Source organism: Oncorhynchus mykiss, chromosome 12 (genome assembly GCF_013265735.2).
Source record: "Oncorhynchus mykiss isolate Arlee chromosome 12, USDA_OmykA_1.1, whole genome shotgun sequence".
Taxonomy (NCBI): Eukaryota; Metazoa; Chordata; class Actinopteri; order Salmoniformes; family Salmonidae; genus Oncorhynchus; species Oncorhynchus mykiss.
The window spans coordinates 28630400-28685515 of NC_048576.1; the positions used below are offsets into that span (position 1 = coordinate 28630400).

Below are 55116 nucleotides of genomic sequence, written 5' to 3' on the forward strand. Positions count from 1 at the left end.
AAGATAAGTGTACTGAGAAGTGCGTAGGAATTTATGCCTTTCCAAAGTCGGAATGGGGCCCTTTATGATTACTGTTCAGCCTTTGAGTGAAAGAGAACAGCCAATAATATAATAACTTCTGTACATCTGAGGACTGCGTTATTTCAATCACAAAGACCGTCAGTCAAACATTGTCTGTGGAACATCTTCCAATGACATGTACCTTTTTGTATTCTGACAAGGAAAAAGCATACTGGCAATACATTCAACCAAAGCGCATGTTTAGGGAACAAACTGAATGAAAAAGTGCATTCTTATTTGATTTCCTTTTTCCTCTGAGTGGCTGAATGGCTAAAAATATTGTGTATAAGTTCAGCAAAGTAAGATTGTAGAACTGAGCAACATGATTGAACAAACAAAAACATAGGTTGCATTCAGCCAGTTAATCGTTTTGTTGTTTCCCCACGAGACGTACTCTTCTTAACTTTGGTATGAAAGGTTGTACAATCAAATTTATTTATGAAGCCCTTCTTACATCAGCTGATGTCAAAGTGCTGTACAGAAACCCAGCCTAAAACCCCAAACAGCAAGCAATGCAGGTGTAGAAGCACGGTGGCTAGGAAAAACTCCCTAGAAAGGCAGGAACCTAGGAAGAACCCTAGAGAGGAACCAGGCTACGAGGGGTGGCCAGTCCTCTTCTGGCTGTCAAACGTTCAGATGACCAGCAGGGTCGAATAATAATAATAATCACAGTGGTTGTAGAGAGTACAACAGGTCAGCACCTCAGGAGTAAATGTCGGTTGGCTTTTCATAGCATCTCTACCGCGCTTGCTGTCTCTAGAGTTGAAAACAGCAGGTCTGGGAGAGGGAGCCCGTCCGGTGAACAGGTCAGGGTTCCACACCCGCAGGCAGAACAGTTGAAACTGGAGCAGCAGCACGACCAGATGGACTGGGGACAGCAAGGAGTCATCAGGCCAGGTAGTCCTGAGGCATGGTCCTAGGGCTCAGGTCCTCCGCGAAAGAGAACATACCTAAATTCACACAGGACACCGGATAAGACAGGATAAATACTCCAGATATGACTGTTGGGGGTGCTAGAATCACAAACTATTGCAGCATAAATACTGGAGTGGTCAAATGACCTACCTACCATGGAAGTGAGGAGGAAATTAAGAAGGCAGGAACCACATGGAATAAGGTCAAGAAAACCACCCAGAAGAGTTCCCTGGAGATGTACTGCTGGCTGAGGACCTAATCTGCTGAAAGGAAAAAGTATGTTGTCATAATTAAAGTGAAGAATGTCTATTGCAACATACAATCACACCATCTCAAAATGAATGTCAAGCACATCTGCAGAGCTAAATGTTTGCCTTTATCACCATGAGGAAAATAACATCTGTCAAGGTTAAATTCAAACGAGAGAAGACATTCAGTGGGAACAGCTTTGCACATCAAAGCAAACAAAATACAAATACTTACTAATCTTTCCACATTTCTCTGCCACACTGTGATGCGTTATGAAGAATATGGCTTGACTCATTCACCAAAGGAAAGGGAGCACTGCCGCAACCTCGCTCTCCAACCAAGGTGCATGAACTGAAGAGCAAACTAAAGGGGAGATTCAGCAACTATTGGAGGACAATGGAAGTTAAAACATTACAAGTAAAACCAGTGTTTCGGCTTTTGGCCATCGCATTAGTTTTACTTAACTTCCATTGTCCGTTAAATAGCTACAATATCTCCCCTCTAATTCTGAGGACATTCACCAGTGTGTGTGAACCTCCTCCCGAAGGCAGTCAGTCAGGTTGCAGCTGACGGTAAGTTTAACCAACACTTCACTTCAGTTAAAATAAACATCCTCTGCAGAAAGGTTTAACCTCATCTCAATTAAAAGGCATGAGTCTTAAAGGTAATGTGTCACATAGGCTTTCAATGACCACAAAATAAGCCCCCAAAACAAAAGGAGAGAAAAGGCATGCTGTCGAGCTTGCCATTGCAGAATTATAACTCCTGGGGCACAAAGCTAAAAGCAATGACAAAACCATAAAAGCCCTCTCACAGACAGGTTTTATTTATTGTTTTATTAACATCACTTAAAAAAAAGGCTAAAAGCAAAATAACAAAAAGTTGACGATGTCGCAATTGCAACCATTCCTTTCAAGGGTAGAAAATGTTAACACTAAACAAAATTAGTTAATCTGTTTATGTCAAGCATTAGATTCATTTATATACAGAGGATTCGGTACGTGGGGGTCCCTCCATTCTTCAGGTTCATTCAATGATTTCAGACGAATCCCTATCAGTCAGTGATGAACTGGAAACAGAGCAGAGCCGAGTGAAATGAAACACCTTCAAAGCAGAGTTGTAAGTTCTACTTCACATATTTCTCCATGAATTTCTTGTGGAACTCGGAGCGCAGAGTGTCGTTGACAAAGCGTTTCTCCCTGCGTGCCTCATCCACTCCCTTTGCACAGTTCTTGAACACTACATCATCGTCCCACCTTAGAGAGAAAGACAGGAGAGGACATAAAACAACTGTCATCCACAGCCATGCCCCAGGCAGTTGTGTTTGTGTGTGTTTGTTTACCTCCGCTTGACGCTGAAGGCAGTCGGGGTGGGGACTATCTGTTGCTGCTGCTGCTGCTGCTGTCCTGCCAGGTTGAGCAGAGGATTCCCACTCAGGATGTTCTCCATGCGGATCCTCTCCTCCTCAGCTTTCTGCTCCCGCTCCTGGTACAGGACACGAAACGTGGACAGAGAGGACCAGGTGCAAAGCTCTCATTGTTCAATACTTTAGCCACTTCCTGGTAGGCCTTGATAAAAGGCTCAAATAGTTGCTTGCAAGCATCTCAAAAATCAACAAAAAAGGTAGACTTGTGTCAACTCAGGACTGTCCCTTTAAACATATGTAACCACTCTGAAATTCAAAGACAGAGCTATAGATGCAAGGACTGACCAGCCAATATATCAACATTAGTTTCATGCATGTTTTTAGGCATTTACTCCAATCTTATATTTTGGTTTCTGATGGGGTTTGACAGTTGAATCCATATGTATATATCTAAGTCAGAAAATGTCTGACCAGGATTATACACTATAATGACGAAAGTATATGGACAACCCTTCAAAATAGTGGATTCGGCTATTTCAGCCACACCCGTTGCTGACAGGTGTATAAAATCGAGCACACAGTCATGCAATCGCCATAGACAAACATTGGCGGAAGAACAACCTTACTGAAGAGCTCAGTGACTTTCAACGTGGCACGGTCAAAAAAGTCAGTCCGTCAAATTTCTACCCTGGTCAACTCAGTGCTGTTATTGTGAAGTAAAAATGTCTAGGAGCAACAACAGCTCAGCCGTAAGGTGGTAGGCCACACAAGCTCACAGAACGGGACTAGTGAGTGCTAAAGCGTGTAGCACATAAAAATAGTCTGTCCTCTGTTGCAACACTCACTACCAAACTGCCTCTGGAAGCAACGTCAGCACAAAAACTATTTGTCGGGAGCTTCATGAAATGGGTTTCCATGGCTGAGTAGCCGCACACAAGCCTAAGATCATCATGCGCAATGCCAAGTGTCGACTGGAGTTGTGTAAAGCTCGCTGCTATTGGACTGTGGAGCAGTGGAAATGCGTTCTCTGCAGTGATGAATCACGCTTCCCCATCGAAGTTGAGATCGATGTGGAAGAACTTGACTACCTGCACAGGGCCCTGACCTCAACTCCATTGAACACATTTGGGATGATTTGGAACGCCGACTTAGTGCCAGGCCTAATCACCCAACATCAGTGCCCGACCTCACTAATGCTCTTGTGGCTGAATGGAAGCAAGTCCCCACAGAAATGTCCCAACATCTAGTGGAAAACCTTCCCAGAAGAGTGGAGGCTGTGATAGCAGAAAAGGGGGGACCAACTCCATATTAATGCCCATGATTTTGGAATGAGATGTTTGGCTAGCAGGTGTCCACATATTTTTCAAACAAAACAACCCATTAATTTAGCAGGTCAATTTAGCCCTATTCTCTACTACTCAGCAATACTGGAGTAAGCCATTTGCACTTGGCTGGACTCAACTGGCACGACTGTGACCTTGCAGCTATTGACTATCTTGTAGCGACTCGTATCTCTGCGTTGGAGGCCTTACCTTGCGTTCCTGCTCCTCAGCCCGCTCCTTCTTGATCTTCTCCAGTTCAGCCAGCAGGGCTGCAGTGTCATCATCATCACTGTCCTCAGAGTCATCATCTTCCTCATCATCCTACACCCAAACACATAAAACAATAAAAGGTTAGAGGCTGAGCTTTCAAAAAAGAAGGGAAAAAAAGAAGCACAGACTTTAATGTGACAGGTGGATGAACATGTGGCACCTACGTCAGTGAGGGGGTCGTCTGCATCAAGGTTGGCAGCAGGGATCTGATCCAGTCTGGGCCTCTTTGAGGACGAGGATGAAGATGTGGTGTGTTCTGAAAATTAAAAAGAGAAACCACAATTTCAATGATACTTGCTTGAGATGAAAGCCCTTGCAGATGACTCATGCCAACAAAAAATAACCTTTGGGCATAATGGTATGTCAGATGCTAAATCCTATTGATCTTCTTTACACACAGAAGACAATATTTTACATTCAGGTCAATCTTTACCTCAGGTCTGAGTTTATGTGTATGCCTGGATACCCACCTCTAGGTCCCCTCTCTCTGGTCTTCTCCCGGACAGCAACACGCTCCCTCTCCTCCAGCTCTCTGCGGAAGTCACGGGCACGCACCTCCTCGGGGGCATCCTGGGTGGGCTGTCTGAGGGGATGAGACAGGGACACAGTGAGACATCACTCTACCTTCAACCAGAGGGACCTGTTCCCAACTACTGGTGCAGTGCAGCACTAAGCCATATGGTATGGGGAAAGACTGATGCCAAGATGTCAAAACACAACAAGAATAGGTTTTGTTACTTGTGTCACTCACCTGTATTTGATCTTTGTGTGACCAGGCAGATCTCGGCTTGAGTACTGTTTGGACAAGGCACTGAGATCGCCTTCTCCCTTCCCTCTCCCTCCTCTCGCTGGCTCAAACGTTGGTCTCGCGGCTGTTGTCATTTTTGGTAGCTCTAAAAATAGAAAACCCAAGGAAATATAGCTAGCTAGCGAGAACATAAAGGGCAACACATACATAGCTAATCTGCCATTAACACATCAAATTACGTGACAACGTTTTTTTATGTCACGTTAACATAACTCGATACGTATTTAGTTAGCTAACTCGCCATGGTGAAAAAAACAAACGGTGGACGTCTGAGATACAGAGTATCTGGCGAGAAACGTTAGCTAGCTAGTAGTACTGTACTTAAATAAACACATACATATAAGCTAGCTAGTTATATGGCTAGCTAACCAGCCGACACAGCTAGTTAGTAAAGCAAATTTAATAACGATTTCAGCATTGCATGGAATTTAGTACAAACTTGGTATTGATTATTGCTGTGCAAACACCAGCACACTCGTCTACGCTAGGTAGTAAGTTATGTGTACCGGGGTTGTTAGCTAGCAAGCTGGCTGCCAGCTAACGTTAGCTTTACTATATTTTCAGCGAGAAAAATAACAGTCATACAGTAACCAAAGCTACAAGTTTACTAAAATAATAAACTGTATTTCTATTTTAAAAAATAAAATCAACTAGCTAGCAAGCTAATATGGAATAATGTCGAGGAAATGTACCTTTTTCCTCACACTATGAGGAAGAGAAAGGGCCTTTAGAGGTAAACAGTGACGTCACGCCGTCCTTCTTCTTCTGTGGGTTTTATGGCGGACTACAACCCCAAAAGGTGAATTGCCGCCACCAACTGGACGGGTTGAAACTTGACGTTACGCCGTGTGCGAAATTTCCTTTCGTAGGATATCCGGAGCCAAAGGTATTAACATTAATGACTTACGTCGGGTGATTGGTGAGCCTTCTTGGGTGTGTGACGTCTCACAGAAGTACTTTTACCATTCTACAAACTGTCCGTATGTTGCTTTTTGTGCTTTAAAGAAACTGGGAACAAAAAACGAGGTCAAATCATGATGTCCGTGATCTTCAAGTCAGAAAGTTGGAGCTGTAGAAAGATGCCTGAGTTTCCAACTTCGAATTCCGAGTTAGATGACCATTCCCAGTCTGAGCTTTTTTGTATATATTTTGTTGAGTTCCCCAGTTATCTTGAATGCACTTAAGTCGGATGTCAGAGATTTCTGAGGTCCCAGTTGTTGAACGTTTTTAACTCTGTATTTTTTAACCGAGGAGCAATCTGAATGAGATGGTTGCCAGTATAGAGTACCACAGTATAAGTCATAATACCCATAACACCTAGCGGTCAAATGGGGAAATGGTTCCAATCGTTTTTCCACCATTCATTTTTCCTATAGGGGATTTTAGAAACACTTAAAATAGTAAGATGTCACTGACAGATATGGCAGCTCTGCTTCTAGCTCCTAAGCAACTTTGCAGTATTTTGCTTTTTGGTGTGTTATTCTTACATTATTAGCCCAGAAAATGTTTTGTGTAACTACATACAGCCAGAAATAACTTTTGGATATCAGAGCAGCGGTAACTCACCAGCGTTACGACCAGGAATACGAATTTTACGAATTGGATCATTTGTTCGTAGCCCCCAGGGCAATTTAACTTATTCCAGAGGCTGCTCCAAAACACAGCCAGCGGAGAAGAGGTATTCGGAGTGGATTTCTAGTCCGACTCAGGAAAAGTGCACACCATCCACCACTTCCGAGTATATTACTCGCTAATGTTCACGTCCCCGTTCATACATACTGTCCCCGTTCATACAGCCATCTGGGTTCTCAGTACATCGTGCAGACAGGAAAAAGATCTCTCCGGGAAGAAGAAATTTGGGGGTGTATGTTTTATGATTAACTACTACATGGTGTGAATGTGATAACATACAGAAACTCAAGTCCTTTTGTGCTCCATACCTAGAATACCTCACAATCAATTGCCGACCGTATTACCACCCGAGTGAAGCCGATACCACGATGGCCGTCGAAGAACTACACTGGACTTTATGCAAACTGGAAACCACATATCCTGAGGCCACATTTATTGTAGCTGGGGATTTTAACAAAGCAAATTTTGGGAAAATGCTACCGAAGTTCTACCAACACATTGACTGTAGTACTCGCGCTGGGAAAACATTGGACCACAGCTACTAAACTTTTCAAAATGCCTTCAAGGCCCTCCCCCGCCCTCCCTTCGGCAAATCTTATCACGACTGCATTTTGCTCCTACCTTCCTATAGGCAGAAACTCAAACAGGAAGTACCTATCGTAAGGTCTATTCAACGCTGGTCTGACCAATCGGAATCCATGCTTCAAGATTGTTTTGATCACGCAGACTGGGATATGTTCCGGGTAGCCTCTGAGAATAACATAGACGAATACACAGATACGGTGACTAAGTTCATCAGGAAGTGTATAGGACATGTTGTAACCACTGTGACTATTAAAACCTACCCAAACCAGAAGCTGTGGATAGCTGGAAGCATTCGCGCAAAACTGAAAACACGAACCACCGCATTTAACAATGGCAAGGTGACTGGGAATATGTCCGAATACAAACAGTGTAGTTATTCCCTCCGTAAGAAAATCAAACAGGCAAAACGTCAGTACAGAGACAAAGTGGAGTCGCAATTCAATGGCTCAGACACGAGACGTATGTGGCAGGGTCTACAGACAACCACGGACTACGGCCGCCGGCCCAGACAGCATTACTAGGCGCGTCCTCAGAGTATGCGCAGACCAGCTGGCTGGAGTGTTTACGGACCAATTCAATCTCTCCCTATCCCAGTCTGCTGTCCCCACTTGCTTCAAGATGTCCACCATTGTTCCTATACCCAAGAAAGCAAAGGTAACTGAACTAAATTACTATCGCCCCGTAGCACTTCTGTCATCATAAAGTGCTTTGAGAGGCTAGTTAAGGATCATATCACCTCCACCTTACCTGACACCCTAGACCCACTTCAATTTGCCGCCCCAATAGATCCACAGATGATGCAATCGCCATCACACTGCCCTATCCCATCTGGACAAGAGGAATACCTATGTAAGAATGCTGTTCATTGACTATAGCTCAGCATTCAACACCATATTGCCCTCCAAGCTCATCATTAAGCTCAGGACCCTGGGTCTGAACCCTTCCCTGTGTAACTGGGTCCTGGACTTCCTGATGTGCCGCCACCAGGGGGTGAAGGTAGGAAACAACACCTCCACTTCGATGATCCTCAACACAGGGCCCCACAAGGGTGCGTGCTCAGCCCCCTCCTGTACTTCCTGTTCACCCATGACTGCGTGGCCACGCACTCCTCCAACTCAATTATCAAGTTTGCAGATGACACAACAGTAGTAGGCCTGATTACGAGACAGCCTACACATGGAGGAGGTGAGGGCCATGGTAGAGTGGTGCCAGAAAAAAATCTCTCACTCAACGTCAACAAAACAAAGGAGCTGATCGTGGACTTCAGGAAACAGCAGAGGGAGCACGCCCGTATCCACATTGACGGGACCGCAGTGGAGAAGGTGGAAAGCGTCAAGTTCCTCCATCAAGGACATTAACCACCCGAGCCATGGCCTATTCACCCCGCTATCATCCAGAAGGCGAGGTCAGTTTTTGTGCATCAAAGCTGGGACCGAGAGACCGAAAAACAGCTTCTATCTCAAGGTCATCAGACTGTTAAATAGCCACCACTAGCTGGCTTCCACCTTGTTACGCAACCCTGCACCTTAGAGGCTGCTGCCCTATATTCATAGACTTGGAATCACTTGCCACTTTAATAGGGGAAGACCAGTCACTTTAATAATGTTTAAATCATGTTCACATACTGCTATACTCATCACGTATGTATATTTTGAATTCTATTCTACTGTATTTTAGTCAATGCCACTCCGACATTGCTCAATCTAATATTTAGATATTTCTCAATTCCATTATTTTACTTTTAGATGTATGTGTATTGTTGTGAATTGTTTTTAGATACTACTGCACTGTTAGGAGCTAGAAACACAAGCCATTCACTAAAGTATGTGATCAATAAAATTGGATTTGAAAAGGGCTGTGTTTCATGTAGGCTTACCCTGGCATGACGTTTTGTATAATTCTGTCTAGGACTAGGTGACTTTTAGCAATATATTTGCCTGTATTTACCTCCCCTAAAAAAATGTAAATGCTAATTAGCTGCTAATGTGGCTAACATAAATAACTACAAATGCCCTGATGATCTGGACAAGTCTACCTGTCACGTTCTGACCTTTATTTCCTTTGTTTTGTCTATATTTAGTATGGTCAGGGTGTGAGTTGGGGTGGGCAGTCTATGTGTGTTTTTCTATGATGGGGTTTTGAGTTCAGCCTAGTATGGTTCTCAATCAGAGGCAGGTGTCGTTAGTTGTCTCTGATTGAGAATCATACTTAGGTAGCAGGGGTTTCACTTTTGAGTTGTGGGTGTTTGTTTCCAAGTGAGTGTTTTGGCCACACGGTACTGTTTCGGTTTTTGTTCATGTTCACGTTTATTATTTTGTAGTGTTCAGTTTATGTCTTTTAATAAACTTTATGGACACTTACCACGCTGCGCATTGGTCCTCCGATCCTTCTCGCTTCTCCTCCTCAGAAGAGGAGGAGGAATGCCGTTACAGAAACACCCACCACCAGAGGATCAAGCAGCGTGGTAACAGGCAGCAGCAGCAGGAGAGGCAGTGATACCTGGAGAGATGGACTTGGGAAGAGATTCTGGACGGCAAAGGACCCTGGACTCAGCCAGGGGAATATCGCCGTCCCAAAGCAGAGCTGGAGGCAGCGAAAGCAGAGAGGCGCCATTATGATGAGCTAGCTCGGTAGCGTGGCTGGAAGCCCGAGAGGCAGCCCCAAAAATGTATTGTGGCTAAGTCAGGTACGAGACCTGCGCCAACTTCCCATGCTTACAGGAGAGAGAGAGGGACCGGGCAGGTACCGTGTTATGCGGTAGAGCGCACAGTTTCCCCAGTGCGTGTGCATAGTCCGGTGCGGTACATTCCAGCTCCTCGTATCGGCCGGGCTAGAGTGGGCATCGAGCCAGGTGCTATGAAGCCGGCTCTACGCATCTGGTCTCCAGTGCGTCTCCTCGGGCCGGCGTACATGGCACCAGCCTTACGCATGGTGTCCCCGGTTCGCCAGCACAGCCCAGTGCGGGCTATTCCACCTCGCCGCACTGGCCTGGCTACGGGGAGCATTCAACCAGGTAAGGTTGGGCAGGCTCGGTGCTCAAGAGCTCCAGTGCACCTGCACGGTCCGGTCTATCCGGTGCCGCCTCCACGCACCAGCCCTCCGGTGGCAGCCCCCCGCACCAGGCTGTTTCTCCGTCTTCTCCCTACAGGTGCTCCCACCTGTCCTGCGCTGCCAGAGCCTTCCTCCTGCCCAGCGCTGTCAGTCTCCCGTCTGTCCTGAGCCGCCAGTCTCCCGTCTGTCCTGAGCCACCAGAGTCTCCCGTCTGTCCTGAGCCGCCAGAGTCTCCCGTCTGTCCTGAGCCACCAGAGCCGCCAGTCTGTCCTGAGCCGCCAGAGCCGCCAGTCTGTCCTGAGCCGCCAGAGCCGCCAGGCTGTCCTGAGCCGCCAGAGCCGCCAGTCTGTCCTGAGCCGCCAGAGCCGCCAGTCTGTCCTGAGCCTCCAGTCAGCCAGGAGCCGCCAGAGCCGCCGGTCAGCCAGGAGCCGCCAGAGCCGTCAGCCAGCCAGGAGCCGCCAGAGCCGTCAGCCAGCCAGGAGCCGCCAGAGCCGTCACCCAGCCAGGACCCGCCAGAGCCGTCAGCCAGACAGGAGCCGCCAGAGCCGTCAGCCAGACAGGAGCCGCCAGAGCCGTCAGCCAGACAGGAGCCGCCAGAGCCGTCAGCCAGACAGGAGCCGCCAGAGCCGCCTGTCACGCCGGTGATTTTTACGGCCGGAGTCCGCACCTTTGGAGGGGTACTGTCACGTTCTGACCTTTATTTCCTTTGTTTTGTCTTTATTTAGTATGGTCAGGGCGTGAGTTGGGGTGGGCAGTCTATGTGTGTTTTTCTATGTTGGGGTTTTGAGTTCAGCCTAGTATGGTTCTTAATCAGAGGCAGGTGTCTTTAGTTGTCTCTGATTGAGAATCATACCTAGGTAGCCTTTTGAGTTGTGGGTGTTTGTTTCCGTGTGAGTGTTTTGGCCACACGGTACTGTTTCGGTTTTTGTTCATGTTCACGTTTATTGTTTTGTAGTGTTCAGTTTGTCTTTTAATAAATGTTATGGACATTTACCACGCTGCGCATTGGTCCTCCGATCCTTCTCGCCTCTCCTCCTCATAAGAGGAGGAGGAATGCTGTTACACTACCGAATCGAGGCAAAGGTAAGAATCTCTGGATTAACTACCTAATGTTAGCTAAATGTAGTAATGAATAAATTGCCAACATTTCTTTAAATGGACAATTCTGTGAACTGTCTTGTGCACGTTTTAAAATTACACTAACTGTTTGCAAAAGTGTTCAGAGTGAGTGAACGTGTGCCACACGATTGGGGACAAGAACTGTGACTTGCTTTCCTCTCCGGAGCAGGGCACCGTTGAAAGGAGTGATAACTGGAGTGGCATTAAGTGTTGAGGAGGATAAATTGATAAGTGTGCAGAAGGACATGATACAAAGGAAGGTGTATAGGTGGAAAAAGTTGTGTGTGTAAACTATAGGGGTACCCATGATGTTGGAGATCAGAGGTGTCTGGTAAGAGAAAGGCTGGTTGAGGTTGCCAGGATCAGAGTTGTACAGAAGGTGTCAGATGCTGAGGCAGTGAAGAGTAGTAGAGAAAGATGGGTCCAGGGTTAGGGATCCTAAGAGGAGAGGGCAGAGCCAAGCACGCACTAACGAGATCTTATAGGCGCGTTCTAGCACATATTTGCATACTTCCGTTATGGAAAGGGAAGGGAAAGGGGGATACCTAGTCAGTTGTACACCTGAATGCATTCAACTGAAATGTGTCATTCGCATTTAACCCAACCCCTCTGCTGCCTTAATTGACATCCAAAGCCTACTCTGTGACATGCGTGTGCAAGAACTCAATTAGCCTCATTCTAAACAACAATATTGTTTTTTATTTGGGAAAGGGTAAAATCTACATGACTTAGTCCACTCTGTTCGTAACATATTCTATTTTTGGGAACAGAAAACAGTATTGAGATCAAATGTTTAATTCATGAGAAAATGTGCATAATGTTGGCCAAAATCTAACTTCTCCATCTGCTGGTCCCTGGGCTTCCTCTCATTACCATATTTGGCAGTGAGTGGAAACGCCAAGCAGATGCTTCACACTTATACATCCAATGAAATATCTGGCTCATTGTTCTGTGGCATTATCATGTCTAGCTAACCAGTTGAACCTCTGAGGTCGAACAGCAATTTTGAAACCCGATTTTACAGTATGTGTATTTGTGGGAGACATTTTTCTAAATAGCCTAATTTTCATGCCACAGTTTTTCTATCTAGAATGAGTTATTAAAATGTTGACTGATGCTACAGATACACACATACCAGTATCATACATCAAGTTACCAGTATGCATGTTGATATATCAAATAAACAGAACACATCATGTATTTGTATCTTCTTTATTGTTTTGAAAATGTCCTTACAGGCGAGGTACAGTTTCAGTTGCACTGTTGTCCTTTTAGTTTTTTTTTGGGGGGGGGGGGGGGGGGGGGGGCAAATGGCTGAATGTGGCTTTGATGAAGGCACGACCTCCCAAAACTATTACAACAATCCTGAAGCACAATCTGGGAAAGAGAGAAGTGCAGCTTTAACTCTCAGACCAGTAGATTATCATTTTGTAAAGTTTGGACAACTCAGCTTCCATCATCAGTTGTAATTCTGATGATACAGAGCCTAATTGGTATTGTTAACACTGTTTATTCAAATAAAATATGAAAATCCACTCAAACTATTTGGGTATTTTTTTCTTTAGTCCACTGTTAATACAGCATCATGATTATGTGTACTAATGAAAACAATATCCCTTTAAAAGGTAGTTTGGCAAAAAGTAAACAGTACTTTGGTGAATGTCATCTGAGTTCAGAGGCATTGATTAAACATTGTAACTAAACCTATACATGGGGGGGGGGGTAAAATATGACACATTTCACATCTGAGAAATTAAATGCAAGAAAGATTTGAGAGGGAGTGGATTTAAGGAAACACTGACATTTCTTGCATATTTCCAACTGGGAGTTTTTTTTTCCTACAGTAAATATCTGCAAAAATGATTGACACTGCCATCAGCAGTTCCTACATTTGCAGATACAGATGTGCAAAGAGCAACAACAATTCACAAAAACACTGATTTTTTCAACCCTACACTGGTGAAGAAATAAGCATCAAATAAATGCTGGTGATACAAAGTTAACAGTGCAGATTTTAGGATTAGGAACACACTCATGTGGTGATACTTCAGTAATTATAAAACAAAACAGAGCACATTCCCAGCATTACATAGCTTATTGCAGTTCTAAAAATGTACTTCCTAATGGAATATAAAAATGTTTTGAAAATGTCTCATGGATCTAACATCTGTACACTGCATCTTTGGTCGAAATAGACAAGTATGTAATCTTAATGTCTTACAGACCCAGTGAGAAACATTTGGCACAGAACAAAATTATAGAAGTCCTAAAATTGCTGATAATGTTGCCACAAAATCTTGTGCGCTACCTGCTGTGATTTATATTCTGTATTAGGACAAACATTGCAGATAAATAGTTCTCTAGAAATATTTTAATTTGACAGATTTATTGACAAAGGTATAAATATACTGAAAAGCATAATTATCCTGTCAAAGGTAAACTCAGCGATATGACAGATGCATAAAAGTAATCAGCATAGTGGGTAAATTTCTGCAACAACTAAGAGTGATGAAGCGAGAGGTTCAACTTCTGTTTTGGTATCCAGGCTACCACGCTGTAAGTGTGAAGCGAACTCATACCCATGCGAAGATACTGTGTGTGACTGTTAGGGTGAAGTCTTGCATCTCACTCATCTCAATATCTGCGGTGTTGCTCATGGCAACGTCATTTAGCTAAGTCTACCTTTTTAAATTGCAAATTATGTAGAAATATTGCACTTTTTAAAATAGTGCCACAAAAGGGCTTGCTCTCTCAGATAACATTTTAATCTTACACCTGATATTGGTGGGACTGTACCAAATCAAGGCATTACATTCAGAGGTATATTCTACGTTGTGCAACACCGTTTCCGGCTATTCAGTATTTCCTTAGAGCACAGTGCAGTACTTTGAGGTTGCTTGGATAAATATATATTTTTTAAAGTTAGTCATGAACTCCAACCCCTTCACTATGTCACTAAAGCCAAACTGGCAATATCATTTTGGCAAAAAAGGATGAGAACGTGCACTCGTTTTCACAATTTTTACACACTCACAGTAGGATTTCCTTCATTTTCACATACTTCCTCTTTTAAAAGGGCATTAAGCTAAAATAAAATGGGTAAAAGTCCCCATCCAACCATACAGTAAGAGGCCAGTGACACGTGACTGGTAGTGAGACAGTTTCCTGGTTCTCAGAGGCCGCATTCCTGGGGCTGTGGAGAGGGGGAAGGCCAGTAGCGGTGTTGGGGGGGGACGTGGGCTGGGGTTTCTATTGGTCAGGTGGAGACAGATGGCCCGCTGTGGTTGGTCAGGTCATGTAGCGTGTGATGGCGCGCAGGGCATATAGCAGTTCTGCCTGCATCCTGGCCTCCATTAGGAGTAGGTTCACATGGACCTGGAAGGGGCATGGTGGCCAGAGGATTAGCATACCATACATACTATAACACAGTGCAGTTACTTTATATAACTGGAATGGTATGGACTGCAGTATGGACAGCCATTGAGCTGTAAAATGGATATACATTTGCAGAATGTAGCACAAGGCTGTAAGAGAAAAGACATCTCACTGAGTCGGATATGTAAACCAAGTGAGATTCTATTGAGAAACGTTTTAATGGGGTCTGAAGGAAAAGATGCTTGTACAGACATAATTACTAACTAAAGTGAATGCTGCTGTCCTCATTACGTCAGGTATGAGACATTTGTTCCAGGTTGTCTTGACCGGAGCATTAAAAACAAGACAATGACCCACTTCCACGCTGCTGGTTCTAATAATAACTCGAGCTCGTCTTTCATCTCTTTCAGCCCAGTTCCAACAGGGGGCCTCTCTGCAGAACAACCAAAACACAATAACAGCATGTTCCTGCGGCCAAGAGCTTCATTTCCTCCAGCTCTGCTCAATAGTCCTAGTGTACTCATGAGCCAAAGCCTCCTGCAGAAACACAATCTAACAGCATGACCAATCCTGCCACTGAACTCTGGCCTAGTTACAAAGACATATCAGGATTCACAAGATCATTTTTGTGGCTGTTGACAGTGTAAAGCAAAGCAAAACGTTGTTTTTCAAAGGATACACACGTACATTAACACCATACGATTATACACTCTCACAAATACGAGCATCTGCAGTTTTCTAACCTTCTCGGAGTGGCGGAACTGCCTCCAGTAGCTGTCATACATGCGACGAGTGGTCCTCTCTGGATAACATGTTACGGTCTTTATATAGACCTTCAGACTGCGTTCCAATAGCTGATTCACCTCCCCATAGTCATAATCATCATATCTGCAGACAGGACATCAAGCCTGGAGCATCACTTTACGGTCTGCTATGGACTACTTCAGGGCTTCAATAAACACTTACTCACTCATTTAAATATTATCATTATCACACTAACTTGATTAATTCTAAGTGTCCACACTTGATAGTGAATGAGAAATGTCTGTGACAGAAAGGGCACTGATGCCTTACCTGATGCCATACATGCAGTGCACGTAGTTGAAGAGTGCACGTCGGAGCATGGTGGTGTCCACGTCCTCGTGACTGGCCATGTTGTAGTAGGTCAGGTCACACGCTGTCCGGAACTTGTCATCCAGCAGCAGCCCGATGTCTGAATAAAGCCTGTTGACCAGAGAGAAACCATGGTCCTCCCACGAGTAGTCCTACAGACAGAGAGACAGAGAGAAAGCCAGTGAAGATGTTCAGGCATGACAGTAGAATTAAGGTTTTCCATTATCACCCACCTGTGCTCTAAAAGTTGGTGGATTGTCTTCCCCGCGTCGAGCAAAGTCCTGGTACCCGAAGGTGGCATCTTCCACAAACTGAGACACTTTGGATGTGGGCATCACCTCATCCTCCAAATCTGCAGAGTCACAATGGAGATAGATCATAATTAGTAATCATGTAATCCCTTTACTCAGTGAGAGAGAGACAACAGGAACAGGTGTGGTTGCAGTACCTCCAGAGCCCACCAGTAGGCTCTCTTTCTTCTCCTTCTCGAAGCGTGTGGCCATCTCCTCCTGCGAAGCCTCATCCTCCTCTCTCTCCTCCTGCAGCCTCTTCATTCTGTCCATCAGCGCCTCCAACTCACTGACCGAGTCTGTGGTCTGAAACACACACAACAAATTATTATATTATTATATTATTATGACAATAGAGTTACACATACTTAGATGCATTTCCATCACAATCCCTCCAAACACACATAGTTAAATCTCACCTCAGGGCTGCTACTGCTGAGATCTCGGTCCAGGTGATGGTCGCTGGCCAGGTCACATGTACAGTAGTTGCTGATCAAGACGGCCTGGAAGCCGTTGGTGTTTTGTGTGTCAACCTGGGGGTTGATGCCACTGCCAAACACAAAGCTGGCCAGAGCATGGAAATGGGCCAATATGACCACAGCATGGACCAGCTCTGCCAAAGACCAACTGTGCTCCCCTGTCTTCACCAAATTCTAAAGTAGAGGGGAAGAAAAAGGTTTGGTGCGAGTTACTTTGTCTGCGTATGTGGATAAAAGTCGTGTTTTTGAATAGATACAGTATGTGCATATGTGGATAATGTACTTGAATATGTGTATGCTTTATGTATGTCTGTGTTCTAACCTGAATGTGCTCCTTGGTGATGAGCCACGGTCTGTGTGCTAGGAGCTTGTTGATCTCGTTGAGGTTCCTCAGTCTCTGAGGGACGTACTGCAGGCCCTTCAGCCAGTCCAGACACACCCCCATCCTGTAGAACTCACGCACATGCAGAGACACCAGGAAGGAACACTGGTGACGCGCTGCAGCCTGGAGAGAGAAAGAGGGGAGGCTTTCATATCTATATTTATAGCCTACTGGGAAAACTCTTCCTTTACTGCATATACTTTGTTGTTTTCTACTGTCTAAACTATTTATATTCTTGTTATATATACTATAGGTGTCTGGCTAGACTGTAAACTCTCCTTCCAGACTCACATTAAGCATCTCCAATCTAAAATTAAATCTAGATTCGGCGACCTATTTCACAACAAAGCATCCTTCACTCATGCTGCCAAACATACCCTAGTAAAACTGACCATCCTACCGATCCTCGACTTCAGCGATGTAATTTACAAAATAGCCTCCAACACTCTACTCAACAAATTGGATGCAGTCTATCACAGTGCCATCCGTTTTGTCCCCAAAGCCCCATATACTACCCACCACTGCGACCTGTACGCTCTCGTTGGCTGGCCCTCGCTTCGTACTCGTCGCCAAACCCACTGGCTCCAGGTCATCTACAAGTCTCTTCTAGGTAAAGCTCCGCTTTATCTCAGCTCATTGGTCACCATAACAACACCCACCCGTAGCACACGCTCCAGCAGGTATCTCTCACTGGTCACCCCCAAAGCCAATTCCTCCTTTGGCCGCCTTTCCTTCCAGTTCTCTGCTGCCAATGACTGGAACGAATTGCAAAAATCACTGAAGCTGGAGACTCATATCTCCCTCACTAGCTTTAAGCACCAGCTGTCAGAGCAGCTCACAGATCACTGCACCTGTACATAGCCCATCTGTAAATAGCCCATCCAACTACCACATCCCCATACTGTATTTATGTATTTATCTTGCTCCTTTGCACCCCAGTATCTCTACTTGCGCATTCATCTTCTGCACATCACATCACTTCAGTGCTTAATTGGTATATTGTAATTGCTTTGCCACCATGGCCTAGTAATTGCCTTACCTCCTCCCCCTTATCTTACCTCATTTGCACACACTGTATATAGACTTTTCCTACTGTATGTTTGTTTATTCCATGTGTAACTCTGTTGTATGTGTCAAACTGCTTTGCTTTATCTTGGCCAGGTCGCAGTTGTAAATGAGAACTTGCTCTCAACTAGCCTACCTGGTTAAATAAAGGTGAAATAAAAATCAAAGAAATATTCTGGGTAGTACTGTATTTTACAGTCCTGTTTTAGTTGGCATTCCATGTAGCTGGCTTGGCAGACTAATATAAAGCATACATTTTCCCTGTATATGCATGATCTATACTAAATTAATATTTTATATGCATGTTGTATACTGTCACTTCTAAGCATGACTTATTTTAAACTGCACATTGATGGTTTCCACATGGTTCTTTGACAATGCATTGCATTCAGCTGTTCCTCCTGACATAACATGCTGTGTCTTTAAGAGTGAGGGGGCAGACTTTGGCCAAGTTGTGGGCCACATCAGGAATTGGGTGAGTTGGAGGTGGGCTGGGAGGACCCTCTGAGATGGCTGCATAACAAAGCTCCACAGACGGAGGTGTTGAGTGGCCAGTATGCCTAGGCGCGTGCGCACACCTCTCCCTCACTCCGGGGAATCTCAGCACTGAGACGAAAGTTTAAAGACTATAAAGAAAAATATAATCTGTCACGTCGGGACAGCTATTGGTTGTTAGGGAAATGGGTGAATATGGAGATGATATAAAATCAGTAGAAGATGTGTTAGGTAGGTCTCCTGAGCAGGGAGGGAGAATCTAAGAGAGGACGTGTCTATGCAGGAGACATCCCCCTCGGCTTAGCTTGACCGTTGACCTATCCTGTATCATGCAGCTTCAGGTAGAAGTTGCCTGTAGGATCAGCTTACCTTACCTATATCCTAACCTCAACCATTGCAGGGAAAAATGGGACACTATATATACTACACTTCTTTTGACGAGTTCCCAGGGCTCTGGTCTAAAGTAGTGCTCTATATAGGGAACTATGGTGCAATTTTAGACACACCCAATGATAATCTCTTGTTCATCCTACTGCAGTGTTTACCATGATGGCGATGAAGTGTCGGCAGTGGAGAGGCAAGGGGCCGTCCATCCTCAGCAGGTAGAACTGGCTGTGCAGGAAGGACTCCAGGTAGTGGGGGTGCAGTCCCATCACCTGGGTCAGGTGGTCCACCTGGCCTGACGGAGAGTAGGCCTCGGCTAGGAGCTGCTCTGTGAGGGGGTCCACTTGGGACGCCTCCACAATCTGGAACCAGGAAGGAGGGATAGGGGGAAGGGGTCCGTCCGGACAGGGAAGAGAGAGGTTTCAGTTAGGCAGTGTGTATTGAAATCGTGTTACAGTAAAAATGCTGCTGCTGTAATCTAAAATATGGTTTACACCTAAATTCGAGGCTAGAAGAAGATAAAGGTGGAAAGAAAGACAAAGGGGAAAAAGTTAGAGATTAAACAAAAGTGACAGAAAACGAGAGTGTAAGCAGGACAGGGGGAAGTATAGCCTCAAGACAGAACGAAAGCATTTTCTCACCTCTTCCTTTGGAATGAAGGCACTGGGTCCACTGGAGAAGGGTCGCGGCACTCTGACTCCTTTATCCTGAGACGAGACAAGAGCGTTAGATAAGGAAACTGGGTTAGCTAAGGAACCATAGTACACAAGGAACTTAGATGTACAACCCCACTTTAAGCACCACTTAAATGAACTCAGCCATGTTGGGGAAACAAAGATAATTAAATTTGTTTTTATGTGAAAAAGAGGGCATGTACGGTGCCTTCGGGAAAGTATTCAGACCCCTTGACTTTTTCCACATTATTACATTAGCCTTATTCTAAAATTGATTAAATTGTTTTCCCCCCTCAATCTACACACAATACCCCATAATGACAAATAAAAAATTTGTTAGAAATTTTCAAAATAACAAAACTGAAATATTGCATTGACATAAGTATTCAGGCCCTTTATTCAGTACTTTGTTGAAGCACCTTTGGCAGTGATTACAGCCTCGCGTCTTCTTGGGTATTAAGCTACAAGCTTGGCACACCTGTATTTGGGGAGTTTCTCCCATTTTTATCTGCATATCCTCTCAAGCTCTGTCAGGTTGGATGGGGAGTATCGCTGCGCAGCTATTTTCAGGTCTCTCCAGAGATGTTCAATCACAATGCCCGCTTAACCCGGGTTCAAATCCGGGCTCTGGCTGGGCCACTCAAGGACATTGAGACTTGTCCCAAAGCCACTACCTGAGTGCTCTGGAGCAGGTTGCCATCAAGGATCTCTCTGTACTTCTTTCCCTCGATCCTCACTAGTCTCCCAGTTCCTGCCGCTGAATGAAAAACATCCCCACAGCATGATACTGCCAGCACCATGCTTCACTGTAGGGATGGTGCCAGGTTTCCTCCAGACGTGACGCCAAAGACTTCAATCTTGGTTTCATCAGACGAGAGAATCTTGTTTCTCGTGGTCTGAGAGTCCTTTAGGTGCTTTTTGGCAAACTCCAAACAGGCCATCATGTGCCTTTTGTCTGGCCATTCTATCATAAATGCCTGATTGGTGGAGTGCTGCAGAGATGGTTGTCCTTCTGGAAGGTTCTCCCATCTCCACAGAGGAACTCTGGAGCGCTGTCAGAGTGACCATCGGGTTCTTGGTCACATCCCTGACCAAGGCCCTTCTTCCCCGATTGCTCAGTTTTGGCTCCAGGAAGAGTCTTGATGGTTCCAAACTTCTTCTATTTAAGAATGATGGAGGCCACTGTGTTCTTGGGGACCTTCAATACTGCAGAAATGTTTTGGTACTCTTCCCCAGATCTGTGCCTCGAAACAATCCAGTTTCTGAGCTAGGACAATTTCTTCGACCTCATGGCTTGGTTTTTGCTCTGACATGCACTGTCAACTGTGGGACCTTATATATTCCAAATCATGTCCAATCAATAGAAATTACCACAGGTGGAATCCAATCAAGTTGGAGAAACATCAAGGATGATCAATGGAAACAGGATGCACCTGAGCTCAATTTCAAGTCTCATATCAAAGGATCTGAATGCTTACGTAAATAAGGTATTTATTGTTATTTTGTAAATGGGAAAAAATGTCTAACCTGTTTTCGCTTTGTCATTATGGGGTATTGCATGTAGATTGCTGAGAAAAACATTTAATTTAAGCAATTTTAGAATTAGGCTGTAATGTAACAAAATGTGGAAAAATGGAAGTGGTCTGAATACTTTCCGAATGCACTGTATAGAAGTGAGGTTTGATATGTAATGGGCAGCAGGTAAACCCAGCGGGTAAGAACATTGAGCCAGTAACCGAAAGTACACTGGCTCAAATCGCTGAGCCGACTAGGTGAAAGATCTAACGATGTGCCCTTGAACAAGGCATCCTACCATAATTGCTCCTGTAAGTCGCTCTGGATAAGAATGTCTGCTAAGTGACTAAAATGTAACAGCCAGGCCTTTGTGCATCAATCCATTTGCTCAGAGGTAAAGTAACCCCCTCCTCTTGTAACCTTTTGAGATGAGCAAACAGCCTGTGTGCACACACATTAGCCATGGAACATTGGGATCAAGTCCTGGGCAGAGGAAAGAACGGCAGCTTTATGGTTCACATTGTCGTGTGTGTGTGCGTGCGTGCGTGCGTGCGTGTGTGCGTGCGTCTGGCATGGTAAAGTGTAGATTTATGTTAGGTCACTTCTATATAGTATGTCACACCTGTACATCTATTGAACTTAATGTACTGAGAGCTCTGAGGAGAGAGGGAGGTTAAGGAGATTTCTTCCCAGAGGCAGTGATGTAAAGTAACTAAGTAAAAATACTTTTAAATACTACACTGAACAAAAATAGAAACGCAACATGTAAAGTGTTGGTGCCATGTTTCATGAGCTGAAATAAAAGATCCCAGAAATTGTCTGTATGCACAAAAAGTGTATTTCTCTCAAATGTACAAATTTGTTTCATACACTAGCCCCACAACTGCAGACAAATTAGTTTCGTACACACGTCCAACTAGCCCCACAACCGCAGACCCCACGTGTAACCACACCAGCCGAGGACTTCCACATCTGGCTTCTTCACCTGCGGGATCGTCTGAGACCAGCCACCGACAGCTGGACTGAAGAATTTCTGCACAAACTGTCAGAAACCATCTTAGGGAAGCTCATCTGTGTGCTCACCCTTCTCACCAGGGTCTTGACCTGACAAGAGTTTGACGTCGTAACCGACTTCAGTGAGCAAATGTTCACCTTCGATGGTCACTGGAGAAGGCTATACACAATTCCTGGAAACTGAAAATGTCCCAGTTCTTCCATGATCAAGAGACATGTCACCCATTGAGCATGTTTGGGATTCTCTGGATTGCATGTTCCAGTTTGCGCCAATATCCAGCAACTTCTCACAGCCATTGAAGAGGAGTGAGACAGCATTCCACAGGCCTGAAATGGTGGTCACACTGATGGATTTTCTGATCCACGACGCTAACTTATATATATTTATTTTATACATTTTATTTATTTTTTCTCCACAATTTCGTGGTATCCAATTGGTAACTCCCGCTGCAACTCCCGTACGGACTCGAGAGAGCGGTGAATGTCGAGAGCTGTGCGTCCTCTGAAACACAACCCAGCTTCTTGCTTCTTGACACAATGCCCGCTTAACCCGGAAGCCGCACCAATGTGTCGGAGGAAACACAGGAGTCGCTAGTGCGTGATGGGACAAGAACGACGCTGGGCCAATTGTGCGCCTCCCCATGGGTCTCCCGGTCGCGGTTGGCTGGGACAGGGCCTGGACTCGAACCAGGATCTCAATTGGCACAGCTAGCACTGCGATGCAGTGCCTTAGACCACTGCGCCGCTCGGGAGGCCCCCTAACGTTAAAAAAAAAAAAAAAGGTATCTGTGACCAAGAGATGGATATCTGTATTCCCAGTCATGTGAATTCCATAGATTAGGGCCTAATGAATTTATTTCAATTGACTGATTTCCTTATATGAACTGTAACGCAGTAAAACCTTTGAAATTGTTGCATGTTGCATTTTATATTTTTGTTCAGAAGGATAGTAAAACAAGAAAATTGGGGACATGACTAACCCTAACCCCACAAGAAAAAAGGCTATTTTAGATTTAGGGATTAGGTTTAGGGAACAAAGGATTTTGAATGTGAATCAATTGTTTGGTAACTGGAAAATGTACCAGTTTCTCTAGTGAAATCACAGTTGACATATTTAGTCATGTTCTACTGACTCCAGGAGAATCCTTTTTTCAAACAATGCAAGATGTTTTTTTTTTTCAATTTATTTGGAATGGCAAACCAGATAAAGTTAAACGAGCATATTAATATAACGAACATGAGCATTAAAACGATTAAATATTAAGACATTAAACCTCTCTTAAAGCCTTCATTGTACCACAATTGTATCTACTGTAAATCCAAATAGGATTTCTAGCAAGCTACTAAGAGAGGCCCATCCTATCTTTACCTTTTTGCAGATTAAAACCTTACATTTCGGTGGATTGACAATGGATGCCTGTTTAAAGTATCCTCCTGTTTAAATGAAGTCATACAGAGTTGGCTACAATTTCATCATCCAGAAAAGGCAGATATAATAGTACAGCAAATAATATAGCTAAAGTCCAATATACCGATAGAGAAAAAATATATACAATTTTGAAAAAATGTACATGAAGGGTATAATATTTATGAAGGACATTGTAAACAAGAACTGTAAAATGAGGTCACACAAGCTAACGACAGTGTAGGCTCAATACATATGGGGGTGGAGGAGAAAGAGTCAGAGAGACCCCTCTCTGTTCCAGTGGCATATGTCTTATTACATAACAGACCTTTGAATGTGCCTTCTGTCAACAGACAGGCAATTTCCCGTGAATTTAGCTAATTGGGTTGAAGCCCTGTGTCTCCCACTGGTGACACACACAGACAGACAGACCTGCCCTGTGCTGCAGACAGGTGTAACCTGGTAGCAATCCCTCCCTCTTTCTCCCTATCCCCCTCTATTCTCCTATTCTCTCTGCCCTCTGGCCCTTTATGTGTGATGTGTGTCTGTTGCTGGGGCAGCGTGGCTGATGCAACTACCTGAGATGATACAGAGAGATGTGGCTCAAGTGCTCCTATATATCCTGGCCTGTGCAGATCTAAAAAGAGCCTGGACCCGTCTGTCTCCATCACACAAAAAACTAATAGACAGTTGTAATTGTGGGATAAGTATTTGTTAAATAAGTAATAAAGTAATCAAAAACAAGAATCTTACATCATAATTAAAGATAAATTAAGTAAAATGCCAAGTGACAGTTCTCTCTCTCTCTCTCTCCTCTAATTTCCAACCAATAGGGTGTCTGTTGAGAACAACCTCTATGAAACCTTTTGGGTTTTAACCTACAAAATAAAATATCTATAGTTTCTGCCTTTACCAGTATATGTATATCTGATTGAGGCATAGAGTATTTACCAGTATCTATTGGTAAATGTAGGAGGCAGACATGAAAGTGTTTTTTTTTCTGTCAGTGATGTTTGTCATGAAAGGGCTGACTCTGGTGTGCATACAGACAAAGCTGTCTCTAGGCATTGTAATCTGTATGTCCTCATGTTTTGTTGTTAAACCGATAACTGTGGCAACCGGGATAGGACAGAGTATTGATGCATTCATTGACTGAGAGCTGCTTTTGAAGTTCTTCAACAGAATGTTGTTTAGACCGAAGTAGAGATTTAGAAAGAAGTAGGAATTAAGAGGTGGATTTAGATAAAAGTAGGGATTAACTAGAAATATACCAAAACATTTTTAGAAATGTACTTGAAATGAATTACACTTGAAGTCCATAAAAACATTTTTTTTAAGTATTCTATGACAGATTACAATAATTTTAGCATATAGGTTCATGGTATAGTTGTCCAAATCTATACACTGACATGCCTATACAAATATTACCACTAAATGTAAATACAAATGGTACTTCACAGTGAATCTGCAGAGAAAATGGAAGTGATGCAGTGGAAATATGATCACCATGCTAAACTAATATCAAAGGCAGTCTCTATTTGTTCTGCTAAATGTTTTTGAGTACATTAATGATGTAATGGATATGTGCCATCTGTGTGCAAAATGCAGATACATTTCTAATGAGTTTACCATTTACATGCAGTGAGTGAGTTAGAGACTCTTATCAATTCCCCCCCAACTCTATTGCTATCATACTGATTGATGACCATACTGGGAATTAAATCAATGCAAATGGAACCATTTTTGCAGATTGTTGTCTGATATGTTTGAATGGAAAAACAGCCGGATTGTCATCAAAATTATTATTAACTTTTATGTTGTTCATGAACTGCAAAAAAAGCCCATGATTAATGACTAAATTATTAGATTTCAGATTATTTACAATAGGCCTAAATCTAAAGCAATTTATGTCCTGAAGCAAATATAGAGATGAAGTTGAAATGCAGAATGTAATACAAACATATCAGTAAGGGAAGGATTAGACACATGAAAATAAATGTGTATGTCTGCTGTCTGAATCAGTAGATCTAATCAAAGCCTACTAGAGTCTATAGGCGACTTACTGTACTAGGATCTAATTGAAAACTTAATAGGGTGCAATGATATTTTATCTAAATTGGAAGGAATGACTAATCACCTTGATAAAACATGCTATTGGTCGACTAGTAAAAATAACATTTGGAGAAATCAATCTGAAAACACCATACCTTTTTCCTTATCACCTTTTGACAGATGTTGCACATGTGAAATGGGTTGGGGGAGGTGGAGTCCGCACTGAAGCTCATGCTGGCCGCCACTGTAACCGTCGTAGAAACGGTACTTTAAATAACTGTAGGCCTATGTCACTCTCTTGCAGGTGTGGTAGTGGTGGGTTGGGGAGACCGAAGAGTTGTTATATCACGAAGCCGTTTTTCGAGAGTGGTATACGGAGGCTCTGTCTTCCCCAGTCACCACACAAAGCCAGGCAGTTCCGTGAGCAAACTTCTGACTTTGCTCTGCCGGAGGTGGGCACGCCCACCAGCCAATAGCGACGCACAACAGCTAGAGGGGTGTGTTTGCGAAACAACATACGCATGCTGTCTTTAGTTAGCTATTAAAGCAATAACTTTCCACAACCCGCATCCTTTTATTAACCCAAGACAACTAAAAAGCAACTTGAATCCGTACCAAATAAAGGAAAAAACAACATTCAGCAAAATAATACAATTTGATTACTTTTCTTTGTGTTACGATGTATAGATAAATTACAATGCGTTTGTCATAAGTTATTTCAATTGGATATAACAGCATGGATAGAACCAGGATACAATACTCTGGCCTACAAGGTTTGTTTTAGTAATAGGCAATAAAGTTTTACGTGTGTGTGTGTGTGTAAACAAACAAGATGAAAAACGAAGGCTCAGCAATTTGCAGAGCAACGCAACACAGGCCTACAGCCAGGTAGATCTTCAAGAATAAAACCATTATTTTCATATTTATACTAAAAACTATAAATAAATACAGACATAAAGGAAGGATCCTGCTTTTGTTTTTCGTGTATAGTACTGGTAAGTCTGACGTGAGTCACCATACTTTCTGCTGGTATGCTGTAAATTCTCTTTAATTTGAAATGCATTATTAGTTGAGGAAGCAGAAAATATTTCATACAAGTAAGTACAACATTGAGTCAGCAAACAAAGAGAGCAGCAGTGGTAACAAAACCACTCAGCAGAAATCTTGACTAATCCAGCCCCACAGACATGTAAAGACATGTCTCATCATCTTTCACCTCCTCTCTCTTCTTCCTTTCAAGTCTCACCCAGGGCTGGGGAGTAGTGAACTATGCTAAACAAAAATATAAACGCAAAATGGAACAATTTGGAAGATTTTACTGAGTTACAGTTCATATAAAGAAATCGGTCAATTGAAATAAATGAATTAGGCCCTAATCTATGTATTTTACATGACTGTGTAGGGGTGCAGCCATTGAGTGGTAGTGATGGGTCGTTCGCGAACGAGTCGGCTCTAAGATCCAGCTCTTGTGGTGAACGTTGGGAGCCGGCTCGCAGATCAAAAGAGCCAAATATATTTATAAAAATATAAAAACATTAAATATGAATAATCAAAAGATTTAAATGAATAGAATTAACAAATTCAAAGAATAAACAAAGAAATCAAATATATAGGCCTAAATGTTCAACACATTCTTTCAGACTGTCTGCTCAGACTAACAGCCTTACCTGTTGTTCCTGTCAATCAGACACACAGTGTCAACCAATGAACCAAAGATGCGTGAGGGCCGAGCCAACTCGCTCACAGTCACACATTTAGCAGCGAGGAGAGAGAGGACGGACAGCTGTGAAAACAACAGCTGGAAAATGAGTCGGAAGCACAGTAGCATGTGGATGCATTTTAATAATGTAGACTATGTTAGAGCACAGTGTAGAATTTGCCAAAACAAAATCTCATATAAATCCGGTTCTACGCACAACCTACACCGGCATATGCGAACTGTGCACCCAACTGTGAAGCTAGCTGTAGCGGAGCTTCGAGAAACTAGCGGGCCTGCTAGTGATACCCACCTATAGGCAAATCGTGCCATTTTGTTTTTACCAAGTTACTCAAGGCCTCTAGTTTCTGTGTACCAAATTAGAAAAAAGTTACCAATCTGTACTTGAGTTATTTGACCATGTCAAGAGAAAAAAATTGTAAGAATAAAAATAGGTTTGACAGCCTCGCTGTGAACCCCTAAATATGGGTGTTGGGAAAGCTACTCTGAAAATATAGTTTACCAAGCTACCAATTCCTACACACTGGAAGAAGTTAAGCTACACTAAAGCTACCTTTGAGAAAAACAGTTTACTTAACTAAAGCTACTTTGACTACTTCGTAAAATTCTCATATCTAAATCTGAAATGTCATCGAATACAAAATGCAATAACATAATGTGTAATTTATGCTATTAAACACAAAAACAATGTTTCAAGGGAGAATTAGGCTGGTCTGATGCCTGAAAATAAAGGACATTCTTGCCTACTTCACCCATCTTTTATTTGAGCAAAAAAGCAATTATCTACAGAAAACACGATGTACATTTGAACCAAGCTACTGCAAACTAGTTTAATTACTAGTTGAACTATATGTAGTAAACTACTCCCCAACACTGGGAATCTTATGAGTGCCACTGATGCAATCAGTTTCTCCCTTTCATTCTCTTTTGGAATTATCTCTTTTGGAACAATCTACATTGTTTTGTACTTAACTGATTGAAAAGGTGACAGGTCAAAAGGTAGTAAGGGACAATCTCCTCCACCTCATTGCCAGGGAGTCTCAGCAGGCGATACCAGGTGACTCTGGCTTAGGTGCTCTACTGCTCATTATCCCTCTGCATTAGGCTTTGAGTTTGGCTTTCCCACTTATATTTGTAAAGTAAAATTCTTTAAATCTCCCTATAAAAAAACAATTACTAATCATTAGCCATGAAACTGAAATGTGCTCCATCAAGTATGTATCAAAGGTCATTCAAAGTCTTGATCAAAGGTCATTCAACAACTGGCTCACCCAAAATTCTCACTGCTTAGTATTTCATCCCGACTATTGTTGTTGTCGTCGTCGTCCTTTTTCTAAGAAGAGTGACATTTAGATTATTATTTACTGTTTGTAATGCTATGTGAATGGGTTGTACATACACAGTACAGGCCTTTAATTTGAAAAATTTTACACTTGAGTGTATCTGTATCTGCACTTATCTTCCAAAATTGTATTTTTATATTTTTTATTTCACCTTTATTTAACCAGGTAGGCCAGTTGAGAATAAGTTCTCATTTACAACTGCAACCTGGCCAAGATAAACCAAAGCAGTGCGACAAAAACAACAACACAGAGTTACACATGGGATAAACAAGTGTACAGTCAATAACACAAAAGAAAAATCTGTATACAGTGTGTGAAAATTAAGTAAGGAGGTAAGGCAATAAATAGGCCAATAGTGGCGAAGTAATTACAATTTAGCAATTAACACTGGAGTGATATATGTGCAGATGAGGATGTGCAAGTAGAAATACTGGTGTGCAAAAGAGCAGAACAACAAAAACAAATATGGGGATGAGGTAGGTAGTTGGTTGGATGGGCTATTTACAGATGGGCTGTGTACAGCTGCAAACATCCAGAGTATTTATATACTGTATGTTGGGGGAATTGAAGACCTTCATTGTACTGTAGGTGATCACTATGCTGTACTAATACTGTAAGAATAACTGGAGAGAAAAATACTCAAGCCCTCATGTCATGTTGGCATTATCTGATTGGCTGTGTCATTGATTCCTGGCTCCTCCCATACAAAGATAAAGAGTTATACATATGACATCTTATAGTCTCAATATTTCAAACTAGTCACAATTGTTTATTCAGGTGTAATTCAATGTGTATTATTGAATTTGACACTAATCTGGATTTCAGCTTGGGTTTTCATATACACTGTAAATCTGCCGTGCGAGAGCTTGCTTCAAACAAGCAAAAAGTGTTACCCAGTAAGAAATCCGACATTTACAATGCTGTAAACTGAGAGACTTTCCAGCCGAAAGCTACAGTGAAAATGGTCAGTCTGCACAAAACATCCCATAATGACAAAGCAAAAACAGGTTTTTAGAAATGTTTGCAAATGTATATAAAAAATAAAATAATGAAATATCACATTTATATAAGTATTCAGACCCTTTACTTAGTTCTTTTTTGAAGCCCCTTTGGCAGCGATTACAGCCTTGCGTCTTCTTGGGTATTAAGCTACAAGCTTGGCACACCTGTATTTGGGGAGTTTCTCCCATTTTTATCTGCATATCCTCTCAAGCTCTGTCAGGTTGGATGGGGAGTATCGCTGCGCAGCTATTTTCAGGTCTCTCCAGAGATGTTCAATCGTGTTCATACCCGGGTTCTGGCTGAGCCACTCAAGGACATTCAGAGACTTTTCCCGAAGGTACTCCTGCGTTATCTTGGCTGCGTCCTTGGGTCATTAACATGTTGGAAGGTGAACCTTCGCCTGAGGTCCTGAGCTCTCTGGAGCAGGTTTTCATCAAGGATCTCTCTGTACTTTGCTCCGTTCATCTTTGCCTCGATCCTGACTAGTCTCTCAGTCCTTGCTGCTGAAAAACATCCCCACAGCATGATGCTGCCACCACCATGCTTCACCGTACAGATGGTGCCAGGTTTCCTCCAGATGCGACGCTTGGCATTCAGGCCAAAGAGTTCAATCATGGCTTCATCAGACCAGAGAATATTGTTTCTCATAGTCTGAGTCCTTTAAGTGCCTTTTGGCAAACTCCAAACAGGCTGTCATGTGCCTTTTACTGAGGAGTGGCTTCCGTCTGGCCTGATTGGTGGAGTTCTGCCGAGATGGTTGTCCTTCTGGAAAGTTCTCCTATCTCCACAGAGGAACTCTGGAGCTCTGTCAGTGAACATCAGGTTCTGGGTCACCTCCCTGATCAAGGCCCTTCTCCCCTGATTGCTAAGTTTGGCCGGGTGGTCAGCTCTTGGAATAGTCTTGGTGGTTCCAAACTTGATGTAGGCCACTGTGTTCTTGGGGACCTGCAATGCTGAAGACATGTTTTGGTACCCTTCCCCAGATCTGTGCTCCTGTCTCGGAGCTCTATGGACAATTCCTTCGACCTCATGGCTTGGTTTTTGCTCTGACATGCACTGTCAACTGTGGGGCCTTTGTATAGACTGGTCTGAGCCTTTCCAAATCATGTCCAATCAATTGAATTTACCACAGGTAGACTCCAATCAAGTTGTAGAAACACCTCAAATGTCATCAATAGAAACAGGATGCACCTGAGCAACATTTCAAGACTCATAGTTTTGAGTTTTGCACATTAGCAAACATTTCTAAAAACCTGTTTTGGCTTTGTCATTATGGGATTATTGTGTGTAAATATTGTATATGTAATCCATTTTATAATAAGGCTGTAACGTAACAAAATGTGGAAAAAGTCAAGGGGTCTGAATACTTTCTGAAAGAACTGTAACCCCTCTATTTGGTCAGTGCTGCTGTGTGTCGCATACATTATAATCTCTCTGTGGCACTGAAGCTACCCACTGGACAAAATCTGGTTGAATCAACGTTTTTTCCCAAGACATTTCAACCAAAATAATCTGTGATGACGTTGACTCAACATGCAAAACTGATTGGATTTGTAAAAAGTCATTAACATAAGGGCATTGTGTTTTTTTCCCCCTAAGTTTGAACATAAATCCAATGACACTGTGAATTATTTTGTTGATTTCTCGTTGAATTAACGTTAGATGTCAACTCAACCAAATGTAAATCAAAGCTATACCGTAAAGTGACTTCTGTACCCAGTGGGTAGTTTGTGTCCTTCGTTAAACCTGTCCCTACTACAGGACACATATGCTTCTCATTTTGCTTCCAATAGGTGGGTATTGAATGTGCACCTTTCTTCCAGTTCCTTTGTAGCTGGTTTACTTTCAAACTCTAAACTCTGTCATCAGGCATTGCACTGCCTGACCCTCATTGGCTGGTTTACACAACACTCAGTCCCACTGGCAGCAACAAAATAATACATCTTATCATCCCACAGGGTCCTCCAACACAATGAAGCCTGTCTGAGCTCACTGGGAAACCCAGACCCAGATCACTGGCTGTGGCTAGAGCAAGAGACTGATTTCCAGACCCTGTTAGCTAGGTGTTTGGGAGGTTATGCGGAAATAGCTTGGCTATATTGCAATTTGTGTTTATGCATATTACAGTCTGCCCCACAGATATGTCTGCACCGTACAGTGAGCATACCTAACCGCTGAGAATTTTTCAAAGCAATAAAATATTTTGTTTCCATTGCTGGACAGTGACACAGAGGAAGTTCAGATTGGTAGCTGGCAGGAGCGAGTGGCTTCTGATTGGATATCAGATTCTCAGTACTTCCTATACTGTGTGAGGATGACTATATTATGCATTACAACACATCGCAGTATAACAATCAAATTCATAAACAACTCCTACTTCATATCTCAGCAATCAAGGTTCAATGCCTGGCCACAATTCAGTTCATACAATGAATAACAAAGCTTTAGTGTGCCTTTGTTCATAAAGTTTTAAGTCTCATTATTGTTGAGACTTATGTAATGTGGTTCTTGTGAATATACAAAAATATGTTGGTCTGATTCAGGTTTTCTTGGCAGAAGTATTCACTTCCTGTTTTGTGAACAGATCCAGAGTGCCTTTCTTTCTGTCAGAGCTCTGTGAATACGTACTGCTGTTCTCTCTTCTCTGCATGAGTTTGAGCAGATTAAACTTGGACATTCACCTGCTGTTTCTCTAGTTAAGGCTGTGTTAACTGTATGGCTTTTGTCAAGCTGTCAGTAATAATTGTATTATCCTTACATTATTGGAAGGCTGAAGGACAACATAGTGTATTATCAACAGTAAATTCCATAAGAACCATTGTAATAGTGCAAAATGATCCCGGCGGATTTTGTAAATTGTAAAGGGCATAATAAAACAGAATCTAAAACTATAAATGTGGGGCCACATATATTGGGTCTAAGTTACATCTACTTTACATAAAATGTAACTCTTAAAGTAACTGTGAAAATATCCTTTTTAAAAGTTAATATTCTGTTAACCCATACCCCAAAAATGCTGTTGACTAGTCTTATACTCGTATTTGTGGTCAAAGCATAAATTGGAGAAAAAACACTTCAAAATCCCCACCTCAAACTTGAATCTAAACAGAAGTTTAAAAAATGCTTGCTATTTCCTAAAAGAGAATGCCATCCTGCTTCATTAGCTAAGCTGGCCGATCAGTGGTCTACATTAATATTTTTAATGACTAGTAAACGCCCACACCATTCTGTTGTTGGGGTAGGTCATTGACATCACCAATAAATTCTGACAGGGAGAGCAGTAAAGGGGGAGGAGAAAAGAAGCATCCATATAGATAATACTGCCTCAGTCAAGAGGACCCGAGTGTAGACCCCAATGCATTGATCCACATTCATACCTGCATTGACCCACATTCTGGACTGTTGACCCTTACTTCAGCCCAACTGACCCTTCTGAAGCCTATGTCCTTCTACAGGGCTGAACTACCTGATCCATAGACTGCAATGTGTTTGCTGTTTGTGCATACCATTTTGAATGACTAGCAGATAACATATGTAAATAGAATTGCGAAAACTTGTTCTAAACAAAGTGACATGGGATGACAGGCCTTCAATGTTGGGCACCTTCTCTCTGCACTCACATAACTTTTTTGATTGAAATCACAAGTCTAAGGGAGATTCTTACTTGAGAAAAAGACTGTCCTCTCCTTGACTCCTTCGTCCTCTCTCCTCTGTGACCAGGAAACCTATAAGTGGTTGAGGAGAATATCAGTTCGTTTGTAGGCAAACGGAGGAGTGTCCTCGCCTCCTTGGCAGCCTCCTTCCGCTGAGGAAGCACAAGAGTATCCTACCTGAGTCCTTTGGGGAAGAATTTAGAGATCCGCCACACCCCCTTTGAATCAGCTGTTGTTTACACGGAGGAGAAAGCATGCATATATTTCAAAAACAATATGCTTTTTATCCTTTTATCTATAAAATGTTTATCACAACTAGCTAAATGTATTTTTACTACTTTACACAATTAATTGAGGACTCCACCACTGGAAACGTAATTTGCATGATGTCCATTTGTTTCTACTTTCCTCTCCTCCCCTCGACTACCATTTACCTTTTTCAAAAGGAGGTGAGGATGGAAGAGTTGATCAAACCAATTGAGAATCTCCCAAAATTCCACTGTGCTGATTCCCTGGCATTTTCTCATTTGGGCAAAAGTCTGTCCTCCGTCCGCTCTCCTCCATCACCTGTAAATTGATAAATGGTTGAGGAGTATGCTAAACAGAAGATTGTCCTCCCCTCCTTGATAGCCTCCTTTTGGTGAGGAAGCACAAGTGTATCCTACCGTGGAAGAGTTTTGATACCTGCCATACACCCTTTGAATCAGCTGTTGTATTTTCAAAGGAGAAAAGCATGTGCACATTTAAAAACGATATGCCTACCTACCTTAATTAGTTTGATCACTTTACACATTTATTTTGGGAACCACCCCTGTAAATGTCATTTGATGACTCGCAAGTGAAGGATCATCTCACAAGCACATTTTCGTCTACGTTCATTCGCCTCGATTATCTTTGACTTTTTTCAAGAGGCAAGAGAGGACGGAGGAGACAGGACGCAGGAGTTGTGCAAATCCAATTGAGAAAAGGCCCTTGTTGTAGGGTTAAGACAAAACAAATCCAAAGGTGAAAGAGGACTTTAGTGCCTTAAAGTTTTAGCATGGGCAGCGCCATTGAGGATATTCGTCATTTTGAAGTAGTCAACTGGGTGGGTCTTCCTATGGGATTAGGGAGCATCATATAATTCCATCCAGGTCATCAGCCAATGAATTATTCTCATGATCAAACATTTTATAACTACAGGTAGTAGTAAATCAACAACCTTGGCTTTATATCTGTTCAAACACTCCAGGTGGCAATGTGTACCCTTTCAGTTTGTTTGCCAACTCAGAACTATCAGAAGGAAATTGACTACTTCAAAATGGAGATGGCCTCACTGGCACCGCCCTTCACCTCAGATGCCACAATTGGACAGATATAAAGAATTCTCTATCGGTCTTCTTTGGAAAAGCCTCAGGTAATATTAGATTAGTTTCAGACCATCCAAACTGTGATCATGGGTAAATTGTAGTGATGGGTGAAAAATACCCAGTTACATATCAGGATATTATTTTTGCTCTTTTTTAATAGAGCCAATTTGTTTTCAGCTTTCTTTCCCCATGACTGATCCAAATCAAATCAAATCAAATTTTATTTGTCACATACACATGGTTAGCAGATGTTAATGCGAGTGTAGCGAAATGCTTGTGCTTCTAGTTCCGACAATGCAGTAATAACCAACAAGTAATCTAACTAACAATTCCAAAACTACTGTCTTATACACAGTGTAAGGGGATAAAGAATATGTACATAAGGATATATGAATGAGTGATGGTACAGAGCAGCATAGGCAAGATACAGTAGATGGTATCGAGTACAGTATGTACAAATGAGATGAGTATGTAAACAAAGTGGCATAGTTTAAAGTGGCTAGTGATACATGTATTACATAAGGATACAGTCGATGATATAGAGTACAGTATATACGTATGCATATGAGATGAATAATGTAGGGTAAGTAACATTATATAAGGTAGCATTGTTTAAAGTGGCTAGTGATATATTTACATCATTTCCCATCAATTCCCATTATTAAAGTGGCTGGAGTTGAGTCAGTGTCAGTGTGTTGGCAGCAGCCACTCAATGTTAGTGGTGGCTGTTTAACAGTCTGATGGCCTTGAGATAGAAGCTGTTTTTCAGTCTCTCGGTCCCAGCTTTGATGCACCTGTGCTGACCTCGCCTTCTGGATGATAGCGGGGTGAACAGGCAGTGGCTCGGGTGGTTGATGTCCTTGATGATCTTTATGGCCTTCCTGTGACATCGGGTGGTGTAGGTGTCCTGGAGGGCAGGTAGTTTGCCCCCGGTGATGCGTTGTGCAGACCTCACCACCCTCTGGAGAGCCTTACGGTTGAGGGCGGAGCAGTTGCCGTACCAGGCGGTGATACAGCCCGCCAGGATGCTCTCGATTGTGCATCTGTAGAAGTTTGTGAGTGCTTTTGGTGACAAGCCAAATTTCTTCAGCCTCCTGAGGTTGAAGAGGCGCTGCTGATCCAAACTCATCCTCATGTCTCTCTGCATCAGACAAATGGTGAGCAATGTTTGGAACATCAAATACTAATTTTATTACTATCCAATCGCAATTCATTAGCCTATCATATTGGGACTTTAGTATCGTGATAACATATCGTGAGGTCCCTGGCAATTTCCAGCCCTAGTAAATTGTGACACAATCAATAATCAATAATTAATATTGAGTAGTTATTTGTGATGCAAGCTAATTTGTAGATCAATCAGTCTGGACTCACCTTTAAAGTCGACTGTCCAATGCACCCATTGAATGTAGAGCAATGTCTGAATCAGCATGTCAGATTTTATAGAATAAAGCAAACAAGTGCCACCTAGTGGTCAAACCTTGAATATCATTTGACACGTACGCCAGCTCTGGTGGAACAGGAAAACGTACAGGCACAATATGGTGGTGTTTGGGTGGGTCTGACAGTATTATGAAGGAATGATACAGGGCACAATAGTAGAGAGCCACTCATTGCTGAGAATGCAACAAATAAAAACCAAAACATGTTTAACCAGATTTAATATTTTTTTAAACATTGGGTTTGGAAAAAAAGTACAAAAGTGATCTGTACGCCACAGTATGAAACCAGTTTGGTCCAGAGCTGTAAAGTGAAAGTTGTGTTCCTTTAAAAACCATATTCTACATATAATTACCCAGCCTACACATACTCACTAAAACCGATACAAGTTACACATTTTAAATACATAGGCTGACCCCTGTAATACCTTTACATGTGATAAAAAAAGGACAAAAGTCTAAAAGTACATGAGACCACAATGCCAACCTGTATATGGCACTAAGTCATGCAGTATTACAATCGTTCCACTACAGAGAAACAGCAAAGCACTACAGCTGTCACAGTGAGAAAGAGGGCAGCCGGGAGGTGTCTCTAAATAACAAGGTTTAAAAATCTCTCAAAGAGTTGATGGTTTTTAGACTTTAACGCCGAGAGAAGTCTCCGCTGCTGGCCAGCAACGCTGTGGTTGGACACTATTTTAACATTTGCATACATAGTAAGTTGAGAAGGGTCTCTCCAATGAGGAGAGAACCTATTCCATAATTATGTCCAATTAGAAAAATATAACTAATATGTTAAGAGAAAGTTGCTGTTGAAGACAAAAATCCCCCAAACCCTGGTAAATGCTCAGAGTATGTGGTGAGAAAACACTAAGAAAGACAATTGAATAAATAATTCCATGACATATATAAAAATCAACTTGGTTCTGTGATGTTGGCAATCTTTTCCACCTTGCGCAAACCATGCTGCTGGACCCAGGCAGTGTTAACGAGGCTCTCTCCTCCCTCCATCCACAGTCACAGCCAGATAAAAAAAAATTAACTTGGGGCCAAAACATGAGGACGCATTCTTATTGTCATGTCAACATGAAAGAGAATTTCCATGTACAGCATGTTCACCAGGTTTTCCAATGAAGAAAACTGAAAATAATCAAAATTGAGAAAACAGAAAGGAGAGGGGAAAGGCATCAGCCTTTCACAGTGTTAAAACAACAAAGCCCCTCCAAGCTGTGGTTGGGTGGGCTTGTCGTTACGGTAACAGCAGTGAACTCCCTGTTCTGTCAAACTTCTTGCCCTTTGAGAGTGCGGCCACTTGTTTTAGCAGATCCCGATTTTTGGCCTGTAGTAAAAGAAAAGTAGTGAGTATGTAACCATCTATGTTTAATGAAAGCATTTACCGCACAAGCTAGTAGTGTTTGATTACATCCTACTGTGCCTCTTTCTTAGGAAAGTTGTTTGAATCCCATGCACTTGAGGGGCTAAAGGTCAACATATTGGGTTGGAACTTGTCTCAATGGCTGCGTTTACACAGACAGCCAATTCTGATCTTTTTCCACTAATAGATCAACCCATTTGCCAATAATTGGGCAAATGATCTGAATTGGGCCAACCGTGTAAATGTAGCCAATGGCTCACAAGATGTCAGGTTTTTTTCTTGTAAAGGCATGCATGGAAATTTCTAGTCTACCTGTTGCTGTTCCATGGACTCTTTGTGTGCCTTATCCATGTTGTTCATCTTCACCCTCATGTTGGATTCCTGGTACTGGAAGTCTGCCTTGAGCTCTGTGAGCTAGAAGTACAAAAAAATAAAAAAGAGGCAGACAATCTAATGAATACAACATGACCAAAAGTCAAATTTCACATAAAAAAAGTTTAGAAGTGTGTATGAGTACCAGTCAAAAGTTTGGACACCTACTTATTCTAATTATTCTTCAGTTGTATTATTTTCTACATTGTAGAATAATAGTGAAGACATCAACTATGAAATAACACATATCATGTCAGTGTTAAATCAAAAATATATTTTACATTTGAGATTCCTCAAAGTAGCCACCCTCTGTCTTGACAGCTTTGCACACTCCTGGCATTCTCTCAACCAGCTTCACCTGGAATGCTTTTCCAACAGTCTTGAAGGAATTCCCACATATGCTGAGCACTTGTTGGCTGCTTTTCCATCGCTCTGCAGCCCAACTCATCCCAATTGGGTTGAGGTCAGGTGATTGTGGAGGCCAGGTTATTTGATGCAGAATTTCATCACTCTCCTTCTTGGTAAAGTAGCCCTTACACAGCCTGGAGGTGTGTTGGGTCATTGTCCTGTTGAAAAACAAATTATAGTCCCACTAAGCCCAAACCAGATGGGATGGCTTACTGCTGCAGAATGCTGTGGCAGCCATGCTGGTTAAGTGTGCCTTGAATCCTAAATAAATCACAGACAGTGTCACCAGCAGGGCACCCCCACACCTCCATGCTTTACAGTGGGAATCACACATGTAGAGATCATCCGTTCACCTTCTCTGCATCTCACAAAGACACAGCAGTTGGAATCAAAAATCTCAAATTTGGACAGATTTCCACCACTCTAATGTCCATTGTTCGTGTTTCTTGGCCCAAACAAGTCTCTTCTTATTATTGGTGTCCTTTAGTAGTGGTTTCTTTGCAGCAATTCAGCCATGAAGGCCTGATTCACACAGTCTCCTCTGAACAGTTGATGTTGAGATGTGTCTATTACTTGAACACTAAAGCACTTAGGGATGCAATTTCTGAGGCTGGTAACTAATGAACTTATCCTCTGCAGCAGAGGTAACTCCGGATCTTCCTTTCCTGTGGCGGTCCTCATGAGAGCCAGTTTCATCATAGCACTTGATGGTTTTTGCAACTGCACTTGAAGAAACTTTCAAAGTTCTTAATTTTCCAGATTAAGACATGAAGGTCAGTCAAAGTAATGATGGACTGTCATTTCTCTTCGCTTATTTGAGCTGTTCATGCCATAATATGGACTTGGTCTTTTACCAAATAGGACTATCTTCTGTATACCAACCCTACCTTGTCACAACACAACTATTGTCTCAAACGCATTAAGGAAAGAAATTCCACAAATAAAACTTTTAATAAGGCAAACCTGTTAATTGAAATGGATTACCTCATGAAGCTGGTTGAGATAATGCAAAGCTGTCATCAAGGCAGAGGGTAGCTACTTTGAAGAATCTCAAATATATTTTGATTTGTTTAACTTCTTGGTGACTGGGGGGGCAGTAATTGAGTAGCTTGGATGAATAAGGTGCAGAGGGTAAACTGCCTGCTACTCAGCCATAAAAGCTAGAAGAATGTGCATATAATTAGAATATTTGGACAGAAAACACTGAAGTTTCTAAAACTGTTTGAATGTCTGAGTATAAACAGAACTCATATGGCAGGCGAAAACCTGAGAAAAATTCAACCAGGAAGTGGGAAATCGGAGGATTGTAGATTTTCAACTCTGTCATTCCAATATACAGTGTCCGTGGGGTCATTTTGAACTTCCTAAGGCTTCCACTAGAAGTCTACAGTCTTTAGAACCTTGTTTGTGGCTTCTACTGTGAAGTGGGACCGAATGAGAGGGGATTGCTTTTCTACAGACAAAGGAATTCTCCGGTTGGAACATTACTGAAGATTTATGATAAAAACATGGTAAAGATTGATTCTATACTTCGTTTGACATGTTTCTACGACCTGTAATATAACTTTTAGGACTTTTCGTCCGACCTTTCCGCTGGACTTGCAAGCGCGCTTGGATTTGTTTACCAAACACGCTAACAAAAGGAGGTATTTGGACATAAATGAACTTTATCGAACAAATCAAACATTTATTGTGGAACTGGGATTATTGGGAGTGCATTCTGAAGATCGTCAAAGGTAAGTGAATATTTATAATGCTATTTCTGACAAATTTTAACTCCACAACATGGCGGATATCTCTGGCTGTTTTGGTCTCCGAGCGCTTATTGCATGGTATGCTTTTTCCATAAAGTTCTTTGAAATCTGACACAGCGGTTGCATTAAGGAGAAGTTTATCTAAAGTTCCATGTATAATAGTTGTATCTTTTATCTATTTTTATTATGAGTCTTTCTGTAAATTGACGTGGCTCTCTGCAAAACCACCGCATGTTTTGGAACTACTGAACATAACACGCCAATGTAAAACGAGATTTTTGGATATAAATATGTACTTTATCAAACAAAACATACATGAATTCTGTAACATGAAGTCCTATGAGTGTCTTCTGATGAAGATCATCAAAGGTTAGTGATGAATTTGATCTATATTTCTGCTTTTTGTGACTCCTCTCTTTGGCTGGAAAAATGGCTGTGTTTCTGTGACTTGGTGGTGACCTAACAATCGTTTGTGGTGCTTTCGCTGTAAAGCCTTTTTGAAATCAGACTCTGTGGCTGGATTAACGAGAATTGTATCTTTAAAATGGTGTAAAATACTTGTATGCTTGAGGAATTTTAATTATGAGATTTTTGTTGTTTTGAATTTGGCGCCCTGCACTTTCCCTGGCTGTTGGCGGGGTGAGACGCTACCGTCCCGAATATCCCAGAGAGGTTAACACTTTGGTTACTACCTGATTCCATGAGTGTCATTTCATAGTTGATGTCTTCACTATTATTCAACAATGTAGAAAAAGGTACAAATAAAGAAAAACCCTGGAATGAATAGGTTTAGGTATATCTCTATTAGTTAGGCATGTACCTTTCGGTCCTTCTCCAGCATTGTCTGATCCCTCTGCTGAAGCATTCTCTTTAATGACATCACTTCCTCTTTCAGCTGGCTGATCAGAATGAAGTTGTCCGTTCCTCCAGAATCCATAGATTGGGTGATTGAACTACTGCAGGGAGAGAGCAAGGAAAAAAACAAGTTAGGGTGGCAGAAAAATGAAAATACCTGTTTGGAGATCTTTTTCACACCGGCCAACTTTACCTGCTCCACCAACACCTTGATGGCAACCATCACAGATATGTGTTAGAACCAAGAAGGCCAAAAATAAGTGTCAGGTACATACTGGATGTTCAGCCCTGTTTACTTCAAAAAGTTAGAACGAGTTTGTAACTCCTTACATCTGATTGAAACTCCTCTCGTACCTGTCCCCGTTGGATGGCTTCATCTCCAGTTTTGGTTTCTTCTTTGGGGTATCCTTCTGGATCGAAGACGATTTATGGCTGAAGGGAGAACCAACACACAACTTAAGCCACAGAGGCTCCATCAAAAACAGAACTCATCCCAGATTGCCCCATAGTTAAAATACATTGCATAACTAAGCAAATGGGCTTGTCATAAGTCAAAACACTAGGGAATGTGATTCAGAAAGAGGTGGTAAGTCACCTCTGCTTCCACATTCCCTGCTCCTGCTCTGGACTTAAGCTCCCACTGAGTCTACAACACAGAGACAAGAAAATACACACACAAACAAAAACCAAGTTATGTAATTTCATCTTTCAAGATGTTTCTTCTGATATTTGACACATACATCATTACTCAGACCCCTACATCCTTCCAAAAAGTGCCTGTTCAGCACAATACATATATAGTATTGTGACAGAGCAGAGACCTGCATTACAGAGGATGTAAAGGACTAACATGTAGAGGAGAGGGCTGTGGCGCCAGGGCCTACTTGTGTGAGCTGCTGTGTCTTTGCTGCTGGTGGTGATGGTGCTGTCTGGAGTGGTGGTCCTTCTCGTTGAGCGAGGAGTTGGAGTGGGAGGAGCTGAAGCCTTTCCTCTGCTCCTTGGTCTTTTGCAGTACACGTCGGTAGGACAGAGTGCACAGCCAGCACAGCAGTTTCCCATCCACCTGACACAACACACACAGGACAGTGGAGGATAGTGAATACGCAAGTGTTGAACAACATGCATGTCAGGGTACCAATGCAGCAGGAATCTGTGCCTACCTTTCTCCTGCCCTCCTCCTTGCGGTCAAATGCGCACTGTTGTTTGCACTGCTCGCAGGTCTGTGGAGGGCCATACTTCTTCTCTGAGTTGGTGCAACGCTGACACTTTGTCCCGATGAAAGCAGCAATGATGTTACAGTATTGGCAGGGTTTGGGCTATGTGGGAAACAGAAGACTATTTCAACCTGCGTTTGCACATTTTGGCCAGCTTAACCAGAACTGAGTCAATCAGTACATAATGTACAATTATAAACAGATAATTCAAGTCAAACATACTGTCCCAAACTGCTTTACATTCTGTGCACACTTCTTGCAAATGGTGTTTGTTTTGCTGGAATAAAGAACGGTAAAGAGAAATCACAACAACGTCCTGAAACCAATGTTTTCACTATATTAAGAATGGAATAAGAATACCAGGTGCTGGAGCAGAACTCACCTCTCCTGCTGAAACTCTGATCTGCAGTATGTACACTTGACGATGGGATGAGCGATGCGACACTCCTGTTGACACAAGAAACAAAGCATTAGTGATTCATCTCTTCAAATGTTTATAAAGCTCTTTCAAGGACAAAATATAAATATAATCGTGTATAACCGTGTTTAAAAAATAATAATAATGTTGGCAATAACACTAATAACTTAGTTATTAAAAACCCTCAATCATGAGTTGTTTGTCCTACCTGTCAAAACACCTTTGTCTGCCTTTATTTAGTGTTAACCATTTGTTCATTATTATTTACCATGAATGGGAAGTATTTACAACAAACCTTTTATTTAGTCAATCTGGGCAGAAAGCTTGAAAACCTGTGTGTGTGGTGGTGAGCTTATGGCAAATATGTATTTACAACGCACCAGCATGAATAGCAAAATGTTTTAATAAAAAATAATAATTTGCCACTGGAATTATAACTCGATTTTTGCCCATTCCATTTTGAATTTCTGTGGAACATAGCCTACCCTACAGGCCGAAGAGGAATGCTACATTGAGCCCACTGGAATTCAGTTTTGTAAATGCCGGTAGTTAGACTACATGATAAAATAGACTTGTAAGTGGCATGAAGTGTAAACTAATGACAACTGAACAGGTCATGGACGATGCAATGTGAAAATAGATAACGCTAGTTAATAACACAAGTTCATCTGACATTATTTTGTCTGTTACACCCAGCGGACACTTCGGTGAGAAAACAACTCGCGGATACATTGTATAGTCCCATTGTATATTATCCAGCTAACGAGGATGCCATTTGCGTCCCAGACATGTTGCAATGATATAGCGGTTACATAATTATCACTTGCTATAAGGGCTGAATGTGGCCAGAGACCTTGGAATTATACATCCAGGTAGCAGTCTAAACACGCGTGAAACACGTATACGTCTGTAATAGTACAGTAACGTTAGTTAACTTAACCATTCATATTGCCAGATTTGGGCTAACTAAATAGCAGGCGCCCACAACTAGCTAGCACCCACACCTCCAGTCCAAACCTTGCACAGCTGCTGTCCCTGCGACAGTTCTTCGAACGGATACCGCTGGTTACACTTCGTACACGCGTAGAGGGCCGTTGTTGCCATTCTCACCAAGATTAACAAAAAGTCACAGATAAAAACAAATAGAGTGAAATATGTAGTCACCTAGACAGCGTGCCGTCTTAACTATTTCCTCCGTAGCTATTTAGCTAAGCATGTAGCTAGCCAGCTAGCTAATAATAGTTAGCTAGGCTAATGCTAAATAAAACAGCTAAATGTTCTCAAATATCTATCATCTCTTTCTGTTGGCTAGCTAACATGAGTTAGTTAACATCGGTAGTCAAAACAGCTGATAATGGATTCTCAAAATATAAAAACGAGTAAAATATTTAACGCTGATCTTAGCTAGCAATTCTCCTAGCTTTTTTCCCTTTCTCTTTTTTTGTATCCGCGGCGGCGTCATTCATACCGGATGCGGACGACTAGAAAAGAAAGAAAGATAAGCCAATCATGACATATTATTAGTGCGCGGGACTTTGCATTTTGAAACACAGAAGCCAATCAGAGAATAAAACAAGACTGAATGATTAAGTTCCACCAGAAAGCGAGAGGATTTGTTTTGTATATGAGACTTTCGAATTACGTGAGGCCTGATCGAATAATAGTTTGGTAATGTTTAGACTATTACAAATGTACTGACATAAGTGGATGCACGTGGCCTTCCAGCCAATTTGAGAAAAACTACATAGTTTTTGCCAGTTGTTCACACGCGTATCTGAACACTCATTGGCTAGAATGGTTACTTCATGAAAACATGTATTTCAATTGTTAGTTCAGTCATCTTGTCAATATAATATATAATCTCCGATTCCAATAGCCTCTGCCGAGTGGCCATGTTTAGATGGGATACAATTTTTCTAGATGGGATACAACGTCAAAAGTCGTTTCTTGCATTTTTTCTTAATGTAGGTCGCAGTTGTAAATGAGAATTTGTTCTCAACTGGCCTACCTGGTTAAATAAAGGAGGGGGGAAATGATCTAACCTGCTACGTTAAATCTCCCAACGTGCTGCGTAAATTTTCCTAAACCTGCTATGAAAAGTTTTGACAAAAGCTGTATCCCTTCTAGACAAAACCCTACAGAAACCCAACAACCGAATGTTCCGGTTTTCAGGGGAATTGGAAAGAGACCTTGTGACGCGTGTTCAGCTTTTGGGCAAATTCATGGAAACTAAAATTAGCTTTTTGGTCTTAATTTAAGGTTAGAATTATGCATAAACTTAGCAGCGTGGTTAGGTTTCAAATCAGGTTTTAAGAAGAGAAATCTTTGAAATAGGCAAGGTTTATGGTTGTGGTAACTAGTGACTACCCATAAACAAGGCAACACTCCATCTTAACTCCACCTCCACATTTAATGGATTGGTTGAACAGTACAGGAGAGAACCTCCTTGTTAAGACCAGTATGTAGGGGATCTAGTTTCAGGCGTTTCTTTTACGACTCCTACATTAGGTTAGAGTTACCTCAATTTGTGATAAGATGAATTTGGAAACTAAGTAACTAGAATATACATGTGCTGTGTTACTATTAGATCTTTTAATTGTACAAGGTAGACACATTTAATGTATTGTTCGTTTTGACTCTACTGAGCCTTTTCCTAGCTCGTTTGTGTGAACCAGTTATAGCCTTCAGTCCTAGTTTTGATTCCTGCCAGTTTGCCTACCTGTGTATGACCCTTGCCTGCCTGTGACCACGATTCCTGCCTTTAGTGAAGGCAAAATTAACACCTGCCGTGCTCTGCGAATGAATCTACACCTTTTCTCCCTGAGTATTCATTACAGAATACCTAACCTAAAAACGTAATGGATTCAGCGGAGCTACAGCGGCGCCTAACCCAGCAAGAGGAGGGTATGGAGGAAATCTGCCATCTTCTCCGCCAGCCTATCCCTAAATCAAATCAAATGTATTTATATAGCCCTTCGTACATCAGCTGATATCTCAAAGTGCTGTACAGAAACCCAGCCTAAAACCCCAGACAGCAAGCAATGCAGGTGTAGAAGCACGGTGGCAAGGAAAAACTTCCTAGAAAGGCCAAAACCTAGGAAGAAACCTAGAGAGGAACCAGGCTATGTGGGGTGGCCAGTCCTCTTCTGGCTGTGCTGGGTGGAGATTATAACAGAACATGGCCAATATGTTAAAATGTTCATAAATGACCAGCATGGTCAAATAATAATAAGGCAGAACAGTTGAAACTGGAGCAGCAGCACGGCCAGGTGGACTGGGGACAGCAAGGAGTCATCATGTCAGGTAGTCCTGAGGCATGGTCCTAGGGCTAAGGTCCTCCGAGAGAGAGAAAGAAAGAGAGAAATAGAGAATTAGAGAGAGCACACTTAAATTCACACAGGACACCGAATAGGACAGGAGAAGTACTCCAGATATAACAAACTGACCCTAGCCCCCCGACACATAAACTACTGCAGCATAAATACTGGAGGCTGAGACAGGAGGGGTCAGGCGACACTGTGGCCCCATCCGAGGACACCCCCGGACAGGGCCAAACAGGAAGGATATAACCCCACCCACTTTGCCAAAGCACAGCCCCCACACCACTAGAATGATATCTTCAACCACCAACTTACCATCCTGAGACAAGGCTGAGTATAGCCCACAAAGATCTCCGCCACGGCACAACCCAAGGGGCGGCGCCAACCCAGAAAGGAAGATCACATCAGTGACTTAACCCACTCAAGTGACGCACCCCTCCTAGGGACGATATGAAAGAGCCCCAGTAAGCAAGTGACTCAGCCCTTGTAATAGGGTTAGAGGCAGAGAATCCCAGTGGAAAGAGGGGAACCGGCCAGGCAGAGACAGCAAGGGCGGTTCGTTGCTCCAGAGCCTTTCCGTTCACCTTCCCACTCCTGGGCCAGACTACACTCAATCATATGACCCACTGAAGAGATGAGTCTTCAGTAAAGACTTAAAGGTTGAGACAGAGTTTGCGTCTCTTACATGGGTAGGCAGACCATTCCATAAAAATGGAGCTCTATAGGAGAAAGCCCTGCCTCCAGCTGTTTGCTTAGAGATTCTAGGGACAATTAGGAGGCCTGCGTCTTGTGACCGTAGCGTACGTGTAGGTATGTACGGCAGGACCAAATCAGAGAGATAGGTAGGAGCAAGCCCATGTAATGCTTTGTAGATTAGCAGTAAAACCTTGAAATCAGCCCTTGCCTTGACAGTAAGCCAGTGTAGGGAGGCTAGCAATGGAGTAATATGATATTTTTGGGGGTTCTAGTCAGGATTCTAGCAGCCGTATTTAGCACTAACTAAAGTTTAGCCGGAAAGTAGAGCATTGCAGTAGTCTAACCTAGAAGTGACAAAAGCATGGATTAATTTTTCTGCATCATTTTTGGACAGAAAGTTTCTGATTTTTGCAATGTTACAATGTTGTAGATGGAAAAAAGCTGTCCTTGAAATGGTCTTGATATGTTCTTCAACAGAGAGATCAGGGTCCAGAGTAACGCTGAGGTCCTTTACAATTTTATTTGAGACGACTGTACAACCATTATGATTAATTGTCAGATTCAACAGAAGATCTCTTTGTTTCTTGGGACCTAGAACAAGCATCTCTGTTTTGTCCGAGTTGAAAAGTAGAAAGTTTGCAGCCATCCACTTCCTTATGTCTGAAACACATGCTTCTAGCGAGGGCAATTTTGGGGCTTCAGCATGTTTCGTTGAAATGTACAGCTGTGTGTCATCCGCATAGCAGTGAAAGTTAACATTATGTTTTCGAATGACATCCCCAAGAGGTAAAATATATAGTGAAAACAATAGTGGTCCTAAAACGGAACCTTGAGGAACACCGAAATTTACAGTTGATTTGTCAGAGGACAAACCATTCACAGAGACAAACTGATATCTTTCCGACAGATAAGATCTAAACCAGGCAAGAACTTCAAAAGCAGCACTAAGGTCTAGGAGCACGAGGACAGATGCAGAGCCTCGGTCTGATGCCATTAAAAGGTAATTTACCACCTTCACAATTGCAGTCTCAGTGCTATGATGGGGTCTAAAACCAGACTGAAGCTTTTCATATACATTGTTTGTCTTCAGGAAGGCAGTGAGTTGCTGCGCAACAGCCTTTTCTAACATTTTTGACAGGAATGGAAGATTCGATATAGGCCGATAGTTTTTTATATTTTCTGGGTCTAGGTTTGGCTTTTTCAAGAGAGGCTTTATTACTGCCACTTTTAGTGAGTTTGGTACACATCCGGTGGATAGAGAGCCGTTAATTATGTTCAACATAGGAGGGCCAAGCACAGGAAGCAGCTCTTTCAGTAGTTTAGTTGGAATAGGGTCCAGTATGCAGCTTGAAGGTTTAGAGGCCATGATTATTTTCATAATTGTGTCAAGAGATATAGTACTAAAACACTTGAGTGTCTCTCTTGATCCTAGGCCCTGGCAGAGTTGTGCAGACTCAGGACAACTGAGCTTTGAAGGAATGCGCAGATTTAAAGAGGAGTCCGTAATTTGCTTTCTAATAATCATGATCTTTTCCTCAAAGAAGTTAATTAATTTATCACTGCTGAAGTGAAAGCCATCCTCTCTTGGGGAGTGCTGCTTTTTAATTACTGTAGCTTTGCGACAGTATCAAAAAGGAATTTCGGATTGTTCTTATTTTCCTCAATTAAGTTGGAAAAATAGGATGATCGAGCAGTAGTAAGGGCTCTTCGGTACTGCACGGTACTGTCTTTCCAAGCCAGTCGGAAGACTTCCAGTTTGGTGTGGCGCCATTTCCGTTCCAATTTTCTGGAAGCTTGCTTCAGAGCTCAGGTATTTTCTGTGTACCAGGGAGATAGTTTCTTATGAGAAATGTTTTTAGTTTTTAGGGGTGCAACTGCATCTAGGGTATTGCACAAGGTTAAATTGAGTTCCTCAGTTAGGTGGTTAACTGATTTTTGTCCTCTGGCGTCCTTGGGTAGACAGAGGGAGTCTGGAAGGACATCACGTGAATTTGTTGTCTGTGAATATATAGCATGACTTTCGATGTTCCTTGGTTGGGGTCTGAGCAGATTATTTGTTGCAATTGCAAACGTAATAAAATGGTGGTCCGATAGTCCAGGATTATGAGGAAAAACATTAAGATTCACAACATTTATTCCATGGGACAAAACTAGGCCCAGAGTATGACTGTGACAGTGAGTGGGTCCAGAGACATGTTGGACAAAACCCACTGAGTCGATGATGGCTCCGAAAGCCTTTTGGAGTGGTTCTGTGGACTTTTCCATGTGAATATTAAAGTCACCAAAGATTAGAATATTATCTGCTATGACTACAAGGTCCGATAGGAATTCAGGGAACTCAATGAGGAACGCTGTATATGGCCCAGGAGGCCTGTAAACAGTAGCTATAAAAAGTGATTGAGTAGGCTGCATAGATTTCATGACTAGAAGCTCAAAAGACGAAAACGTCATTTTTTTTTTTTGTAAATTGAAATTTGCTATCGTAAATGTTAGCAACACCTCCGCCTTTGCGGGATGCACAGGGGATATGGTCACTAGTGTAGCCAGGAGTTGAGGCCTCATTTAACACAGTAAATTCATCAGGCTTAAGCCATGTTTCAGTCAGGCCAATCACATCAAGATTATGATCAGTGATTAGTTCATTGACTATAATTGACTTTGAATTAAGGGATCTAACATTAAGTAGCCCTATTTTGAGATGTGAGGTATCATGATCTCTTTCAATAATGACAGGAATGGAGGAGGACTTTATCCTAGTGAGATAGCTAAGGCGAACACCGCCATGTTTAGTTTTGCCCAACCTAGGTCGAGGCACAGACACGGTCTCAATGGGGATAGCTGAGCTGACTACACTGACTGTGCTAGTGGCAGACTCCACTATGCTGGCAGGCTGGCTAACTACTCCTCCGATGCCAGGTATCGTAACCCATAGCCCTCCTCCATTCATATCCATGCCTGGAAAATATGACGGTTCACCTGGGAAATGTCAGGGATTTCTGATGCAATGCAGCAAATGCATTGAGCACAACCCCACTAACTTCGCCACCGACAAGAGCAAGGTGGATTTTGTTGTGTCTCTACTCACAGGCAAAGCCCTGGATTGGGCAGCTGTCATATGGACTGCCAACAGCACAGAACTGGTATCTGAGACCCATTTCCACACCCTCTTCCGGTCGTCCTATAGGACTTCAACAAGGACGCAATTCAGCTGCCCTCGAGTTCCGCACCATGGCTGCAGGGGGTGGATGGAGTGAGGCTACTTTACTTACCGTCTACCGAAGAGGGCTCAACAGGGCTAAACAGGGAACTTCAGGCGGAGCTGGCCTGTAGAGGTGACCTTCAGGATTTAAATCAATACATCCGTATGTCCATCTCCATCGACCACCTCATCGCCGAAGAACTCTGCCACCCAGAAACCCAAAACCTTGTCTTTCCATGATTCCGTCATCCCATCCGAGTCTTCGAGAGCCATGCAGTTGGACCATGCTCCTCTCCTGTGTATCGAACGTCAAAGGCGGATCAAAGAAGGGCTCTGACTATACTGTGGAGGGAAAGATCATCTACTCAGCCATTGCCCTGTTCGCCCCACACAGAGAGATGAGAAGGGTCCCTCCGCTGGCACGCATGTCCTTATTTATAAATATCTCCCAGAATCAATTCTCCGTCCCAGTATTGATAACCGTGAAGGGGGTTACTAAGTACGTAGAGGGCTTGATAGACTTGGGAGCAGCAGGTAATTTTATTGATCACCAGCTAGTACAAGAGCTTGACATTGATCTAACACCTGTCACCCCTTAACTTCTTATGGGGAGGTGGGATGGTAGCAAAGCGCGAATTTCAAATGACAGAAATATAAATATTTAACATTCATGAAAATACAAGTATTATACATCAAAATAAAGTTTAACTTCTTGTTAATCCAGCCGCTGTGTCAGATTTCAAAAAGGCTTTACGGCAAAAGCACACCATGCGATTATCTGAGGACAGCGGCCTGCATACAAAAACATGAAAAATACATTTCAACCAGGCAGGTGCGACACGAAAGTCAGAAATAGCGATATAATAAATGCCTTACCTTTGAAGATCTTCTTCTGTTGGCACTCCAAAAAGTCCCAGTTACATCACAAATGGTCCTTTTGTTCAATAAAGTCCTTCTTTATATCCATAAAAATTCAGTTTAGCTGGCGCGCTTCATTCAATATCCACCAGTTTCCCTCCTTCAAAATGCATACAAAATGAATCCCAAACGTTAGCAATAAACTTATCCAAACAAGTCAAACAATATTTATAATCAAACCTCAGGTACCCTAATACGTAAATAAATGATCAAATTTAAGACGGAGAATAGTATGTTCATTACCAGAGATAAATAAAAGAAAGCGCTTTCACCCATGCGCATGGAAACTCTACAGCCAAAATGGGAGCCACTTAGAAAAACTACAACTTCTAACTCATATTTCCAAAAACCATCCTGAAACTCTTTCTAAAGACTGTTGACATCTAGTGGAAGCCCTAGGAACTGCAGTCTGGGAGGACTTCGCCTCAAAATAAACATGAAAGCCATTGGAAACAGTGGAAGGCTGAATTTTTTGGGGGGAGGGATGGTTTGTCCTCGGGGTTTCGCCTGCCTGTTATACTCACAGACATAATTTTAACAGTTTTTAGAAACTTCAGAGTTTTTTCTATCAGAAATCTACCAATTATATGCATATCCTAGCTTCTGGGCCTGAGTAACAGGTAGTTTTACTTTGGGCATTCTTTTCATCTGGATGTGAAAATACTGCCCCCTACCCAAAAAAGGTTAAGGATTAACAACCTGGACGGGCAGCCATTGGGCACAGGCTTCATTTGGAGAGCGTCACCCTCCAGATTGGAGACTTCCACACCGAAACCATTCAACTCATGGAACTCTCATCCCCCAAACAGCCACTCCCCTGGCTTTGTCGTCACGACCCTGCCATCTCGTGGCGACAAGGTGAGCTACTGTCTTGGTCTTCTACCTGCTTCACCAGTCGTCTCAGCATACCCTGCAAAGCCACCACCATTGAGGACTCTGCCTCTGAAGTGGCACCCACCATACCATCTGAATACGCCCAGTACAGCAATCTCTTCAGCAAAATCAAACCCTCCACATCACCCAGGGGACTGTGCTATTGGTCACGGTCACGGTCAATAACCGTTTCCCTCTTCCTCTGATCCCAGCGACCCTTGAACAAGTGGGCTGCACCAACATCTATACAAAACTCAACCTGCGAAGTGCATATAACCTTGTCTGTATACGTGAAGGCGACCAAATAGAAGACAGCCTTTATCGCACGAGGGCACTATGAAAACCTGGTCATGCCCTACGGCCTTGCTAACGCCCCTGTCGTCTTCCAATCTTTTATGAACGCGATTTTCCAAGATATGATCAACCGCTTTCTCATCGTCTACATTGATGGCATCCTGATTTACTCCCACTCCCACAGCATGTGCAAAAGGTTCTTCAACGGCTCCTTGACTATAACCTTTTATGTGAAGACTGAAAATACCACCTTCCATGCAACCTCTGTAAACTTCCTCGGCTTCGTACTGACACCTGGAGGGGTCAACATGGAGGAGAACAAAGTCACCGCCGTCAGTAACGGACCCAAACCCACCACCGTAAGGAACTCCGTTTCATTGGGTTCTCCAACTACTATCGCCGGTTCATTCAGAACTTCAGTTCTACTGCCGCTCCCCTCACTGCCCTTACCAGCCAAAAGACTGGACCCTTCAATGGACTGATACCGCCCTGACTGCTTGCAACAACTTGAAACGCCTCTTCACCTCAGCTACTGCCCTTCGCCAACCTGATCTGACCCTTCCTTTCACCCTGGAGGTGGTAGCCTGAGAGAGCAATACTCTCTCAGCGAGTGGGAACACCTACAAAATCACATCCCTGTGCCGTCTTCTCCAGGAAGTTATCCTTCACTGAGAGGAATTACGATGTGGGGAACAGAGAACTCCTCGCCATCAAGCTGGCCCTTGAGGAGTGGTGCCACTGGTTGGAGGGTGCACAACATCCCTTTCTCTTAAACTACTGAAACTACTGAAAGAGCTGCTTCCTGTGCTTGGCCCTCCTATGTTGAACATAATAAACGGCTCTCTATCCACCGGATGTGTACCATACTGTCGCAAAGCTAACTAAAAAGCAGCATTCCCCAAGAGAGGATGGCTTTCACTTCAGCAGTAATAAATTCATGAACTTCTTTGAAGAAAAGATCATGATTATTAGAAAGCAAATTACGGACTCCTCTTTAAATCTGCGTATTCCTTCAAAGCTCAGTTGTCCTGAGTCTGCACAACTCTGTCAAGGCCTAGGATCAAGAGAGACACTCAAGTGTTTTAGTACTATATCTCTTGACACAATTATGAAAATAATCATGGCCTCTAAACCTTCAAGCTGCATACTGGACCCTATTCCAACTAAACTACTGAAAGAGCTGCTTCCTGTGCTTGGCCCTCCTATGTTGAACATAATCAACGGCTCTCTATCCATTGGATGTGTACCAAACTCACTAAAAGTGGCAGTAATAAAGCCTCTCTTGAAAAAGCCAAACCTTGACCCAGAAAATATAAAAAAACTATCGGCCTATATCGAATCTTCCATTCGTCTCCAAAATGTTAGAAAAGGTTTTTGCGCAGCAACTCACTGCCTTCCTGAAGACAAACAATGTAAACGAAATGCTTCAGTCTGGTTTTAGACCCCATCATAGCACTGAGACTGAACTTGTGAAGGTGGTAAATTACCTTTTAATGGCATCAGACCGAGGCTCTGCATCTGTCCTCGTGCTCCTAGACCTTAGTGCTGCTTTTGATACCATCGATCACCACATTCTTTTGGAGAGATTGGAAACCCAAATTGGTCTACACGGAGAAGTTCTGGCCTGGTTTAGATCTTATCTTTCGGAAAGATATCAGTTTGTCACTGTGAATGGTTTGTCCTCTGACAAATCAACTGTAAATTTTGGTGTTCCTCAAGGTTCAGTTTTAGGACCACTATTGTTTTCACTATATATTTTACCTCTTGGGGATGTCATTCGAAAACATAATGTTAACTTTCACTGCTATGCGGATGACACACAGCTGTACATTTCAATGAAACATGCTGAAGCCCCAAAATTGCCCTCGTTAGAAGCATGTGTTTCAGACATAAGGAAGTGGATGGCTGCAAACGTTCTACTTTTAAACTCGGACAAAACAGAGATGCTTGTTCTAGGTCCCAAGAAACAAAGATATCGTCTGTTGAATCTGACAATTAATCTTAATGGTTGTACAGTCGTCTCAAATAAAACTGTGAAGGACCTCGGCGTTACTCTGGACCCTGATCTCTCTTTTGAAGAACATATCAAGGACAGCTTTTTTCCATTTACGTAACATTGCAAAAATCAGAACCTTTCTGTCCAAAAATGATGCAGAAAAATTAATCCATGCTTTTGTCACTTCTAGATTAGACTACTGCAATGCTCTACTTTCCGGCTACCTGGATAAAGCACTAAATAAACTTCAGTTAGTGCTAAATACGGCTGCTAGAATCCTGACTAGAACCACAAAATGTGATCATATTACTCCAGTGCTAGCCTCCCTACACTGGCTTACTGTCAAGGCAAGGGCTGATTTCAAGGTTTTACTGCTAACCCAGAAAGCATTACATGAGCTTGCTCCTACCTATCTCTCTGATTTGGTCCTGCCATACATGCCTACACGTACGCTACGGTCACAAGACGCAGGCCTCCTAATTGTCCCTAGAATTTCTAAGCAAACAGCAGGAGGCAGGGCTTTCTCCTATAGAGCTCCATTTTTATGGAATGGTTTGCCTACCCATGTGAGAGACGCAAACTCGGTCTCAACCTTTAAGTCTTTACTGAAGACTCATCTCTTCAGTGGGTCATATGATTGAGTGTAGTCTGGCCCAGGAGTGTGAAGGTGAACGGAAAGGCTCTGGAGCAACGAACCGCCCTTGCTGTCTCTGCCTGGCCGGTTCCCCTCTTTCCACTGGGATTCTCTGCCTCTAACCCTATTACAGGGGCTGAGTCACTGGCTTACTAGGGCTCTTTCATACCGTCCCTAGGAGGGGTGCGTCACCTGAGTGGGTTGAGTCACTGATGTGATCTTCCTGTCTAGGTTGGCGCCCCCCCTTTGGTTGTGCCGTGGCGGAGATCTTTGTGGGTTGTACTCGGCCTTGTCTCAGGATGGTAAGTTGGTGGTTGAATATATCCCTCTAGTGGTGTGGGGGCTGTGCTTTGGCAAAGTGGGTGGGGTTATATCCTTCCTGTTTGGCCCTGTCCGGGGGTATCATCGGATGGGGCCAAAGTGTCGCCTGACGCCACCTGTCTCAGCCTCCAGTATTTATGCTGCAGTAGTTTATGTGTCGGGGGGCTAGGGTCAGTTTGTTATATCTGGAGTACTTCTCCTGTCCTATCCGGTGTCCTGTGTGAATTTAAGTATGCTCTCTAATTCTCTCTCTCTTTCTGTCTTTCTCTCTCTCGGGGGACCTGAGCCCTAGGACCATGCCTCAGGACTACCTGACATGATGACTCCTTGCTGTCCCCAGTCCACC

General features: G+C 42.8%; 3 protein-coding genes across 5 annotated transcripts; all 3 read right to left on the reverse strand.

Moving 5' to 3' along the window:
- Positions 1-2029: 2029 nt before the first annotated feature.
- LOC110537352 (protein CWC15 homolog) lies at positions 2030-5839 on the reverse strand. The gene is made up of 7 exons (XM_021623315.2): positions 5683-5839; positions 4934-5075; positions 4653-4765; positions 4347-4438; positions 4123-4233; positions 2567-2709; positions 2030-2480 (listed from the first exon to the last, which is right to left on the reverse strand). Exons 2-7 carry the CDS (start codon positions 5062-5064, stop codon positions 2351-2353), a joined length of 720 nt encoding a protein of 239 aa, XP_021478990.1. The 5' UTR covers positions 5065-5075; positions 5683-5839; the 3' UTR covers positions 2030-2350.
- A 6830-nt stretch (positions 5840-12669) lies between these two features.
- Positions 12670-26122, reverse strand: sesn3 (sestrin 3). Of its 2 annotated transcripts, XM_021623316.2 has the most exons (10): positions 25776-26122; positions 19602-19667; positions 19122-19322; positions 16957-17139; positions 16575-16808; positions 16314-16461; positions 16099-16217; positions 15827-16017; positions 15496-15640; positions 12670-14752 (listed from the first exon to the last, which is right to left on the reverse strand). In XM_021623316.2, the coding sequence occupies exons 1-10, from the start codon at positions 25851-25853 to the stop codon at positions 14666-14668; spliced, it is 1452 nt and encodes a 483-aa protein (XP_021478991.1). In that variant the 5' UTR covers positions 25854-26122; the 3' UTR covers positions 12670-14665. The 2 variants fall into 2 exon arrangements, with proteins under 2 accessions (XP_021478991.1, XP_021478992.1); XM_021623317.2 differs by lacking the exon at positions 15496-15640.
- A 10206-nt stretch (positions 26123-36328) lies between these two features.
- LOC110537354 (protein FAM76B) lies at positions 36329-44011 on the reverse strand. 2 transcript variants are annotated; one of them, XM_021623318.2, is made up of 10 exons: positions 43537-44011; positions 42484-42548; positions 42324-42378; positions 42048-42203; positions 41772-41950; positions 41483-41533; positions 41218-41319; positions 40853-40988; positions 37811-37912; positions 36329-37462 (listed from the first exon to the last, which is right to left on the reverse strand). In XM_021623318.2, the coding sequence occupies exons 1-10, from the start codon at positions 43621-43623 to the stop codon at positions 37373-37375; spliced, it is 1023 nt and encodes a 340-aa protein (XP_021478993.1). In that variant the 5' UTR covers positions 43624-44011; the 3' UTR covers positions 36329-37372. The 2 variants fall into 2 exon arrangements, with proteins under 2 accessions (XP_021478993.1, XP_021478994.1); XM_021623319.2 differs by having other exon boundaries at positions 41242-41319; positions 43537-44006.
- Between the last annotated feature and the right edge of the window lie 11105 nt (positions 44012-55116).

Bases quoted from the DNA above. Each gene is read 5' to 3' on its own strand.
- LOC110537354 (XM_021623318.2), bottom strand. From the start codon at position 43,623: ATGGCAACAACGGCCCTCTACGCGTGTACGAAGTGTAACCAGCGGTAT. The intron at 42,379-42,483 runs GTGAGTTCTGCT...TCTTTATTCCAG, and splicing joins TCAGAGTTTCAGCAGGAGAG to CAAAACAAACACCATTTGCA. The intron at 40,989-41,217 runs GTAAGGAGTTAC...CTCTCCCTGCAG, and splicing joins GAGAGGAGTTTCAATCAGAT to TAGTTCAATCACCCAATCTA.
- LOC110537352 (XM_021623315.2), bottom strand. From the start codon at position 5,064: ATGACAACAGCCGCGAGACCAACGTTTGAGCCAGCGAGAGGAGGGAGA. The intron at 4,234-4,346 runs GTAGGTGCCACA...GTTTGGGTGTAG, and splicing joins CAGACGACCCCCTCACTGAC to GATGATGAGGAAGATGATGA. The intron at 2,710-4,122 runs GTAAGGCCTCCA...GTCCTGTACCAG, and splicing joins CTGAGGAGCAGGAACGCAAG to GAGCGGGAGCAGAAAGCTGA.
- sesn3 (XM_021623316.2), bottom strand. From the start codon at position 25,853: ATGAGCTTCAGTGCGGACTCCACCTCCCCCAACCCATTTCACATGTGC. The intron at 17,140-19,121 runs GTAAACACTGCA...TTCTCTCTCCAG, and splicing joins GACACTTCATCGCCATCATG to GCTGCAGCGCGTCACCAGTG. The intron at 15,641-15,826 runs GTAAGGCATCAG...TCCTGTCTGCAG, and splicing joins CACTGCATGTATGGCATCAG to ATATGATGATTATGACTATG.